Here is a 72089-nt window from a genome sequence, read left to right as displayed (position 1 = left end):
AGAAAAAAATCAGTTTCTACAATTAGATCACAATGTCAATAGCACCTATTGGAATCTATAGAACACAACGAAAGGAGTCTTATGAGGAAAAATCATAGCAGTCCATACTCATATTAGGAAAACAGAGCAAGCTCAAATAAGCAACCTGATTCTGAAAATCAATCTTCTAGGAAAAGAAGAGGACAAACCCAAAGCTCATACAAAGGAGGAAATTATAAAGAGCAGAGCAGAAATTAATGCAGTGGAGACTAAGAGAATGGTACAAAAAATAAATGAAGCAGAGTTGCTTCTTAAAATGGAGTACTACTCAGCAATAAAGAATGAAAAATTAGAGACTTTTTTTTAGCTAAATGTGTACACATTGAGGCAATACCCTTAAGTGAAGTAAATAGTCCACAAGTGTAACAATAGTTTCTCTGTCATGTGAAATGGAAAGTATAAAGAAGGACTAAGAGGTATAATAAATACTGTGAAATAGGAAGAAAATGGGCAAAGGGGAAGTGGGAGGGATATAGGAAAGGAAGGAAGGGAATGGAATTAATATAAGCAAATGAAAAAATGGAAAAAAAGTCTTTGTAAATAGGGAGGAGTGGGAGGGTTGAAGGGAGGGCAGGGGAATCGGAAAAAATTAGAATCAAGATAGACTATGTAAAGGTAGAAATTTCCAATGATGAGTGACATATTGGTTAACTAAAATGTTCCTATGAAATTAATTTTAAAATAATACATGATGAATGATTATATTTTAATGAATTACCACAGAGAAGTAAAATGTCCCTCACTTTCAACACACTTATCCCTGTTGTCCTTTGCACTTTCTAAAAACAAGGCTGGAAATCCTCTTTCATATTTTTCGTTGCATTATCATAGCTATCTCAATGTCCTGAAGAAAATCTTTATCTTTTATGATTATTTCTACTTTGAGGATGCTGCAGACATTACATAGTTCCATGCTGAAATTATAAGGTGGAGGAGGTTATGACTCTGCTTTCTCATTGGATGTTATGCAGCAGCAGCATTCACTAATTTAAAAAATCATACCTTGTAAAGATGTCCTTAATGAGGACTTCTGGAACTACTTCAGAAATTACAAGAATACTAGGATAAATCTATTCAAAGTGAGGGTAATTATTTTGAGGAAAATTAATAGCAATGACTTTTACTATAATAATTTTTAAATTGGTAAATATTCATTGTGTACTTTGGTCATACCTCATTGTGTGGTACAAGACCCCATTGCTAGAGTTAGGTCATGTTAGTAATCTTAAGACTGCACATTGGAACTTATGCTGAGCTGGTGAACATACCAGTGGATATAACCTAATGGCCCCTATCAGTTGGTTTGTCTACAATCGAGCTAGTAGAAGAGCAGTAGTTGCCCTATTCATCACACTTCCTTTCTCACCAGCAGCACCTGTGGCTGGTTGCAGCTGTCTTCAGTCACAAATCCACCTCAACAAGAAGTTTCTTATAGCATCTCACCCCATGCTGCTACCTCAGTGTTATGCTGTTCCTGGTGTTATTGGCTCAGGATGGGACAGAGTTTGGAAGTAATGGTGGCCATATGTAAGGTGCAGAAGCCTGGGGCTCATCTGTTTAAGGTATTTTTAAAAGTTGGGCAGAATCCCACAGCATCTGATCATCGGCCAGTAAATGTGCATAAGGCTTCTGAGCCTATGGAAACCCCAGGGAGATTCTTGTGGGAAAGGACTAGTCTTTCAAGTACTCTGCTAGTTCATTTTGAACAATATATCATCTGTGAATCTGGGACAGTCTTGGGCTTGGGTCTCTTGTCTAATGCTGAAACAGGAAAAAAATACCAATGTCAGACTGCCAGAAAACCCAGACTAAGATGCTACTATAGCTGAAATATGGGAAGTGACTGTGCAATCAGAAAAATAAGCAGTCATTTTTGAATTTCTGGAAAGTAGCCACAAACAAGGACAGATTACAAGGATGGAATAACCTTTCAATGTCGAGATGATATTATAGGACAAGGGACACCAAGAGCATTCAGGAAGCCATGACATCATCTAAAAGGTAAATGGACCAGATAAAATCAGTATGGGAGAATGTGCAGAGAGAGAATTTTATGTAGTTCATTCATAGAACCTCAAACTAGCTTAAAAAAAACCCAGAATGTAGAAATGACAAAGGGAAGAAAGCAATTTTTGAACAGTAATCTTTGAAATTACAATACATGTGGGAACATAAAAACGTGGTTGAAAGACTGGTGTTTGGGGCTCAGTGTTAGATCACTTACATGGAATGCAGAAGGCTCTGAGTTAATCCCCTGAGCTACATAGATAAATAAACATGATTAAAGATTATCAGAGGCAAAATCAATCAAACAGAATGAAGAATGAGTGACCTTGAAGACAAGCTACTTAATACCTAAACGACAGTAAAGTAAAAGAATGAAGAAAGCTTGTAGGAACCTTGGAAAAGGATTAAATTGCAAACATTTCTGGTTAGTCCGGTACATGAGAATCTTGAGAATGCCAAAGGGGTAGAAGGAAATAATAACAGAAAACTTCCCAGGGCTAGTGAAGTTTGAAAGTATCCAGTAAAGTCAAGTTCTGAGGTCACCAGGAAGGTTATAACTGAACAAGTCTATTTCAAACTATTTTATGCTTAAGTTTCTAAGGTGAAAATTAAAGAGATTATCAAGGTTGCAAGAGACAAATAACACATAGAGGTGTGAGGACTCATCTGACAACAGACTTTCAGTAGAAACATTACAAGCCAGGAGAGAGTGTCATGATATTCCCACTGCACTTAGTTTTCACATCACTGGGGAAAAATACCTGACACCCATAATGTAAGGGAGAAGTAATTTACTTTAGGTCATGATTTCATCCTGTGGTTGGCTGGATCCATGCAGAAACAGAACTGCAGAGGGGCATAGAGGAGGAAAAGGTTCTCAACTTATGGCAACCAGGAAGTAGAAAGACAGAAGGGGAGGCAGAGACAAAAACACATTTTTCTGGATCAAGTCCCCAGTGACCCACCTCAGTCACATCCTGAGGACATTCAGCTATGGAATTCATCAATACATTAATCCACTGATGTTCTTATCACTCCCATGATAAAATCATCTTCCAAATAGGCATATGGGGAAGCTGTTTTATATAAACCATGACAGTAGTAAAGAAAAAAGAAAAACCTTTTACATAAGAAATTGTTTCCTAGGTGAGTGGGAAGAGCCAAGTATGTTTAAATTGATTTAAATATTACACATTATGAACATATATTGAATCATTGAATGATTTCCTGGGTATATGTATAATTTGAATTAGTTATTTAAAATTAATTTAAAAATCATTGGAAATCCATAAAAATAAATCTTCATCTTTGAAATGTAAGCAAAATGAATTAATCACTTTGTAGGCTAAGAAAAAGAATATTTATATAAATACATCAAACAGGAATAATCACAATGACAACAAAGAAATACATAGGATTTTAAGAGATTGCTATAAATAATATGTGCTAAAATTGGATAGCATAGAAAATGAACAAATTCATAGGAATATGAAAGCATGATTCATGTTGTTTTGAATGATGAAGAAATGGGAAATCAAAATATTCCAAGGAGTAATAGATATAGCTCATTGGTCTAGCTGATTGGATTAAATACTTGCCTAGCATGTACAAAGTTCTAGATTTGACCACTGTCACTGCTGCCCCAAAATTCTTCATCAAAAAGAACCCAAGGAATAGTGACTTTTGACAATTCTACTATGATTTTAAAGAATAATTAAAGTGAAACTTATATGAAAATACAAAGTACTGTGAAAAGCCAAAGCAATCTTAAGCAAAAAGAAAAGTTAGAGGTGTTGTATTAGCTAACTTAAAGACAACAACGTGTTAAACTACAACATGATAGTAATCAAACCAGCATTCTCATAAGTAAACAGAAAACAGTAAAAGAGTATAGAAATAAATCTACATATTTAATTATATTTGAAGAAGTGCCAAGAAAACCCAAATTTTCTAATAAATGATGCTGGGAAGACTAATATTTACTTCAAAAAGAATAAAATTAAAACCTTATCTCACAACACCCACCAAAATCATTGAGGATTTCGAACTACAAAACTCATAAAAGAAAACAGAGGGAAATCATGACATTATGCAATGTTTTTGCATATAAACCCAAAAGCACAAGCAACAAAAGTAAAAATAGGTAAATGGAAAAACATCACATCAAAAAGTTTTGTACAATCAATGGAACAATAGAAAAAAAAGACATTCTATGACAGTATTTTCTAACTATACCTCTGATACAGAAGTAATTCCACTACGTAAGATAACCAAACAACCCAATAGTAAGAAAATAAACCACTTTTTAAAACAAGCAATATACATGACCAAGCATTTGCCAAAAATGACATATAATGACCAGCAAGTATGTAAAAAATTGCTCACGTGGTTACTTATCAAAGAAATCCTAGCTTAATTCACAACAAGAGGCCAATTCACAACAGTTGGAGTATTTAACAACAAAAAATATGAAAAATAAAAAATAATTTAAAAAGATGAAAAATAAGAAATGTCAAGATCTGAGAGAAAGATAACCTCTCATACACTATTGATGAGAATTCAAATTAGTACAGGCATTATGAAAACCAGTATGGGTATTTCTAGAAATAGAACTAAAGTGAAATATATTAATTCCACTACTGTGTATGTATCCAATGACATGGTGTCAAAGAGGTATTTATATTCCTGTTTATTTTAGCCATATTCAACCACAGCTAAGGTATAGAATTAACATAGATGTCCATAAAATGTGACTAGATAAAGAAAAATATATATATATATATACAATTGAGTAGTATTAACCCATAGAGAGAAGGAAATCCTGTGCTTGACTACAGCACTGGTAAAAAAACATTGATGAAGGTACCATTTTCAGTGAAATAAGCAGGGCTCAAAAAGATAAATGCTACTTGATCTCATTTAAATGTGGAATTTTAAAAATGTTGAGCTCAAAGAAGTAGAAGAATGCTTGTCAAAGTCACAGTCTGGGAAGTTGTGCTGACCTCAGATGTACAGGTCAATGATACAAAACTCAATTTAAAAAGTAGGAGTATGTTGAGATCTGTTTACAATGTGATGACTACAGTTAGTAATGTTCTGCGTTTTTAAATTGCTGAGTGATTATTATATGTTAAACATATGTAAGATAATCCATATATTCATGTTTGATTTAGTCATTTCACAATACATACATACTTCAAAACATCATGCTTACATGACAAATATTGAAGTATTTTATTTTTCAATTATGAAAAAATTTCAACCTGCCTTTAAAATGCATGATTGTGAAAAAGTAGCCAAGTAGAGTTTTGAGATTTTAAAATTCGGTATCTGTAAAATATTTTGATAACAGCTCAGTTATCCAAAAATAGGACTAATACACTCAGCATTTTATAATCCGGTTAAGAATTCAGAAAAAAAAATCAAACTTTTTATCTTCCAAGGAAGATGTCAAGAAAAAAAAATGGATTAAGTTTTTAATGCTTTTTAAAAGAAGGTTGATTTTTACTTTTGCAGTTAGTTTACTTTTACATTTAACACACAATTCTAACAAAGTTAGCATCTAATTTCCTAGGTAGAAAATATTAGAAGCAGCAAATAAGTAAAAACAGTAGTATAAAGGGAAGAACGGGAGCCTATTATGAGCGTGCCACAGGTGGGACGATGTGAAGAGATATTCACCTTGACCCTAACTAGTAGGAAAATAATTGGAAATTCTAAAAAGCACCTCACCTACAAAGTCAAAATGGATTTCAAACACTTGACATAGAGGAAATCTGCTAGAAAAACCTCAAAGGCCTTGAATTTACATATAAAAATGATTCAAAGAACAACAATAAATGATACATTAGGGGAAAAATAAAATTTAGTCAAACTGAGGGAAATGTTAAAGTCATCTGGGTCAGTAGGTCAAAGAACATTACATTACAGACCGATAATACTCCTCCTAGAAATTTAAATGTGCTTCAGTTTTAGGACATTATTTTTAAGACTAATTTACATTAGTTTATGACAAATATATTTAAGTCATTTCAGTAGAAACCTAAATGCATTTGATAACTTTAATACCAGCTACAAATGGTAGTGTGTGATTGTGTATTTGTGTATATGAAGAATGCACACTGTCAAACTTTAAAAATAAGGATATATCTTTAACATGATAAATAATGTGGATTTTAAAATGAAAGATATCACTCAAGTGACCATGAAATTATTAAGAAATTAATTAATAAACATGCAAAGGTTTGTTGCCAATAATATTGCAAATAAATGCATAAAATGAAAAAATAAAGGGAACATATATAATAAGGTAAAGGTAAGTGCCTCATTATTCCATTAGATTTACACATAAGCATTTGGAGCCAGAGAGACTTGTAATCTCAAGACACATTCCTGTATAGATCTCACATCATCCATTTTACAAATTCTCCAGAGAAATTGCAAGTCTTCATCATATGGAAGTAAAGACTTCTAAAACACAAAAGACTGAGGCTATTCCTTAGAGTTTCTGATGTAATAGGTCTGGGATAGAGGCCAAGATTGTACAGTTTAATAAGTTTACAGGTGGTGCTCATCAGCTAATATGGAGACAATCCCTGGAGAACCACTAGTATAGTTTCGCAGCCCTAATGCTCGTCTAATAAAATATTATCTTCATTATTAACTTCTGCTCTACCCCACACTTGTCTCAGCTCATGCAGGATATACCACACCCTCAGTGCCATGGAAATCCCTGTTTTCTGGGAGCTCTCTGTCTCTCTTGGTGACTTTTTCTGGGAAATCCTAGGGGGATGTTCCAGTCGGGGAAGTTCTAGTTTCTGTCTGTAAGGCTTTACAAGATGGCTTGCCTTGGGGATTCTGGAAGCTTAAATTTTCCAAGACAATGGGGACTGAGTTCTCAAACCTTCTCATTCAAGCAATGATTCTATCATAATGGTCTTTAAACAAATATACAATCTTAGGGCAGAGAAGCTTTCTGCCACTTCTATCTCCCAGATAACTATAACTCTACTCCCAGGTAACTATAATCAAAGACAAATTCATTTTCTCCAATTATCCCATCATTCTCCTGGAGATTAAAGTAGTTCCATTATCTTTCTTCAAAATAGACTCCCAGTGATCCTTAAGATGGTTGCCTAATTGTTGCTTTCTCACAACAGTGTTTAATTTCAAAGGTAGAAATTTCTCCCTGAACGTTATCTTAATGCTTCAAGAACTTCCAGTAGCTTTGAGTCTCTGAATTACATGGCAGGAGTAACGAAATGTATGGGAAGAGGTTCTATTTCAGGAGAGAGAATGTATTCTTTGGTGATATTGCTAGTAAATAATCAAATAGTTTGAAGAATGGAAGTGGCTTTTACAATTTGGGAGATACAAAAGTTCACTATGTGGAACAGGGATTTAGCTCAGTGGTTCCACTGCTTGGCTCTCAAGTGCAAGGTCCTGAGTTTGATCCCCAGTACCAAAAGAAAAAAAAAGTTTCCTGTGAACTTCTGGGGGAGATACTGTGGTGGGGCTAGGAACACTTCATTAGTGTGAGGTTGAGGGAAGGGTGAGTAGTGTGGAATTGCAAGCCTCAAGTTGAGACAAAACTCTAAATATTTGGAGTAACACCCAAAGCGAAGTATGAGCCTATGCATTGAGTTGCACAAAATGTGTTATGGGTGCTATACTGTACTGATTAGAGAACAGTGTAATAAATGGTGTATATGTTAAGAACAGATGTGAAATTAATATTTTCTGTTTTCATTTGACAGACTCTGGAAATGTGTAACCACAACACACCACACCCACAGTGTTTATGTGTATTTATGTTTTCATATAATATTCTGGCAAAATGTTTATCCTTCTTATGCTAGATACTACAGGGATAGTTTCTGAATCAAAAGCAATTTATCAAACATTTTAATTCATTAATTTTATTGGTATATTTTAGGCTTACATTATGACATTATCATTGGGAATTTGTACTTTTGCACAATATATCTTGTTTGTTATTTTTTCCCCATTCCCCTGTCCTCTCTTCAACCTCTCCACCCCTATTTGGAAAGACTTTGCTTCCACTTTTTCCTTTTTTCATATCTTTCCTTTCCCTTCTTTCCTTTTCCCTACCCCTCCTGACATTCCCTTCCCCTTTGAACCTTTTTTTTCCTGTTTCACATTATCTATTATACAGTTTGATCTTCATTTACTCTTTCAGTTTTTTACACCAGAAAAACTATTTGGTATTTACATGTGTGTCCTATTTATTTCACTTAAGATTATGGCATCAATGTGCATCAATTTATTTAAAACTGCCTCTAGTTCCTCTTTCTTTATGGCATAAAATTACTCCATTTTATAAAAACAAGCAAACAGCAAAAAAAAAAAATCTTTATCCAGTCACCAGTTTATGGGCAATGGGCGTTTTTCTAGGTGTGTTGCCATTGGTCTTCCAGAAACTTCAAATAAATCAAATGAAAGATAAAAAGCAAACACTACCATTGCAATAAAGAAAATACCATTACCAAAAGAACCCATTTTTTAGTTTTTTGAAATTTATTAAAATTGATGTTTAATCTTTTACCAATGGGCAGCTCCTTGCAATAAAGATACTGCTTTTAGCCCTATTTCCAGATTCCACAATTTTTAAAATGAAGTTAACAGATTTAGTACAGAGGGAATGTGACTCCATGCAAAATGCCTGCATACAAAAAAAATCAAAACTAGCAGCCATCCTCATGTACAATGGGGAGAAATTAAATATTTTTCTCCAAGATTTGGAAGATGAAAAAGATGGCTACTTGCACCATTTCTATTCAACATAATATTGGAAGTCCTGCCCATAACAATTAGGAAAAAGAATGAAATAAAAGGCACTCAAGTTCCACAGGAATGATTGTATCTGATTGCAGATGTCATCGTCATACATAGAAAATTCTACATACTACCCTAAGAATTGTCAGAACTAATAAAAAAGGGCCATAAATTTACAAAATATAAAATGAACATACAAAAATCAGTAGCAGTTCTGTACTCTAATAGCAAAGTATCTGGAAAAAGAAATGAAGAAATCAGGAGCTGGGATTTAACTCAGTGGTTCTGCCACCTGCCTCGAGAGCACACAGAACCGATTTCGATCCCTGGTACCAAAAAGAGAAAAAGAAATGAAGAAATCATTTATTTATGCTGGAACTATAACAGTAAAACACATCAACAGATGAATGGAAAAAGAAATTTTGGTATTTATACATTGTGGAGTACTACTCTTGTATAAGTAAGGATGGTAGAGGGTGTTTTAATCTCTTCAAAAATCATATTATCTGGAAATAATAATTTGACTTTATCCTTTTCTTTTTGTATCATTTTTGCTGTTTCTCTTGCCTAATTACTTTGGCTAAAATTTTAAAAAGTATTATATTGAGCAGGTGTGGGGACAATGGACAAGTTTGTGTCATTCCTAGTGTTTTAGCCATCTTCTTTTCACTGAGACACAATACCCCATGTTATAGTTTATATCTAGTTGTCTCTCCACCTATACAATCACAGGTGGGTGTTTTTGGAGGTGGCTGGATCTAAGGTGTGGGTTGCTGGGATTAACAGTGTCCCATCTTGGTTGGATGGCACCACCAAAAGAGTGGGTAGCCTGGATGCAATATAAAAGGACAGAAAGAAGCCATCTCTCACTGCTTGCTCCTCTGCTGACTTCTATCTACTCTTCCATGGACTTTTTCGTCTGTGATGCCCCTCTGCAATACCACCCTTGTTTGGAGACAGCCACCTGTGGACTGGAACCTCTACAAACTATGAGCCAAAATAATCCTTATTTTAACTATGGGTAGGGGTATTTTACTTCAGCAACAAGAAAAGTAATTAAGACACCCAACAGCCATTACTTGAATTAGGAAAGATTTATTTTTGGATCATGCTTTAGTCCATAGGAAGGTGGCTCCAAGGCAGTATAGAATAGCAGAGGCTTACAGTGGAGGAGAGCTGCTCCAACATCAAGGCTGGGAAGCAGAGAACAAAGGACCAACACAGAGAGGAAGATAAACCCTTCCAGGCCACGCAGTGACCACAGCCCACCTCCTAAGAGCAAGTCAGGTATAATAAGCCCCGTAGTCAAATCACCTTTCAAAAGCCCCACTTTTAAGCAAATAAGGCTTTGGTGAGAACATCTAAATGTAGACATAACACCAAATTTTATTTTTCTAGATGTGGTACTTCCATGCACCAATTCGCCATGAGGAATGTAATCACTATGCAATGAAAATATGTACCAATAAAATACAATTAAAATATATTTCATCTTTGGTCAATTTTCTTACAATTACACCTGATATTTCTAAGATCATGCTTAATGGACCTAACACATGAAGTACAATTATGGTGTCCTCAAAAATTATCTTCTTATTGACCTTAAATGTTCTCACTACAATGATGTACTAAATACTTGAGGTGATGTATGTGTCTATGACCCTGATTTGATAATGCTACTAAGTATATGTGTATCAAACCATTGCTTCCTACCACATAATTATATACAATATTATGTATCTATTAAAGTATCATTGAAAAAGTATTCCTTTGAATGTTAATGTTTTTCATTTTCATTTTAATTTATTCTTGTCTTCTTTTTAAAAATGAATTGAAAAAACACAATAGTCATGGCAAATTGCTTAGCATGTGGGGATTGTGCTTGGTCTGTTTAGATGTCTTCATTTAATCCTGGAAATATTTCTTTGAGAAATTTTCTTTCACCACATTTTGCAAAAGAAGAAATCCACATTAAGATAAAGCATAACTGACATAGAGTTCACCATTCAAACATGGCAACCCTACACTTTGTAAAAACAGTGACTAGACTTTCAAAGTGTAAACTACTCCTTGGGGAGAACTTGATCATTGCATGCATAGTCCTGTCATGCTTAGGGTAACTCTAACATGTTACTACATTCCCTATGATCTTCAATTTTTTCCTTACAATCCACTTTCAGTCCTTTTGCCTTCCTCCTTCCTGTCTGCCCTCCTTTTACTCCATCCTCCTTTATTTCCTCATTTCTTTCTTCCTTCTTTCCATCCTTGCATTCTTCTTTAGCTTCCTTCCTTTCCTCTCTCCTTTCTTCCAAGTTTTTGATGCCTTTATCAGTAATGGTAACCTTTTCCTTTGCTTTTATGGCTAAATAGTATTCTACTACATGTATGCACACACTGCTTTATGCATTTGTTCATTGACAGACATTTAGATAGTTACCATATTTTGACTACTGTAAATACTGTTGCCATGAATTTTCATGTACATTTGTTCTTTGAGGGATTACTCGAAAAGCAAGAAAATCTACCAAGTAGTAAAACTGCTAGATCACATGATAGCTACATATTTAACTATTTTTTTGAAACTGCCAGTGTTTTCATAATGGCTGACATTTTATATTCACTAAACTGTGTTAGCTTATGGGCCGGGATTTAGCTCAGTGGTTCAGAAGCCTGCCTTGCAAGTGCAAGGTCCCGAGTTCAATTCCCTGTTCCAAAAACAAAACAAAACAACAACTGTGTTAGCTTATAGCATTCATGCTAATACTTGTAATTTTTCCTGTTTTGAAAATTATAGCCTCTTATTTATGTAAAGTGGCATAACATTGTATTTTACTTTCATTCTCTTTACTGTTTATAAAGATTATTTTTGGCATATTTGTACACAGCATACTTTGATAATTTTCACCCCATATTACACTCCTGCTATGCTGTACCACTAGTTTCACGTATCGAGTATTTCAATACATATTTTGTTTGTATCCACTCCAATCTACATTTTGTCATCTTTTTCAGATTTTACACAGTAAGGACAACATTCAGTATTTGTCATACTGAGTATGGCTTACTCTGCTCAGGTGGACAGTCTCCAGATCCATCCATTGTCTTCCAAATTACAGAACTTCATATTTACCTGAGGTGGCATCGTCAAGTTTATCACTGTAATTTTGATTTTCATTCCCTTATGACTAATCCTGTAATGTTCGTTCTGCCAATTCTGGGGAGAAAAATCTTGCCTAGCTTTTGTGTTTTGGGATCACGTAGTGTGAACTTTTAAGGGGAACTTAGGGAGACCCTATCTCAAATTAAAGAATAAACTGTCAGGGAATATAGCTCTCTGTTGATTCCAAATGCATGAGCAATGAATGCAAAATAAATATATTGAGCTTCCTCAAAATTAAAATCTTTTGTGCATCAAAAGGCAGATCAATGTTCTGGATATTGACTATAGAACTGGTGGTGTGAGTCAGCATTGGAAGGCTGAATAAACTGGAAACAAATATTCAAAAGCAGTGACAGAGATTGATTCTTCATTCTTTCCACTTTTATTTTGTCCAGGATACAAGTCTATTGGTTGTTGCCAGTCACATTCAGTATGGGGCTTATCCCTCAGGTTCCTAGTCTGCAGAGGCCTGTAATATTGATTATGCCCAAAGCAGGCTGTAAAAAGTTATCTTCACAATTGTCTTATTTTGAGAAGTGAGTCTGGTCAAGCCTACATGCCTAGGTCAGAGTAACTCTCACCAAAATTCCATTCCCACAACTAAAACCTCCTGACTAAAATGACAATATTCTAATGACAGCCATATATTTTGTGTATTCTGCTCCTAATTTGAGAATTCTTTGTCTTGTCCTTTAAGAGCCTTGTTTACATTAATTTACCATGGGAACCATTGTAACATGTCTTTAACCCAATTCATTGCCAATCAAATTCAGTGCCTGGAACTGTCCAGTGCCCTTGTTGGTTGCACCAGCATTGGTCATCCTGGCACTTCAGTTTATCTCCAGGTTCTGTCTCCTAGTGTATTTTTTTTAATCAGGCTTGTGTTGCAGACTGAGCAAGTGGGGACTAAAACCTTAATGCAGAAGTCTCTAGCAATAGTTTACATATCAATCATCACAGAACATTCATAATCTGCTAGGAGATTCTTAGGTAAAACGGATATAATATAATTGGGAATTAAAATTTATCCCCTCTCAACTTGACAACCCCATTCACCTCATAAACCATACTTAATCTTCAAATCAAATAGCTAGTTCATAATTATACCTAACAAAATACAACTATCCTGCTTCCAAAAGAAAATGCACTAATTCCTTTCCTACAATAGAAGACAAGCATTGTCTTTCAATGATGTTTATGCTCTATTATGTTACAAAGAAAGCAAAGATATCTATTTAATGTATGTGTATATATACCTAAGCATATCAACAATATAGGACAGAAATATTCACAAAAACTACAATCCTCATGTCAGTAATTGGTGATGTTATTATCGCAGGGATTTGTAACTACCTACTTACTATTCCCAGTCTGTGTTCTCCTGGCCCTTAGGAAGCACCTCACTGGGCCTTGGTACTTTACCTTGTAGGATGACCATATTTTCATTCAGGAAATTTCTGGGCCACTTGTCAACCTGCCTGGATTAGGTTGCTGTAGTTTCCCATTGACCTTATTAATAGGGCATAGTAATGCTAGAAGATACCCAGAGGGAACATCTACATCCTAAATATAGTCGTTCTTGAATAGTAACCAACTTTCCACTTCCCGTTAGTAGTCTGAATCAATCACCCACACCAACACTATAACTCTCTTTTCAGTTGTAGACTCAGAGGCAGAAGGAGGCAAAAATGACCAGGAGAAGGCTTAGCTAGTGGTTCTACCTCCTGGTATAAGCCTTCCCTGAGAGAGAAATAAGACATCTAGGTCAGGAGAGCACAGTGTCATGGAAACAGGAATGAAAAACTTTGTTAATAGGTCACTGATGAGTGGTACCAGCCCATTCTACCCCTTCATTCTTGGTCCTATGAATCATGGATATGGAAGAAGCAAAAGCATATATCAGGGACTGATTCAGAACATATTACAGCCTTCTTGAGAACCTTAATTTAGATGTACATGACCTTGCCACTTAGCTGGCACTGTAAATGAATCTTTAAAATGTTATTTCCACTTTATATTAAGCCAGCTGAGCCTGCATGTTGGAGAATATGGTAAGATAAGTGAGCCCATTGCCATAATTATAGAGTATACTTATAAAGAAATATGGCTATACAGTTCATTCATTGATTATAAATGCTGCTCCATAGAATACCATGAGTGTAGTAAAGGCATTTTTAATCCCAAAGAGAGTAGCTTTGGCAGAAGCATTACATTCAGGGAAGACATATCCATACCCAGAATAACTATTTCTGTAAGGACAAAGTGCTGCCTTGTCTATCATGGATATGGTTCAACTTAATCAACCTGCCACCAGCTTGCAGGTTGGTCACTGTCGGAAGAAATTCATAATTTTGTGGAAAAATCATTTGATTAGACCTAGCTCTGCTGCCTGCAGGCCAGATCTCCATTGTGTCCTCTGGTCAATGCTGAAACCTCAGTGGGCTGGTCTTTGCTACCCAGAGTACCACTGTCAGGACCAAAGCTCAGCTTCTCTCAGTCTCATTTTCTCTACCTTTTAAGTTAACTAAGCTGCGCCATCATGGCTCGCAGGAGGCTAGGCCTTGCTGCAGAAGTTCTAGTGATGCCCCCTTTCCTTGTACTCTATAGATCACCCCAGGGAGTGCAGCTATACTGGGCACTCAATTTTGGTCTCTGCTGCTGTCAAAATGAACATTCAGCACTAGCTGTTGCCAGGTCAGCCTTGGTGAGTGAAAGTCCATGTTGCTGAGTCCATCTGTGATACCATGATCACTTTGTCATGAATTCATTGGGCAATGATGCTTACTGAGGAAAAATGTCAACTACTATCCACAGAATGGGTCATTCTCTCCTCTTGATTATTAAATTTTTGTCTGAGGTAATTTTTTGCTAAGCATTTACATAAGACACAAATACCTTCATCACCTTTTCCTGGTAGTGCCTGCATAATAGACAAAATCATCTGTAAATAAGTCCTAGTCTTCTCTTCCCTTGTCAATAGATCATAGGATACATGTCATAATGGAGTAGGTACATTCTACAGGACAGAGGCAGTAGAACCAGGGTCAGAATCATGGGCTTTTCTGCTACTTCTCCACATCACTTACTTTTATCTTCTGGTTCTGCCAGCAATGAGTCATGTATACACCACATCCATTTGATGACTACTGTTGTGCATGTTCAACATTAAGACTTCATGGATTAGATATCACCCAGTTCATGACCGATAGCTCAAGTCACATTGTAGCCTTGTGTCCCAAGCCTAATAGTTCAGTTTCTTAAGGCTAAATATCAGGCTAGGAGCTGTTTCTCAAAAGGAGAGTTGTTTTCTGCAGATGATAACAGAAAAGTCTTTCTCCAAAATCTTTTTTTGTACTGGGGATCAAACTCAGGACCTTGCACTTGGGAGGAAGGCACAGTGCCACTGAGATAAGTTCGCGGCCCTGCTCCAACATCTTTAGGGCCTCTGCTGCAGTTCCTCTATAAGCACCCTCCACAGGCTCCAAATAGCATCCTTATCTCCTAATGACAACACCTGAACGCTTGGATCTGTCTGGGACCTTTAGCCCCAGGAGCAACACCACCTGCATGGCAGCCTGGAGCTGTTGCAGAACTTCGTTTGTTCTGGGGCTCACAAAGAATGCTTATCAACAATTCAAAAGACAACAAATGAGGTTATGGGAAAAATGAACCTTTCTCTACTCTTGATGGAATGAATGTAAACTAGTACAAATACTGTGGAAATCAGTATGCAGATTCTTCAAAAAAGAAAAATAGATATTCCATTTGACTCAGCTCTATTCCTTCTGGGTATCTTCAAAAGGGTTAAAGAATAGCATTACAATGATACCTGCATATATTCGGGTTTATAGCAGAGCAACTCATAAGAGCTAAATCTTGGAAATAGCCTACATGCATGTCAGCAGATGAATGGATACAGAATATGTGGTATTTACACACAATGGAATACTGCTCAGGCATACAAAAGGATAAAATTGTATCATTTGTACAAATGCAGATGCACCATGAGACCATAAAGCTAAGAGAAATAAATCAGCACAGAAAGTTAAATATGGCAAGGTTTCTCCCATATAGGAAATTCAAAGTACAATAATTTAGAAAGCAAAATTAAACATAGATAAGAAACAGGGAGGTAGATCTTAGGCTGATAGGGAGGGGCTCTAGGGATGGAAGGAGAGGGAATGGAAGTGAGAGGAAATATAAAGACTTAAGATGCACTACATATATGTCCTATGTCACTATGATTGGTGTATTCATCATTTATTACAATAAGTACAAATAAAATATGTGTAAGAAGCCATTGATGGCTTGGTGTCTGTAGTATAAGGTACCAATATAAGTATGTGGGGATGGCAGTTAAGACTGAAGACTGATGTCCAAAATCAGCGGTAAAATCTTGAGCCGTTCCAAAATGGGAGCACTTCCTTTCTTTCTCTTTTTATTTTATCCAGGTTCCAAAGTGACTTGATGGTGCCACCAACATCAGGGCTAGGTCTTTCCTCTTCAGGTTTCTGACTTATAAGTCAATTAGCTAAAGTCACACCCACAACTTTACTAATGTGTGAGAAGATTCTCACTCAGGTCAAGGCCACATATTGCAATTAATGATCACAATATGGAATCAACCCAAGTTTCTGATATCAGATGACCAGATTAAAAAAAGTGATACATCTACACAATGTAATACAAATCAGCCTTTGAAAAGAAGGAAATCCTGGCATTATCTCTCATGTGGATAAACTGGGAACAGTAAGGAAATAATCAGTTACAGATAAAAAAAATACTGCATTAAATTACCTAAGTGTAGATATGTAAAAGTTCAACTCAAAACAAAATGGTGACCACCACCAGTGATGGGCTTTGAAATTAGGTGGATATTGGTGAAAATATATATATTTAGTAAGATAAGATGAACAAATAGATGATATGTTTTTATATCATAATGAGTTTTGTTAAAAATAAATTGTATACCTGAAAACAACAGAATGGCATCATAAAGTAAGGGGCACATATGTTCAAAACACATTTATAAAAGGCAAATATGTCCTACATATATACTGTTCAGAAAGAAAAAGACACACTACATAATGACAAAACATATGTCTTAAAAGATATTTTCCCCTAGGAGATATACTAATTGTCATAAAGCACAGAAGGTGTTTAATTAGTCCTAGGTGAATGTCAATAAAAAGTACAGTCATAAACATGAATATACAACCCCAAGAAAAAATAAACATATCACTTAGAAGAAAATTGACAGATCTAGAGACCGTCATGTTGAGGAATATGAGTCAGACTCAGAAAGACAAATATCACATGAGTTCCTTAATACATGGATTCTAAGTGAGGAGACTATAAGACAACAAGAAGTACATACAATGTAGGAGATTTGATATGAACAAAATATTTACATTTTAATATACATTGAACAAAATATTTAATATACATTGAAACCCCTTCCCCAAATGTGACTCTAGGGCAGAGGACAGGACACAGGGAATGATGAAGAGGGTGGAAATGGTCAAAGTGTATTTGTAGGTGTGAGTCTGCCAAAAGGAAACACTAATAAACAACAGTATATAAAGTACCATGATATAATATTCTACATGAAAGACAACACTATAATTGCTTTTTGTTTTATGGAAAAAAGTAAAAATTTCAAAACAAAATTAGAGGAGAATAACAATAGTTATTACTCTGTTTCATTATCTTGAAAGTAGTTAGTGGACAAAATATATATAGAAAAAGATTCTCTCTTATAAAGAGGAAACAAAAAATAATGTCACAAAACATTGCTTTCAATAAGCTAAGAGAAACTAGTAGCATGAAAGAACTGAATTAGCATGTATATTGAAATGTATTTGCAACAGTGGAATAGGTAATTTAGGGAATTACTTGAACTTCCCCCTAACCCTATATCCTATGTATCCTATTCTCTCTCTCTCTGTCTCTCTCTCTATATATGCATACATATATTGTGTCTCATATAAAAGAAACCATGTGGTACTTGAACTTGTGTGTCTGACTCATTTCACTTACCTTTATGTTCTTAGTTATATCGATTTACCTATGAATGTCTCAAGCTTATCTCTCTTTATGGCAGAGTACTATGTCTTATTCCATTGTGTATAAATGCCACATTTCCTTTATCAATCCCGTTGTTGTTGATGAACATATATGCTGTTTCCAAGATGTAATTATTATAAATTATGCTGCTTAAAACATGGAATGCATGTGTCCTGTACTATGAGGATTTTAACTCTTTTGGGGAGATACCTAGAGGAGGGATAGCTTTATCAAATGGAATTTCTTGTTTCAGTTTTTGAAGAATCTGTAATCGCTACTTAAAAGGGAAAAATAACATTATTACCTTGAATATTACAACCTGACATAATGTAATGAATGAAAAGAATGCCACCTCTGTGAAGAAATATGTGATTTTAGGAAACACAAGTATACAATTGCAATATGATCCAGAAGTCCCACTCCTAGGTAGATTTTAAGGATGGAAAACATATGCTCAAATAAAGAAAAGTGCATATAAATCCATAGCTGCACTATTTACAATGGATAAATTTAGGGAATTATCTGAATCCCAACCAATGCATGAAAACACGTGCAGTGTGTGTACAGGTGTAGTAGAATATTGTTCAGCCATAAAAAAATTAAAAAGTCAGAAATAAGGAAGGAGGAAATGAAAAATTCAAGAAAGGAAGGTGGGAAAGTAGAGCGGGAAAGGGAAAGAAGTAGGTAAAAAGGAAGAAAAGTGGAAGAAATAATGGAAGAGTGAAGGAATAAAAAAGGAGACAGAGGAGATGGGGTTGAATGAAGGTCAAGAAAAAGTAGCTCTTAGTATTGTTCTAGGAAGGATATCACTATACATAAAATGAGCAAAGTCCCTTCAAGGAGTAAATTTCATATTGAAAATCCAATCACTGGTTTTACAAAATGTAATACACCAATGCTCAAAAGGTGCACTCTGTGTCAGTTCAGTTAGCAGGGTAATGATCCCTTTTAATGTCACTCTCCTTTTTTAAGAAAGGGGGTGAATTACAGCAAATATTTCAAAGAGAGGCTTTCAGGATTAAATGAAGCCATATATCTGAAATCAATAAGCAGAAACCTCTTATGATAAGCAATTTGACTTGATTATTGAGTCATTTTCAATACATTTCTTCCAAGTAACATGAGAACAAAATCAAATTAAGGTGAATAACATTAACATTAAAGAGTATCATTTTTACATAATAATTCCATGTAGTAATTGAGTACAGTGTGACTTTTTGATAAACATATACATTTTGCAGAAATCAAATGAGGCTAATTAACATATAAATCAACTAAATATTTTTATCATTTCATTTAGTTAGAATATTTAAAATTATTAAGGCGGTAACATTTGACAACAATGTCAACACTGAATATTTTAGGCACTTTAAACATGAAATTAGAAATATCACAAATTCCTGTAAGGAAGCAGATCAAAGATAAAATGTTAAGAGACATGTGAAGGGAAGAAAGAATTTTTAAAATTAATGAGAGCAGAGAAGGAGAAACAAATACAAAACCAGATATACAAATGCCATTTTCAAGTATGCAAAAAATAGAAAAATGATACATAGGTTTTTGGGAAGACCAAAAGAAGACCAGGTTACTATAATTCCAAATATTTGTTTTAGAGACATATAAAATCCCCTTCAGTTTTAAACCTATTGGTCCATTAAGGGCAAGAGGCTGCTCTGCTGAGGAGTCTTCCCAGTGTCCCCTTCACTTCTTTGTTCCGCAGGCTGTAGATGAAGGGGTTCATCATAGGGGTCACCACAGTGTGCGTCACTGAGGTGATCATGCTTGCCTGAGAAGAATGGGTGAATGTAAACCAAGGTACTCTGCAAAGCTTGTACCATAGTACAAGGAGAGCATACAATATGAGACCCACAGGTGGAAAATGCCTTTGACTTGCTTGCAGAAGAGGACATCTTCATTGAAAAGGAGACAATCTGAGAATAAGAGAAAAGGATCCAGGTTAACGGAAAAATACCCAGCAGAACAGTTCTTATATACAATGCAATGTTATTGATTCAGGTATCAGAGCTGGCCACTTTGAGGAGTGGAGCCACATTGCAGAAGAAATGTGGGATTTCTGTACTTCTGGTGAAGGTCAGCTGCATAATCAGTAGAAGTTGGAGCAAGAAATCCCAGATGACTGTCATCCAAGACATCAGGACAAGGAGGCCACAGAGCCCGGGGTTCATGATGACTATGTAATTCAGATGATGGCAGATGGGTCACAAAGCGGTCATAGGCCATGATGGTCAGTAGGATATTATCCATTCCAGTGAAAATCATAAAAATATACATCTGAGGAAGACCCTCCCTGTAGGAGATGTCTTTATGCTGTGTGTGGATGTTCATCAGCATCTTTGCGACAATGGTGGAAGTGAAACTAATGTTGACAAATGACAAGTTGGAGAGGAAGAAATATATGGGAGTGTGGAGGTGGTAAATCAGAGATGATGGCCGGGATTACGAGCAGGTTCCTGGGCACCGTGACCAGGTACATGGACAGAGAGAGTGAAAAGTGGGCAGGTTGCACCTCAGGATAATCTGAAAATCCCAGGAGGAACAAGTGTGCTGTACATGAGTTGTTTTCCTTTCCATGTGGCTGGTGTAACTGGTAGAGTGCAAAACAAAAGCACTGTTCAAAGAACAGTGGACTGGTGCCCTGGGTAGTTACACTGCCCAACATCACCCTTGGTTGGATTCCCTTCATGCTGTCTTGAGTCCTGCCAGTGACTGACTCACTCTGCCCAGTGGTTCTCATTTTCCATTTTATCTTTTTATTCTTATTCATGTTTTCTCTACTTTAATTTTCTGCAGCGCCAGGTATTGAATCCAGGACGTTGATTTTGCTCACCAAATGTTCTACTACTGAACTATTTCTGGAGCCTTTATTATTTTTATTTTTTCAGTTTTGAAATAGTTTCTAATTCACTTGCCCAAGGTGGCCTTGATATTAATGCATTCCTGCAATGGCACTTCCTAATGATGTGGTAGTTTACTGTCAGAGCCTTCTAACTCTCCCTAAAAATGTGGCTACTGCTACTATCTCATTTTTGAGATTTAAAAATTCTCCTGTACACAGTAGAATATCAATGAATGTTTATTGTAATTGATAACATTATTATCAAATTTTTGAAATTCTCCTCTATTTTAATTTGTTTGAATATATAGCCCTCCATAAGTGGAGTAATGAGTTGCCTTTCAAAAACTGTACTCATTTTTAGTTTTATTTTTAATTAATACACATTTGTCATACATACTGATCACATTCATCACAGGGAATTGTACCTGTACATAATATATCTTAATCCCCCCCACCTTATGCACCTTGAAGTATACTTTTAAGTGAAATAAATCAGATTCATATGTTTAAATATGGCATTGTTTCTCTCATGTGAGAAACCAAAAGCATAAATAAGGACCAAGACGGATGTTAGATATTGGGAAGTAGGAAGAAAATTTTCAAATGGGAAGGTTAACAACGGAAGAGAGAGGAAAAGGGAAGAAAGGGAAAATTAAAACTATGTTATTATGTCAGTCTTCTGTGAATAGAATTTGGTTCATCCTTTTGTCATTTGTGTGACCTTGAGAAAGCTATTCAATTATTTTAATTGCAAATATCTCACCTCTACTTTATAAGTCGTATTTACTAAAATGTTAGATTAAAGTGTAAAATAGGACACACCTGTCAAAAACGAAGTTTCTCTAGTCTGAGAAACTGAAAGTGTAAATAAGGATTAAAATGATTAAAACAAATAATTGATAATTTGAAATAGGACAAAAGCATTCCAAAGGGGTAGAGGAAGGGGGAGGGAAACAGGAAAGGAAAGAAGGGAAAAGAAAAATTATGAGAAAAGAGAAAAATGGAAACAAAGTCTATGTAAATAGGAAGGGTGGAAGGGGTGAAGGACTCACAGGCAATGGGGAAAAATAAGAACCAACATACATCATGTACAGGTACAAGCACCCAATGATAGATGTAAACGAATTGCATACCTAAAATGTACCAATAAAAGAATTTAAGCAAAAAAATTGTAAAATTAAATAATATGACTCATGACAATTTTCTACTTTACTTCCATAACATGTAATATGCATTTCAAAATGTGAATCTCTGTTCTTCACACAAAAATAAACCTATCTTGCATGGCTATTTTTTATCAATGCCCCTTTAATCTGGGTAGATATAAAGATTCAATTCTTATTTTTAATCCAATATATTTTTATTTTTATTTTATTAGCACTTATTTGCAGTACATGATTTCATTCATCATGGGCAGTTGGTGCACAGACATAACAGATCTTAATTCATATAACTATAACAGACAGGTTACCTCATTTGACCATAATGTAGCATTTCTGATTTAGGAAGATCCTTAAGGTGCCTTTTTTCAAGGACTGCATGCCCAGTGAATTTTCCAAGAAGAATAGAACATATGTGGAGTATACAAATAGGACGGAAAAAAAATACACCAGTAAAGTCAAATATAAGACATATGTCAGAGTATGTTCTTATGTGTGCTTGCTTTTGAGTAGAGATTTGTTTTGTTAAAATTAGGAGAGTTCTTTGCTAAAATATATGTTTGAAGGATTGATTGAGAACATTCTAGGTGCATATATCAAAGAATCTAAAAATATTAAAAGACGTACTTACTTTGGCAACACATATATTAAATATTAAAAGATAAATATTATTACTACCTACAACATGAAAGTTATTAAAGTTAGAAAAAAACAAAAGATAAAAATGATAAGTACATTAAGAATAATCTAGGTTTTTACATTTTTTACTATAGTTGAATAAACAAAGTAATAAAATTAAATGAACTGGTTTCATGTGTTTCTAACAGCTGGAGCGTGGACTAATTGCAAAATACTTGACTGAAAAGTCCTTGGTTCCATTTCTAGCACCACAAACGAAAAAGAAAATACATGGAAAAATTAATGCCAATTATTGAAATGGAAGCCAGTTTAACATAAGGATGTTTTAAAACTAATTCATCATAGAAATCAGTTAATGGTGATAGATAATAATATATTATTAAGTCTGAAAAAGTTTAATAGACATGACTGTGGTTAATGGTTATAATAGAGCCTTTCTGTAAATGTAGAAAACAAAAGGCATGTTCATAATCCAATGAAGACTAGATTTGTTTAATCATTTAACAGGAGGATGTTTGTGGTCAATTCATAAACATAGGAAATAAATTCTCTCAAAACTTTATTGATATTTTCCGGACTGTTTAAAAAGTTTGGTAAAAAGAAAAAAAAGGACATTAGACAGACTATTGAACACTAAAAGTAATGACAATGTTATATATACTGTGCATGCTAACGTAAAATGGTAACAGCAACAGTATAGAATTTATAAGATCTTCCTTTAAATAAAATCTTCAAGTAAACTTCAGAGATATGTCAGGAAAATCCAAACAAATATACAAATAATTAGACAATACCTCATACATAATTGAACTTCAAGAAATTAAACGAGTAATCAAATGCAGAAGATCTAATTGCAGTAAAATTTTTGGAAAGACTAAAGGGGTAGAGATGCTTGAAAAGTTAAACATTATTGGAAATAGGATATAGATTCTGGAGAATAAATGAAACAGAAGAGTGGCGAAATAAGACATGTCTCAATGAACATGAGTTTCTTCAAAATACTGTACAGGACCCCACCTCCATAGACTAGAGTAACATGGGAATTTCCATTCTTATTCTAGAGTGAAAACTGTCGAACAATGCTCCCTCTTCTTTTGTCCACCTTCCCTCCCTGGGACGCACCAAGTCTCTCACATGGCTGCCACTGAAGCTTTCTCTTCTGACAATCTGTCTCCAGGAAGCCCACTTGTGTTCCCTTGGAGACTGAGTCACAAAATACAGGCAAGCAGCAATTGGGATGTGTTTAAATTTTCCACTGTGGCAAAAGAATTCTCAGACCTCTCATTCTCTCTAAATGATTCCATTCCCTAAAGGTAGAAATAATATAATAGGGTAGAAATTTTCAGTACACTTTGTTTCAGTCTAAATGTAGGTAAAGGGAGATTAACTCATTCCCTCCAAGAAAAAAATACCCTTTTTTCTTCCCTTTGATCTAAAAGTCACACAATACCCCCTAAGGAAAGTTTAAATTCTGCAAAAAGTATCTCAACCACCATTTCCCTATGAAGTGCCTCCCTTGAAAATCTTTATAGATTTTATTTATATTTTCATCTCTACAATGTTATGGAAGCAAAGTAAACCTTTCTTTTAAAATTTATTTTTAATTTTTCATAGATAATTTTTCAAATTACAGTTCAAATTGTGATATAGATATAGGTAGATATTTTAACCTACAGTTTTATTTAGGTGAGAAGACTTTGCAGACACCCAGAATCTTTCAAGCATACAATACATAATCATTGACTATCATCATGTTCCACATGCTATGAAACACTTCTCTTAAACTTCATCCTACCTAAATAAAAATTTATATCCTTTGGCTAGCATTTCTCCAACCAAACTCCCCCAAATCATCTACCAATCTGTTCTTTATTTCTTTGAGATCAAGTTTTTCAGATTCCATATGTGTGCAGTACTTATGTTTCTGTGTCTAGCTGATTTTATTTAATATAGTGTCCTGCAGGTTCATCCAGTTTGTAGTAAATGACAGTGTTTCTTTCTTATATATAGATACACACCTACATAACATGCTTTATCCATTCATTTTGTTTTCATTAAATTTATTGGTACATTTTAGGTGTACAATATACTGACAGTCATTATTGGGAATTTATACCTTTAGATAATATACCTTAGCTCTTATATTTTCCCCATTCTCCTGCTCTCCATTCAACCGCTCCACCCCTCCCAATTTACAAAGATTTTGTTTCCATTTTGCAACCACTGTGGAAATCAGCATCCATTCATCTCTTAAGGGACACTCAAATTGATTTCAAATTTTGGCTTTTGTCAATAGTGATAGAGCAAATATTGCAGTGCAGATTTCTTTTTAACACTGAAGCATGGGCTTGCAAGTTTAGCAATTGTATTTTAGTCTCTTTTTTTGTTTAAATTTTTTTGCTGGTACATTTTAAGTATATAATACATTTATATTTATCATTGGGTGCTTGTACCTGTACATGATGTATTTTGGTTATTTTTTCTCCATTACATGTGTGCTCTTCACCCCCTTCACCCTTCCCTATTTTCACAGACTTTGTTTCCATTTTTATTTTTCTCCTAATTTTTCCTTTTCCTTCTTTCCTTTCCCTTTCCCCGCCAACTTCCCCTACCAATTGGACATTTTCTTCCCATTTCAAATTGTCAAATATTCATTTTAATCCATATGGAGATACCTCAAAGAACTAGGACTAGTGGTTCCATTTGACCCAGCTATTCCCGTAATGGGTATCTTCCCAAAAGAATTAAAAGAATCATACCACAGCGATATATGTGCACCAATGTTTATAGCAGCACAGTTTGTAATAGCAAAAGCTTGGAAACAGCCCAAGTGCCCATCAACTGGAAACTGAATAAAGATGTGGGTTTTTTAATAAAATTGGGTACCAGTCAGCTGTAAAGAATGAGAAACTAGAGACATTTATAGCTAAATGGATGCATGTTGAGGCCATCCTCTTAAGTGAAATAAATAGAGCACACGTGTGAATACCAAACAGTTTCTCTAGTGTGAGAATCTGAATGTGTAAATATGTATTTTAATTTTTTGATGTACCTTCATACTGTCATAATGGTTGTATTTCCCTTTTTTTTTAAATTGACAGATAAAATTGGTTGTGTTTATTGTGAGGAACATATGTTTAGAACCATTATACATTGAAAAAGTTTAAATATATACTATTAATATGTACATTACCTTATATACTTATCATTTTTGTAGTTAAACGCTTTATATCCACTTAGAAGTTTTCAAGAATAAGATGAATCATAATGTGCAGCACAATAGATCTCTTGGACATATTCCTCATGCCTGACTGGAATTTTATATCCTCTGACCTACAGTTCCTCAGTATCAACCTCCCAATCACCCTTGCCATTGCTAACCTCCATCGCTCTGTGTTTCTATGGGACCAACATTTTGTTAAATTAAGCATGTGAGAGCATGTGGTATTGTAGTTCTGTTTGTGTTTCTTTGTTATATCTCTTAGTATAGTGCTCTCCATATTCATCTCCAGTGGTGGCAAATGTAAGGCATTCATGTTATTCATTTTCTTTTCAGAGAAAAGATTTTAATGTATGAGTTGTTTTCTAAATTAATATCTTTGTATTCAGGTTTAATTGCAGGGTTTGTACCTTGTAGTAAATAATTAGGGTTTTGGTTACAGTTTGGGCACTCATCTCTAAAAGTTTTGCCATCACTGAATGCTGTTGTCAAAGACAGGATTTCTAATTTACTTACTTATTGCTGAACACTTTCCATTGTGCACATACACATTGTTTTCTCTGCCTACTCATTAATCTCTAGGTGGAATCAGGTCAGTTTCCCATTTTCATTATTGTGAGATATTATGCAATAAACATGGGAATCCTGATTTTGAAAAGTTAGTGCAATGTCCATTGGACATGGCTGCAGCAGTGGAATCATTGGCTGATATGGTAGTATTAGTTTTACCTTTTGAGGACCTTCTATATTCTCATATACATTGGTTGTACTGATATATTTGTGCATGTTCTTTTTTATTTTGCAAAGATTTCCATTCTCCACATCTGCATCAACAATTTTCTTTGGCCTTTTGGTAGCAAAGGTGGCATTTTGGGTTTTATTTGCATTTTCTAAATGATTATTGATATTCATTGTTTTTCTTTTACTTTTGGAATTTTTCTTTTAAACCAGTGTCTACTGGGTCATTTTCCATTTTAAAAAATTATGTTATTTGGTTCATACCAATCAAGTTATTGTTGTTCCATATATATTTTGGACATTAACTCCTTATCCAATACATAGTTTTCCAAGACTACACATTCTTTAGGTTGTCACCTAGTCTATTGAATTATATTTTGTTGTGCTGAAACTTTACTTGGCTGAAATCACATTGATCTATTTAAAATTTTCTTGCCTTTTCTTCAGAAGTCATATCCACAATTTCGTTGTACATATTAATAACATTGAGCCTTTACTTTGTGTTTTCTTCTAGTCATTTTATGCTTTCAATTCTTACATTAAATGGTAATCTTTTTGTCATTTTATTTGAAATAATATGCAAGAATTGAACTTAGAAAATTAAGGAGCAACAACATGAAGATGTGTAATGAAATGAAATCAATTTTACAGCTGTGATTCCTAACCAGAACACCACTTGGTGAGGAACATTAAATGGATAGACCTCAAAAATATAATGTTGAGTGAAATAAATCAAGACACAGGGTTAAATACCACATGCTGTCTCTCATTTGAGTGAGGCAAAGTACAAAGAGATCAATAGAGAATGAGTAGAAGACAAGGGGATGGATCTCTTGCAAATGGAAAGGGGTCCAAGAGAACAAGGATGAGGGTTAAGGAGGAATGGAAGAAGAAATATGTAGAATAACGATGTGCCAAGTACAGGAACCTCATAACCTCAATGAATGTAAAAAACATATGCCATAAACATGAGATAAGATTAATAGTGTCAATAAGAATCAAAATGGGGAAAGGAGAAATAGAGGAAGAAAGGAGCAACATAGATGGGGAAGGGGCTTTTTAAAAAAGGAAGCAAGTTGGGCCAGGGATTTAGCTCAGTGATTCCGCCACCTGCCTTGAAAGCACAAGGTCCCAAGATTGATCCCCAGGGCCAAAAAAAAAAAAAAAGGGAAGCAAGCTCTATTATGTATATGTACATGCTCCTAGGATGATTGTAAAATGCATGTACTCAAACACGTACTAATAAGAAGAAATGATTGTAGCTCAGAGAAAAAGCAGATGTTATACCAATATATTTGCTCTAACTTTAGACAGTTGGAGGAAAAATAAAGTGCAAGTGTTGCACTGCAATAAATGAAAATATGACCCCACCATAAAGATATATTAACAAACTATATTTAAGATATGAGGCTGAGGAGATGTAGGACACAAAGTTAAAAAAACTATAATGATGTCAACTGATTTTTAATGTATAACTTTATTATCAAACAAACACATATACAAAAATTAAAATTATTCAAAGAAAAACAATGCAAGGGAAAAACTATAATAATATTCAAATGTAGTAGAACTCAGCCAAAACAAAACTGAAAAGTAAACATTTTTCCATATAATTTTTAAAATATCTCAAATATTAACAAGACTTCAGAGGATGTGATTTGTTTTAAAAAGATTTTCAAAACTAATATTGAAAAAATAGTGGTATGGAAAAAAATTCTAGTTAGCTAATAGACTCCTCATAGGCCAAATTTTTAAATTTAAATATCAATACAGTCATATGGCACATAATGGAAATATAATCAGAGAAATATGTTATTAGGCAATTTCATCCATGTGTATCACAAAATACCACACAGAGTGGCAACTTCTAAGTGCAAACTGAAGAGGTGTACATCAATCATCTGTGATGGTCCCTTGATATTATCCAAATACGCAGTGAAACACAAGATACATGAGGCTACCACTGACATAGCAGCACACTGTTTTACAGTAAACTTTTATATAAATAGGATTATGCTCTAAAAGGTAAAAAGCACATGTTCTGATAAGTACCTAAAGCTGTAACAATCATTTATCACAAAAGATAAAAAACTATAATGGTGTCAAATGCTAATGACATTACAGTGAGTACATCCACGTGTTATTAACTTTAAATTGGCCTCGGCTAATAGAGCAGTGCTGCCACCTAGTGCAAACACTCAGCATATCCATGGCAACTGCAGAGGTGGCTCTTCACTGAGAGTGACACCATCCACCTGCCACATTTATATAATCTCTTGCCACTGGCCAGACTGCAGGTCTGTGTTTGGCACAGATGCTGGGCAAGGTTGTGGTTTCTTGGGGGAAGCCCAACTCCCAGCTTCTGCTTCTTCCATCCTGTATACAGTACAGGTTAACAAGCAGTAAGGAGCCCACATATAAACAGTAGCTATGTGTTTTTTAAAATTCTCCTTCATACAGTTTAAAATAAAACATGTACACACTCTGTCTCTCATTGTATTGTATGTTATTTAGCCCTTCAAGATTTTATCAAGCCTGTATTACCATATATATATGATTTCATAAGGAAAATAATGCATATGTTTATAATGTTGATAGTTTTAATATATTTAATTCTCTAATAGAGAAAGCCAATCCTCATCCACATGTTATTTCAAGGCTTATGTGATGTTTGTCTTTCTACAAGGGACATTTTTATCCTCAGTGAAATATGATACAGTGTCATCTATGTTCAGCGAAATGACACGGCTGCTTTTTTTAAAAGCCTGAGTAGTGTTTCACTGATTACATGTCCCACATTTGTTTATCTTCTCATCTCATAATAAAGATTTCACATAATTGCATTTCTTGCCTATTGTGAATAATACTGCCATGATAATGGGATGTACACATGCTTAGACAAACATAGTTCAGACATTTGGGAGTACACATGCACAGAAATTGCTGAATCACGTGGTAGTTAAAATTTTAATCTTGAAGTACTGTAATGTTTTGCTTAATAGTTACACCAATTTACACTAATTGTGTTCAAAATCTCTTTTCTTTAAATTTCCACCAACACCCATTATCATTTACTTTTTCTTGGATAATAGCCATTCTAACAGGTATAACATGATATTTCATTCTTAGGTTTTCAATTTATTACAATAATGTATTACATTGATAATAAATTTCAATAATATTTCACATACTTTTGATCATTTGTGTACCTTCTATGAAATGTTGTTCAAGGGTTTTCTTGTTTATAATCTAGTTATGTGTATTCTGTTGTTTTCTGTTTCTGATTATTTACCCCATTTCTTGTAGATGATTTAAAAATATGTTCTACATTCTGTAGTTGTCTCCCTGCTCTGAACAATTTTTCTTTCACAGTATGAATTTCATTTCATAATTTATATAATTGCATATTAATATCACACAATGATAGGGTTTATTTGGTGATGTTCATACATATATTTACCATATGGTTTCATGCAGACTCACCTCTTTTACTTTTGTTATGTATGAGTTTATATTTATATGCAAAGAATCATTTTGCTGAGGTTTTCACCATTCTTCTTCTAGACTTTTATATTTATGATTTATGTGCAACTTTTTAACTCATTTATAGTTGATTTTTGTGTGTGGTATGAGTCTAGTTTTGTTCTACTGCATGTGGATAGCTATCATTTACTACATCAACTACAGAAGATATTGGCTATTCACTGTGTTTTCCTGATATCTTTGTAAAATAGTTCATTATGAATTTATCATAGCAGAAACCTCTGCCCAACATTAGCAGGCCATAGTGGCACAAGCTTCTTGGTCCTCCATAATTTGGCTGTGTTACGTTGGAAGTAGCAGAGCCTGGTTGAGATCAATCCCAGTCAAGGTCAACTGATTCCAGGTAAGTTCTACCCATCTGATTTAATGGTTTGTCCTCTTCAGCAAAGATATGCTAGTGCTCTCATTCTGCAGTCCTGCCTGATTGATACTTGTTATCAGCAGGTATCCCAAGGCCTGTCCAGCTTCTCTCCTTCCCACATTTATGATGGATAAACACTGGCTGTCCTGGGAGTTGTCTTTGCTGCCCAGGGCAGCTCGGATCAGCACAAGACTCAGTTTCTCTCCTCTCAATCTGTGTGTTTCTCTTAATTCCCTTTGCTTATCTTGTGGATGTCATACTGGCTAGCAGGAGACCAAGATCACCCATTCCTTATAATTTGTGAATTTATTTATTAGCTCTCTATTACTTCACTGCTCTTTCCTATGGTTTAATAACAAATATTTTACATTGTGCTCATAGTATCTTTTCATACATTAAAGTTTTAATTTTGATCATATTAAATGTCTTTTTTTTTTTGCTGTTGCTTATGTTTTTTGTGACATATCTACCACTTAGTAACATCATTCCATCCAAGGTAATGAACATATTTTTCTGTTCTTATCTAAAACTTTTGTGGTTTTAGCTATTAATCTTTAAGCTCTTCGTGTGTTTTTTAGTAGATTCTGGTTATAGTTTGAGCTAGAGGTTAAATTTCTTGCATTTATATTAAACATTTCACTGTAAAATTTCTTTTTAAAATTTATATTTAAATTTTCAATAAACATACACATTTGTACATATTGATGTGATATGATGTAATATTTAAAAATATATATAATAGGTGCTGTTCAGATCAGGGCAATTGACATAGCTATCAAGTCATGATTATCGTATTTTATTTTAAGAGCGTTCAACTTTCTCTCTGACAGCTAATTTCAAATGTACAATTATTTCAGTCCTAGTTACCATACTGTCTTATTGCTAGGACAAAGTACCCAATACCTGCAATTTAAAGAAGACATCTTTGTTTTTGTTTTGGTTCATGTTATTAGTCTATTGTAAGCTGGCTCCAAGACAGAAACCATATTAGCCATGGCAGAGGAAAATGTGCTCAACCCAAGGCAGCCAGGAAACAGAGAAAGAAAGGAAGAGCCAGTGAGGGAAATACTGCATAGGCGCCTAGGTCATATCCTCAGAGACCCATCTCTTCTGATCATGCCCCACAGCACGTTTAGCTCTGACTTCATCCACTGCTCAGAATAGGGCTTCCATCATTTAATCACATTCCAAAAGCCCCACCTTTGAATGTCAGAGCCTCTGTGTGAACACTCTATATCTAAACCATAACACTCAAACCTCAGCCCCCAAAGTACTCATGTCTAGCTCATTATGAAAAGTGAATTTACCGCATCTCCAAGAGTCAACAAGACTTGATAGTTCACATATTACTGGAAAGGCCAAGTCTGTTTTCTCTGAGATACAAGGCAAAATTTTAAATATGAGTGATTGAAAAATAATATTATATATTTTCAACATACAAAGCCATGGTTAAACATTCCCATTACAAAAGGGAATATCAGTGGGTAGAGAAGAAGGGGATGAGCGTAAGACTAAAACCTAGATGGACAAATTTTAAATATGTAGCATTATGTCCAGATGCCAGGGGAAGTTTTGGTGAGATGTGAGTTCCAAAGATCTTTTATTAAAGTAGAAAATAAAAGTGTAAGTCCTCTTCAGAGGACTTACCTGTATGCTGCATTAGCAAAATCAAGTCTCAGGGATAATAATATCCAACAGTAATTCTTTTTTAAACTGACATTTTAAAATGTAAATACTTATAGGTTAAAAATGTCAGTCGACATGAATATATGCTGTGTGGTGTTCACATCAGTGTGAGGATATCTGTGTCCACTAATATTATTAGTTTTTGTGGTAAAAACACTCAAAATTTTTTCTTTTATTTTTAAATTATTTATTCTTATTTAATATATGCCTTTTATATTTGCAAATTCATTAAATTAATCATGTAAATAAAGCTCTAGGATATATAATGTACCATGATAACACTGGAAATGGAACATGCATCAATTGCAGAATTTATCAAAGAGATGGTGAGATGAAGGAGAGATTATATGGAGACACAAAATCTGAGGAGAAAAAAGGAATGCAAGCTGGGGATTTAACTCAGTGGTTTCGTCACCTGCTGCTCAAGCGCAAGGATCCGAGTTTGATCCCTGGTACCAAAAAAAAAAAAGAAAAAAAGAAAAAAGGATTGAATATAATGAATAGAACTGATGGAAAGCTAATGAAGATTAAAGGATATTTTCAAAGACAAAATATTCAAGTTAGTAAAGTGAAAGACAGTGGATATCAACAAAGGGAATGAAAGCTTACTTCAATAAATGTTACCTGAAAATTTGCAAATGTGGACAATGTTTGAAAGGTCAAATTTGTAGTAACAAAGGCATACATCACACACTAACATAATTTTCTAAATAAGTTCCTCAAAGTTATACCTTCAGTGAGTATAAAAATAAAAGTGACCTGACCACAATATTAATAGAATGAAGAATAATAATGATGAGCAGATATAAATGCAAGAAAACGAAAGAGAAATTATGAAAAGAAAAACAAAAGACCAAATCAATGAAGCAAAGAGGTCATTTTATGAGAAGTTAAACACAATTAACAAACTGTTATCTAGAACAACAAAGGACGAAGTTAGAAGACTCAAATTAAGAAAATCAGAAATGAAAAAAATTACCACTGATACCACAGAAGTAACAAGGATTGTAAGATACTATTTCTAAATTATGTACCAATAAATTGTATAAAATTGAAGAAATGAGTGAAGTTCTGTACATATGAATTGTGAAGGAATAGAAACTTTGAGCAGAAGAGTAACAAGTAAATATAGACTTAGTTTACTATATCTTTTGCCAAAAAAGAAAAAAGTGGAACTCATGATTTCATTGTTGAATTTTGCTAAACATGTAAGAAAAACTAATGCTGTCATTACAACTATTGAAGAACATGAAATATAGGATTAATTTCAAATTGATTGTAGGAGTCCAGAATTGCCCTAACCCCAATGCAGAACAACAAAAAACAATTTATAGGTCAATATCCCTCATGTACATAGATGCAAAAATCCTCCACATGATACTAGCAAACTAATTCCTACAGTATATAAAAAGATCATTGAATATATTCTAGTCAGATCCATCCCAAGAATGCAAGGATGAGTCACAATGAAAAGCAACAAATATAATGTAAGACATAAAAAATGAAAAAAACATCTTATCATCATTGGAAGCAGAAAAATACTGGACAAGATTTAACATTTTTATGATAAAAATTTTCCAAAACTTAGAAATGAAAGAAATATTTCCCACAAGTCATAAGAGCTAAGTCTTAAAAATGGCTTTTGTGTCCATCACTAGATGACTGTGTAAAGAAAATTTATTTATATACAATGGAGTGATACTTAGCCATAAAGATAAACGTGAGTCACTTGTGGGAAAATGGATGTATCTCAGGTCATAACGTTAGGTGAAATAAATCAGACACACAAATTTAAATATCACATGGTTTCTCTTATATTAGAACCTCAAAATATAAATAAAGAGCAAAATAAAAGGAAGATAGTAAGATATATTGACATAGATCTTTTTCAAATGGGAAAAGAACCGAGAGCTGGAGAGAGGTGGCCAGGAGAGAAGGGCAAATGATGAAAAACTAACTGAGATGTGTTATATAAGTGTACCACTCTCCATGAGGAAGATAATCGGTGTGTACTGAAAATCTGAACAAAATTTTAAAATTTAAAAACTAAATAAGTTAAAAATAAAGAAATATATCCCAACATAAGATATTTAAGTATTGATCTGTGATCTACCTTATATACAACCATATAGTCTTGGTTGGAATAAATAAAAGCTTTCCACCTAATATCTGAAACAAGATATGGATGCCCACACTTACTACCACCAATCAACATCATACAAGAAGTCCTAGGTAGAAGTTTATGAATAGAAAATAATAGCGTCCATCTAAATTTGAATGACTGAATATAAATTGTCCTTCTGTATAGATGACACATTCTTTTATGCAGGAACATCCAAAGGAGTCACCCAAAACTGTTAAAAATAATGAAGTAAAGTTACTAGATACAGAAATCAAAATTTCACCATCAATATGTCTACACACCAATCATGTGCAAGAAATAAATCAAGAAAACAATTCCACTTATAATAGCTATAAAAATAAAATACTTAGAAATAATCTAAGCAAGTAGGTTAAATATCTGTACATTGAAAACTATAAAATGTTGATGAAAGCAATTGAAGTAGAATCAAAAAGTTAGAAGGATATTGTACATTTATAGAAGAATTAATATTAGTAAACTGTGAAAACTACCCGTGTTGAATGATAGATTCTATTGTCTCCATCAAAATATTAATGATAAACACAGAAAATTTTAAAAATACTATAATTTTATGAATGTACAAAAGCTTCAAAGCAGCCTTGAGAAATAAAGAAAGCAAGAAGCATCACACTGTCTGATTTAGAAATATATTACAAAAGACTGGAGCTTTAGGTCAGTAGTAGACCACTCGCCTAGACTACATAGGGCTGTAATACAAAATAATATTAAAAAGAAACTAAAAAGAAAGATACAAAATGTATGAGGACATGAAAAATGAACACTTCTACATTATTGGAAGAAATGCAGTCTTGTACGACCATTGCGAAAGTCAGTAGGTAGACTCCTTGGTACCGGGGATTGAACTCAGGTTCTTGTGCTTGCGCAACAGGTGGCGAAACCACTGAGATAAATCCCCAGCAGTAGGTAGACTCCTTAAACAGCTAAAAATGGAAAGTCCATTTGACCGAGCTATATTCCTCCTGAGTATATTCTCCAAAGAGTTACAAATGTCATAGTAATTTCATATATGCAAACTTATATGTAAAGTAGCATAATTAAAAACAGCTAAGCTCTGGAAACAGTTTAGTTGCCTATCAACAAATGGATAAAGTTATTCTGCAGTAAAAAGATTAAGTCATATATTTGATGAAAAATGCATGAGACATTTGAGACCATAATTTTAATTTAAATGAATCCTATGGAAAATCAAATATCATAGAGTTTCTCTTATATGAGAAACTTTAAATAGAGATAAAAAGACTAGAACAAAGGAGAGATGATAGGAAATCAGAATGCAGGTTTTTGGAGATGGGGAAGGGTGTCTAGAAGACACAAGAGGCAGAAGCACAGAGAGAGTTGTAAAAGAATGAAAAAAGATCAAGATACTTTATATATTTGAACCAATTCAATACATATGCGATTATGTATTATAATTACATATTTTAAAATTTAAATAAATACATAAAAGAAGAAAAACAAGACATCACCATTGGAAAAAAGTCTACCTTGCCACATAATTTTTTTACTTATGAAAATAGTTGGTTATCAATTAAATATAAAAACATAGCTCATTTTGGCTGTTTACAAAGATAATTGCAATCTTAGAGTAACTTTAAAGAAGCAAAAGTTCAGCTAATGTCCTACTGAATGTTGATAATAATCCTCAGAAAACACTAGATTCACACATTAACTGGAAATACAAGAACACCACTGAATCAGTTGGATACCTGAACACAGCTGTATATTGAAAAGAAACTTTATTTCTTAAGCATATTTTGAAATATTTCAATTGCCAACAGTTGACAATACACCTTTTTTTTTCAACATGGTAAGATTCATTGCTCAATGTGAATGCGTGCAAGTGCTTAGATGGTAACTTCAGGACAAAAGCACAGAGGGTGCAATAGTGTCAATGAGATATTAATGGAAAGGAAGCTTCTAAAATACAGAGAGTTCATGGGTATGAAATCAATCAAATATACTGAATTTTCAATGTGAGGAAATTTAGTAACCATGAGTGAAAGTGTGCATCAACAGAGCCAGGATGAACGCAGAGCAGTGATGTCCAGAGACCCCACACAGCATTAAAAAGTATCTATGGAAAGGTGATATTGAAACAGAAAAATAATAATGTAAAAACATGATATAATAATATATGGTGTTATATATAATAATATATATGGTGTTGAGGAACAATTCATTTGAATATTATATTTGAATCAAATCAACTCGTGCTATAATAAACTCATTTATGATTGGTTCCTTTAGGCAACAGAATTTTAACCCACCCTGAAGTTTTTAAATATCATAGATTCATAAGAATCAGAATCTCTGGTGATAATACTCAGGCATCAGTATTTTATTCTCCCTGGATGATTAAAATAAATGCCAAACTTATGGTTCAGGATATGGCTTATGGATGTAACCGGCCCAAATATATACTATCCATGTAATTTTTAAATAAAATATGTATGCACTTTGAAAACTGTTGTACATTTTAAATATATAGAGCTTTATATGGAGCTATATGGAGACCAAGGTCATTTTTCAGAAAGTACACAAGCTGCCTGTTTATAGTGTTTTAGTTATGATATTTGTAATTAAAAATAGATTAAAGAATATGTGTGGAATTTCATTAAAGATGGACCAAAGGAATCCATATTTAACCGTGAAGCACTGAATAAAAAGAAAGTCATAAAGCTCCAAGAGTGAGCAAAGAGGAAGAATTGGCTGTTCTACATGGCCAGATTATTTGCATGTCTACACAATTGGGTTTTACAACACAAACTACAGAATATGAGGAAGAGATTTTAGGACTGCATTGTTCTGCACTGTAGTCTCCACAGGGCGCATTTCATTTCCTGATTCCTAAGGCTGTAGATGAAGGGATTTAGCAATGGGATAAGGGTGGTGTACATCACTGAATCTACTGAAAACTTTATAGGAGATGTAAGGTAAACACCAATGGCAGTTCCATAAAATAAGCAAACAACTGAGAGGTGAGACCCACAAGTGGAGAAGGCTTTATGCTTCCCACTTGAGGATGAGATTCTTAAAATGGAGGAAACAATTTTATAGTAAGAGAAAAACATCCCTGAAAGGGGAAGAAATCCATAGATGGCACCACTTACAAAATATGTGACTATATTTTTGGTAAAGTTATCAGAACAGATGAGATGTAGAAGTTGAGAAAGTTCACAGAAAAAATTAGAAATATTCACATCCTCAAAATAGGTAAAATGTAAGGCAATCAAATTGTGCAGCTGGGATTCTAAAAGACTGAACAGAAGAGACACCATGACTAAGAAGACAGAGGTGAGGGTTCATGATGACATGGTACCTCAGGGGGTGACAGATGGCCATAAACTAGTCATAGGCCATCACAGTCAGAAGCATGTCATCCATACATCCAAAAATTTGAAGAGACATTTGTGTCAGGCAGCATTCATAAGAAATTACCTTATTATGTAATCGGATGTCCATAATCATCTTTGGGACTGTTGTGGAGATGAAACCAATGTCATTGAAGGACAGGTTGGAGAGGAAGAAGTACATGGAGGTGGGGAGGTGGGAGTCTGAGGTGGTGATCAGGATGATGAGCAGGTTCCCAAGCACACCCACCATGTATATGGACAAGAAGAGTCCAAAGAGGATGAGCTGCAGTTCTGGATCCTCTGAGATCCCCAAGAGATGAAATTCTGAGATGTATGTTAGGCTTTGTTCTAAATTTCTTGGGCACCTTTTTCAAAAGAAAGGAATATTGGAGAAAGGAATCAAACACCAGGTACTGACAGGTGTCCAAATTGCTTCGGTGTTTATACTTTATATCCTGTGCAAGGATTAGCAGAGTTAGGACTTCTTTATCTTAACACTAAAGTTGATAGCTCATATTCAGAAAACTTTTATACATGTCACCTATGTTACAGTGTTTTTTCTATTTTTGTCTGTTTTCTGATAACCTTCCTTTGTGTAGAAAGCGCTCACCCCAATGTATGGTTTGCATTTTTAAACTTGTTTAATATATAACTTGCATTCTTACGTTTGGTGGACTTCACCTTTTGATAAATATATTTAAGTTAAATGCACATAACCAATGACGTTGCTGCCCACAGATGGGGTGTTGGTGTGCATTTCAGGTTAATAATTAAATAGTAATGCAGGAAGGGAGCTCTTTGCTTTTCCCCCTCTGTATTCTGCAGTGCATGACTTCAGAATACTTTCTCTGTTTTGCTAATCTTAAAGTCTTTTTCATATGGTTAAGAACTTTAGTACCAGGGATGAACTCAAAGTTTAAGGTTGAGCCTGATGCTTCTCATGCAACTTAATAGGTATTCAGAGAAATATTTCCTGGTACCTGGGTTGCAATTGCTTGCCTCAGACACATCCTCCTCCTCATCAACTTCATCTGTTTCACAATTGCAATTACAAGTAATTTTATAGAGAGACCCGCTTTATCCTTTTGTGGGTGACATGTCTATGCAAGCATGGCAAGTGAGGTAAGGAATTAAAAATTTGAATTAGTTATCAGAGGCCCACAGTACAAGAAAAAAGTTCACAATGATTCGAATTGAAATTATGCAATATTTATTCTTCCATATGGCTGACCAAATGATTTGTTTTTCTAGATGGTTAGGAAATAAACTATCCAATAGTCCTTCACTCATCCATGCTCTCCCTCAGCACTTATGGGGTGAAGTTGCTTCTCTGCTGGATCATGACCAAACTGTGCAGACTCAAAGCAATTTCCCTGTTTTGTGAACTTTGTGAAAGTGCTGGTTACTTTCTCAGATTAACAGGAATATAGTGTCAGATATAAACTTTCTGATACAGAGACTTTTGATGAGGAAACCCTATAGAGGCTACTTAGCTGTAAAATCACACTGAAGAGCTAGAGATATATACTGATATTGACTACTAGACAGCCCTGGAGTCTCATTGTGCAGAGCTCATAATTAGCCATGTTGGCCCATGTATTGAAATCCCTTTGGACTTCCTATTACTGTAGGAAAAGAATAAGAAACTAAAATGCCCATCACACTTTTGGGACTCTTTATTCAGGTGAAAATACATGCTATTCACTGGATTTGTTTCTTCTTTTTTAAAAACATATTTCTGCATTTTACTTCCACTGTGGATTATGGTAAAATATATACAATAAAAATATCATTTTCATCAGTTCTATGTGCAGCGATTCAGTGATATCAATCATGTTCATCATATACAAATATAACCAACATCTGTTTCCAGAAATAGTTCCTCTTCCCAAATGTAAAATTTGCACCCATATTTAAATCTCCACATTGCTTCATCTCCCAACCTTGATAATGACCAATCTATCATAAAACAAGTTCACAAAATAAATCTTAACATTTACATCCATATTATGAACAAGAAGGCATGACTTGCAACTCTATATGTTTAATTTTGCTGTGAGTCCAAATGAATGCCAAGGTCCTGAGACTAGAATGTTCTCCTCTGGAGGCTCCATAAGGAGCTTTTAATGTTCCTGTTCCTCAGGGGGCAGATAAAGGAATTTTGAATAGGAATGGCCAGAGTGGAAGACACCAAAAGAGCTGAGCTTCAAGTACACTTCTAAAGGAACTATTCTATTAGAAAAAAGGAAACTAACAAGTGACATCACTAGTGGATATGACACTATGGGTGGAGAAGACATTATTTTTCCTGTAATCATGAGTTTTGAATAGTGAAGGAAAAACATTAGGAACAGGAAAATATCCCCGAGATAGGAGGAGAACTAGAGATGTCACCAACAAAATGCCTGAATATATTATTGGTGAATGTGTCAGAAAAAAGCAAGATTAAAAGGTTGATAATGAAGTTTCCATATCTGTAAAGAATGTAAATTTAATCATTCAAATTGGGCAGCAAGAAATAAAGGAAGCTACACATACACACTCACAAACACACACACACACAAATGGAAAAGCCACAATGTCAGGTTCTTAATGACTAAGTAAGCAGATGACATTCGGCATTTCCTTCCTGAGGTTAATGTAGGAGGTGACAGTCCCAGTCTCCCCTCTGACCTTCAATAATCCCAAATGAACAGGTCATTGAGAAAGGGTTTTTCTTCCTGGGGAGTCATGAAAGGGAGAGAGCTGATAAATCCCATTATCAGAACTATTTCCAGGGCACAAACTCAAGAGCTATTTATCTTTTTTTTCCTCTGAATACAAAAAACTATATATGAAAATATTTGAAACTCACCAATTGAACTTCTTATCTTGGAAGCTGATATCCTTTGTTTGGAAAATCTTTTCTTAAGTTCTACAGGACATTATTAAAAGGACTAGAAATCAGTGTTTAGATCACTCTAAAAACTAAGCGTTTTGTGATCACACTGATTTATGGCCAGGATTTGAGAACTACAGAAGGTGTGGTTAAATGTTTAACAAAATTTTCACTTTTTCTTCTCCTTTGCTGCTATACCTGGAGTCTTGAGGCTGTTAGGCAAATGCCCCACCAGTGACCCATTCCCCAGGCCTCATTTTGAAATTTTTGATATGTCCTCTGTGCCAAGCAGGGGAGAGACTCCAAGAATCAGACTAAGAGCTAGTAATTTGTCTCCATATATAAAAATATAAGTACAAGTATAAAGCAGAAAAACAGTAACTTCATGTAACTGGATATTTTGATATAATTGTATGAAAATACTTGTGGTAACTTGTAGCACTAATAATAAGATACAAATTTGATTTTGCCTTTGTGTTATGCATTTATCATATTAATAACAGAGGGAGGATCCATTCTGTCCTTTTACTTCTTCAATGCTGTTCTATCAATGAGAAATCCACTCAGATGAGCATGCTGAATCACTGAAATACTAACAACTAATCATTTTTAACAAAGGAATAAATGTGAGAGGATTCAAAATGAAATAGTTAATCTCTGGGTCTGATGAACTGATCTCATAATTTTCCAATCATCAGAAAGATTTCAGCAGATGTCTTAGGGCGTTAACTACCTATAAATTTGAGGTGTATATTTTATTATTATGTGATTTGATACATATTAATTACATTTATCTGGTTGTATCAGTACATATGCATATGGAATCTGGATCCATTTAATTGCCCCTTCCTCCACACTCTCCCTCCATACAGAATGAGTTATGATTACATGTTCGTAACATGATATACTGGTTCATAGTCATACAACATATTTTGATTACTCTATCCCCATCTTCATTTTGTTTCCTTGATCTTCTTTCCACCTCCCTGATTTCCATATTTTCTAAAATCTATGCACCAGGATCCTGTTATTACCCCTTTTGTAGCTATTTGTATAAAAGAAAAACAATGACATTTAACTTCATGAGTCTAGCTTGTTTCACTCAATGTGATTGTATTTAATTCCATCTACTTCCCTCCAAATAATATGCTTCTGTTCTATTTTATGACTAATAGTTCACTGTGTACTTATGACACTCATCTGTTGGATGCCATTTTCCTTAACCATTCATCTGTGGATGGGCTCCTAAGTGGGCTCCACAGCTTAGCTATAGTGAATTGTGCAGCACTGAACATGAGTACACATCTATCACTATAGCATGCTGACTTTAATATACCAAGGGCTCATGTAGTTGGATCAAATATAGTTTTAGTTTGAGTTTTTAAGTATTAACTCCATACTGCTTTCCATATGACTATACTACTTTACATTCTCACCAACCAGTGTGCAAGGATTCCTTTTCCCCACATCCTTAGCAGGACTCAAAGGTTTTACATTCTAACTGGGGTATGATGTAATTTCAGTATTGTTTTTATTTGCATTTCACTAATGGTTACCTATGCTGAATATTTTTTCATATAACACTGGCCCTTGGTACTTCTTTTGAAAGTGTTTCTTCATCTGCCTATTCATTGACTGGGGATGTGGGTTTTTATCTTGAAGTTAATTTTGAGTTCCTTTTATAGGCTGGCTATTAATCCTCTAGCAGAAGACTAGCCAAAGTTTTTTTTCCCACTCTTTGTATTACATCTTCACTCTGTTGTTTCTTTTGCTGTGCAGAGCTTTTAAGTTTGACATAGTCACATTTGTTGATCCTCAATGTTATTCACTGAACTACTGGAATCCTAGTCAGGAAGGTTTTGTCTTTGACTATGGATTCAAGTGTTTTCCCTGATTTCTTGAAACCAATTCAAAGTTTCTGGGCAAAAGCTAGGTCTTTGATCTTTGTGGTATATTATTAATCACTTCCATTTTTATGAGTAAGAATTTAAGAAGCCCTGAAATAACTTCTTATTTTGAGGTTGTGGGATGATACAAGAATGGGAAAATATACGGTCTGCTGTGCGAATGCATTAGAGTGGGCTGTACAAGATTACCATGTATGTACTTCTGTGGTTTTTTCCTGTGATTCACAGATACCATTCTTGTAGTAGATGAAGCGTTTGCCACCCTCTGCTACCCACTACCATATATCAAAAATCCCTAAGGCACAGTGAGCAAGGCATATTCTCCAGCAGTGACAGGGCTGGGGAGTAGCTAACTGCCTCATCAACACCACAATGTTCTATGGTTCAACAGGGTAAATGCCCCATGTCTGTAACCAGATCAATTCAAACAAGGATTCACTGTTTTCACTCTTCCAACCTGGTATATACTACATAAAAATGCTATCCTCATTTTCTGTAAGACAATAATATTGGAAGAGCATACAGCTTGGAGAATATCATGCAGAATGAATGAACAACATATAACATGGAGCTCATACTCTGGCATTTTGGAAGCCATGAGAATAGTTCATGGTTTAATTTTGGTATAATTTTGGTTGTATTTTCCTTCTCCTCTGCTGTTCTCTCTGTTCCTCTTCTACTTGCTCCATCCCCATCTCTCATCCCACAGTACTTGACATACTGCTCCTTCTCTTCCTACTAACCTTGATACACATTTAGAGCAACTAAGGAGACAAATTGAAGAGACTCTCTTGGATCATAGCTGAGATATATACGGGAAGCAGAATCAGGGTCAATGGAGAACAACAATTTGAATGAGCTTCAGGGGCCTCATACACAACCACAAACCTAAACTTCACATTCCTCTTTGATGAAATGCACATTAATGTATTTTCTGACTAGATAAAGTGCCATGTGTGCCCTCATTATGAGAAAACAATGCATCTGAAAGTTTCTCTCCATCCTTCATCTCCATCTGCACTCACTGGGCAAATTTGCATCTCTACTGGGTCATGAACAAGAAAATGAATAATGGATGTATTTCCCAACCTAAAGTTATCCAATAAAGGCTCAGACTTTGCCTATAAGATTGATAGAAATATTACTGTAAACATCTAAACTACTTAGAAAATATTATAAGGCTGTTAGGCCAGGCCAGGCCCTAAGCACAGAAGATGACTGAGTCATATTTGCTAAAGGTCAGGATTCAAAAAGGAAGAACTACTACACCCACATGCTTCCCCTAGGAATGAACAGTAGTGATTGATATTTCAAATAGACATCAATCACATTAATTGTGGACCACCTCCCAGGCCATTTCCTTTCCAGAATGTCATTATTCATTCCATGCATGCTTGCTACATGAATTGTTGTCCATTTGATCACCATTTAATCAATAAGCAACTGTACTATAATTTAATTGGTTAATCATAGTTTTTCCTCAACTCATACCCATCTTGTGATTTTTCCAATAGGATTTAACTGTTATAGTTTTGTCCCACCTTGAATAACCTCACCTCATGGGTTTGCTCAATAAAGTACATTTCAGAAACAGGGTGGGTGAAAAACCCACTTTTAGGTTCTCCTTCTGTCTTAGACAGAAGCTATATTGTTTGCAATAAATTATTCCCACTCTTAACCTCCATTGTTCCTAGGATTCATTCTTTGATTATAGAGAACACAAACTAAGCATTTTAAATGTCTAGCAGGTTGAGAGTTATAATTCCTTTATGCTCTTTGGATTATTTTGAGGTCCTATATCATCCATAGATCTTATGCTCTATGTCAATATCATGTCAGATAGATGTCTTGTTAAGTACACAACTTTAAGAGGGGGAGACACAGCTATGGATATCAGTAGTTTAGTGCTAAAAATGAAAAAGCTGTGGACATAGACTGATTATAATATTTTGAAGGATCAATCCATAGAGCTCATATTTAGCCAAAGCATTTTATGTAATCCCAGTAATTAAGAACTTCTTAATGGAGGAAGATGATGACAAAGTGGATGTCATCTCTGGTTTTCATCTCTTGCTTTATTCAGGAGGAATCTCCTGTGCAGCAATCACTTAGATTTTTGTTTCCTTCTTTAAAAATAACAGAAGACAAATCTATAATTTATCATCATTATTTATTTTGGCAAAATATAGGTAACAAAAAACATAACTATTCTCAGTGCATGATTCAGTAGTTTAATGGTAATCATATGCATATCTAAATATTTTCAAGTCCCAAATTGAAACTTAGCCCTCTTTTTATTTTGTACCATAAATTGAACTCAGGAAGGCTCAGGGCTGCTGAGCAACATTCTGGTCTCCAGTACTCATTTTAAAGAGTCTATGTTCTTCCTACTTCACACCACTGTAAAATGCCAGTTTGATATTTGGTATAATGAGAAAGTAAAATTCTCGATCTGTAAATATAAGATGACTAGGTGGCAGAACTTAAAAGACTATATACTTAAGACTGATGCTTTTTCAACCTATATTCTATGGGAGGCATCAGGTCTTCATATTAGACTTTTCTTCTATGAAGCTTCAGCAGGGCATCTTTAATGTCCCTGTTCCTCAGGCTATAGATGAAGGGATTCAGCATAGGAGTCACAATTGTGTACATCAGTGAGGAAACCAAACTCTTTCTAGGCGAATGCACTATGGCTGATCCAAGGTATATCCCAATGCTTGTGCCATAAAATAAACAAACAACTGACAGGTGAGACCCACAAGTGGAGAAGGCTTTATACTTCCCTCCTGATGATGGAACTCTCAGGATGGAGGAAATTATTTTATAATAAGAGAATAGTATTATCAAGATAGGAAAAATCCAAATATGGCACCAACAAAATATGTAATTATATTTTTGTTGAAGTTTTCACTACAGTCTAGATTAAGAATTTGAGCAGGTTCACAGCAGAAGCTGGAAACGGAAACATTCTTGAAGTAAATGAACTTTAAAACAATCAAAGTATGCAGCTGTGAGTCCAAAAGGCTTAACAAAACACATGCAAAAACAAGGAGGATGCAGTTGTGAGGGCTTATAAAGACTGGGTAATGGAAGGGGCGACAGATGGCCACAAACCTATCATAAGCCATCACAGTCAAAAGTATGTCATCCATACATCCAAAAAGAATAAGCAGAGACATCTGTGTCAGGCAGTCCACATAAGAGATGACTATTCTCTGAATTATGATATCCACAATAGTCCTTGAAAACAGATGTCTACAAAAGACAGATTGGAGAGGAAGAAGTACATGGGGGTGTGGAGGTGGGAGTCAGAGCTGACAGCCAGGATGATGAGCAGGTTCCCAAGCACTTTGACCGGGTACATGGCCAGGAACAGTCCAAAAAGGATGGGCTGCAGGTCTGGATCCTCTAAGACTTTCATGAGATGGAATTCTAACACAGCTGTTAGATTCTGTGCATCTATATTGTCTGGACACCATGTTAAAGAGAAAAAAATATAGAAAAAACCCCACAAATATTTAGCAGTCTGTATATGTTTTGTACTCACATACTCACAATTTACTCTTGCATTCCACATAATTTTATTAATGTATCTGAGTTCTACTAAATTTATTGTTTTAAATCGTCCACTATTAGTTTTTATTAGTCACCTGTTTTCTACACAGTCCAGTGAGCAATGTTAGAAGACCAAGTATATTGGAGACAAGAAGTTCATGATTATATTAAAATACTGCCTATTGTTTAATAAAAATTGAGAATAAGTAATAGCTTTCCTTCTTTAGAAATAATCATTCTGCAGGAAACTAAGAAGTATCCTCATTTACCTTATTTCTATCAAAATCAGGGCCCAATATTCTGATATTCAGAATTTTAATAAGTTCGCTAAAACAGCTAGGGATCTATTATTTGATCACTAAATGTTGATGTTTCATATTTATAAAATATTCAATATGTTTCCCAAGTTCAATCTCTGGTACCAAAAAAAAAAAATTCAATATGTGATGAAAAACAAGTGAAAGTTGTGTCTGCTATCATGATGATATAATATGGAAATGATGTAAAACAGGGAAGCTCAGAAAATAATGTAATACATCCGGTAGTTTCATCAGTTGAAATACTGTGACAATAATTACCTACTTTACACGCCTATTTTATGGAAACTTTCAAAAATCATTTAATTGCACATAGTAGAAGTTTTCTATCCAATTTATCAATATGTACCTGGCAAAATATTAAAAAGTCCAGATACCGTGGTCTAAAATCAAAACCAGATTGATTAGAATATTTGCCTGTGAAGTTTCTGTTGGTTCACTTTACAATGCAGTTGAAACAATTGCAGCCATAAATTTCCTGGCATTTAGAGCATGAATCTTTAATATGTTAATATTAACTGTTTTTAAAATATTAATGCACATGATCTGTATTACAATGTAAAATTTTATAATATTTAATACAGACAATATTTGACATTGATTTGAACTATAATCTATGAATCTTTGGTTCTTGATATGTCTGAATGATTCTATTCTTCCACACACCTTGTTTCCATGGGCAACTATTGTTAGGAACATGGAGGTAGATTTTCCTTTCATTGTTCTGAAATCTCTGTTGATTACTGTATCCATAAATGTTTTCTAAAGACTTACCTGTAAAGTACCTAAATTGCATTTAAATAGTGTATAGCACATACTGTCCCTGAAATGTTCTACTTTATAACAACATGTATATTTGTTTTTCTTTATGAAGTAAATACATCTACCATAAATGACTTTTGTGATAAATTGCATTACCTCAGAGAGAGCCATGAGTTAATCTGTAAGGTAATTATGATGACAAGCATTTCAAATATTTTCTGCTCCTCTCTATAACATATATGAGTGACTATCCCCATGAAAATCTAAGTAGAATATTGATCTTTGACTTCCTGCAATTAATATATATTTGGTTTTGCCATTAATTTATCTCATTTAAAAAGTCAGTCATTATTAACTGTATCTAATATGTATAATATATATTATATAATATATATAAATTATATACATAATCAAAAATAGCTCAGCATTTCATATGGAAATAATCTTTTCAAAATCATTCTACAAACCTTTCATTTAACATTGAGAATATTTTCATTTAACTCTGGTAGAAGAGACAGTGCCTGTGATTCAGAAAATTAATCTAGCTCTGGTGAAAAAGACAGTGCCTGCGAGTCATGAAATAATCATTTTTTTCTGAATAATTGAACTGCTACAATATGTTAGATGTCTGTGACTCTTTCCTCCTCTCTAGGTTCATATTGTTTAATGAAAATACAATAATTTCTATTGTCATAATATTCATTCTATATAAGCTAATAAAATTTGCACATTGTGGATGATTTTCCAATAGAAGGTTCCTACATTAAAAATATAATGAGTTTCGCCAGGTGTGGTGGCATACGTGTATACTCCCAGCACATTTAGGCTGAGGCAGGAGGATTTGCATGGGCCACACAGTGAGTTCAAGACTGACCTAGGAAGATCCTGTCTCAAATTATACATATAATATAATAAAATATATAATATAATAGTATGTAATATAGTATATAGTATATCTATTAAAAACACACACACACACACATATATATATATATAGAGAGAGAGAGAGAGAGAGAGACAGTGAGTTTTATATATTCTGAGCTGTATGATGAATGCCTTTGTTAAATGGAATTGGAGCTATGGAATAATATGAATGCATTAATGGGTCTTAACTCCATGAAATTTTCAGCCATTATCAACAAATAATTTTGTTTTCAGTACAATTTAATGGAATTATAGGTCTCGTGGCCATGACATAGACCCAGAGAGCTACACTTTATCTTGTTTCTAGTTTAGTAGGACATTAATGAAAAGCACAAAGCTGCAGACACGAAAGCATCAAGTATGTTGATGCCACCATGCTATGACAAAATATTGTGAACAACTGATTACTTTTCTCATTACTATGAATACCAATATCCAAATTTTGCTCTGATTTAATGCTTTTACCACATATTAACACAAAAGAGCACTCATTATATGTTTACTATTTCCTCAATATAGTCTCAGAGATACTAACAACCTGGTGTGTCTTACAGAAATGTTATCTCTATATCAGCAAACAAGATTTAAAATTACATCATCCTTCATTGGGTAGTATACATGAATTGGTTTTCATTGTTTCCCAACCATACATTAGTTTAAAAAGATGTATGGACAGATCCATTTCAGGCATACATATTTTTAATCTATATTCTGAATAGTAACAAAATCAAGACCTGATCTTAACAGTCATTTTCAGTTGAATGGACCAGTTACATGAATGGAGAAAGATGTGGGAAATTGCAGGGGTACACGAGAAAGGAAAAAAGACAGAAGGATATGCTGAATGAATGTGTGCCTTTTATTTGTGATCTTTTTGTAAGATCACAATCTTTCCTCTGTAATTTTTATAGTAGTTGTTACCAACTAGTATGCTCTGCAATCTACCAGAAATCCCCTTAGAAAAGAGCACATAGAACAGGAAATCTCATCCTAGAGCGACAGGGATGTAAAATGACTAGATGAGTTTTGAAGGTGACACCCAGATGCCCTATGTCTCTAATCAGACATTGCGCATTAAAGAAAAATTATATCCCTTTGACTTTTTTGTAAAAACCCATAATGAAGCATTTATAAACTAGAAAGAGTGTGCAGATGATTTACTCTGGTCTGAAAAGAACACAGATAAAAGCACCAGGCCTTCATGAGTCTCTAAATAATGAATTAAAAATTGTGGATAGAATCCTCATTCTAATCATTATCTGTATCATCAAATTAATGAACATTTTGAACTGTCTAGGAAATGGTTGTGTGTGACCTATTTTGGGTTATGGCTGGTGAGGTATTTCTAGAAAGTAAAATCACTCTGAGAAGAAAGAAAAAAATTTATATAAGCTTACAACAACACTCACCACATTGAAGATCATAAACTTCACAGTCCTCATGTCTTAAAGTTTCATTTTTTTGTCCTCCCATTAGCCTATCCAAACCATGTTTGTCTTCACTAGGAGTAAACAAATCAGGCAGTCCTTCCTCACTCCTCATTTCCCTCAGCACTTACTGATCTAAATGGTGGCTGGGGTGGGTTTTGATCATGGACGTAGGCTCTGTCAGGATTGTTAAGCATAAGTCTCAGATAGGAGCTTCTTGATCCCCCTCCTAAAAAAACAGAAAAGAAGACATGCCTCTGAAACCAAATTCAGCATAGGTATCAAGCTAAAGGGCTACAGGCTTAACATCGACTATTATATGACCTTGGAGGCTCAATGCACAGAGGTCATAATTAGCCAAATTCATTCACTTTGCTACAAACTCTAAGGACAATTCAATTTTAATTGGGAAAAAAGAAGAAGAGGAAGAAAAAAATGAATATCCATAAAAGTTTGGGGTCTTGTTCTCTATTCAGGAGGAAACTTGTAACTACTATATATTTCTTGCATTTCTTTTTCTCAATAATTCATTTGGATTTTATTTACATTTTTTACTATGCCATATTTAAATTGCAAAAGAGAGTTTATAGTTCAGTGCCTTTTTACATTCATATTGTAAATCACTAACATCCACATCTAGAAATTTTTCATCTTCCCAACTGAAACCACCTACACATTGTTCAAAACATTTCCATTTGTTTTCACTCTGAACACTGGCTAACACAATTCCACTATCAAATATGATGAGAAATTAAAGTCATTCTACTTCAAAATAACATGGATGCAGGATTTAGAGCTTTATATGTTTAGCTTTTGTTTTTGTATATGTTTGCAATATATAAAATTATATTCATCTTTGATAATTGGCACATGTAGACGTCACATTTTAATTGATTCCAATTCCCATCGCTTCTCGGCCTTTTGGCTAAGGTCAAGTGATTCCAATTCTCCTTTCGCTCCTGGCCATCCCCTCTCCTACTACTCCCAGGTCTCCTCTTGTCCACGAAGTCCACTTCCTTTTTGTGTCATCTTCCTTATTTTGCTCTTTGAGTCATTAATATTTTGGATTTGTCCTATGATCTTACACTTAAATTCCTTGTCACAGGCCTGAAATTAGACTGCTCTGTTGTCTGAGTCATGTTTAATGTTCTTATTTCTCGGGGTGTACATGAAGGATTCAACATAGAAGTGATCATGCTGTAATGACTGAGGCCACCAAATCCTTTCTTGGAAATTGTGACAGAACTCATTCAAGCTATGTAGCAATGCTTGTTCAATAAAATGAGCAAATTAGTGAAAGGGGAGACCTTTTGGTGGAGAAGATTTACACTTCTCAACCAAATATGGGAGTCTCAGAATGGAGGAAATAAAACTATCCCTGTGAAGGAAAAAAAAATAAACCAAATGTACATGACCAGTGAAATACATGACCATGTTATTGTGAAGTCTTCAAAACAGGAATAATTAAGAATTTGTACAGGATCACAGAAGCAATTGGATAACTCCATATCCTTGAAGGAGGTAAGTTACATGGCAAAAAATAGTGCAGCAGAGAGTCTAAATGACTAAACAAAATGGACAACAAAACAAATCCAAAGAGGTGAGGCTTCTTGATGGCTGGGTAATTTAGGGGGTGCCAGATGATCAGGAGCCTCTCATAAGGCAATGCAGTCAGAATCATGTCATCCATACTTCTGGAAAGGACATAAATAAGAATCTATATCAGGTTACTTATATAGAAAACAATCCTTCTGTTATGAGCGTGATCCACAGTCATGTTTGGGACCACGGTAGGTATGAAACAGGCATTATCACAGGATAGATTAGAGAGAAAGAAGTGCATGGGGGTGTGGAGGTGGAAGTTGGAGCTGACAACCAGGATGATGATAATGTAAAAAGAGGATAGATTGTAGGTCTGGATGCTCCAAAGTATACCTGAGTTGGAATTCTGAGACACATTTTACACTGTGTCCTTCAACATTACTTCTGCTGCTGTCTGTGAGATATCTATGAGAAGTAGAAACAAAGAGCATGAAAAGCAAATTTTAAATGTGTTTTGCAGTACATTCATCATAATAAGAGATTACACTTCAAAGCTATTGTAGTGCAACATTGAATATTACAATCTCCCCATTTGGCTATCAAAGCAGTCATGTTTGTACTTTAGATGAGTTACCTATAACTCAGAGTCTTTTGAATATCTATGGCCTCCCTCTGCCATTACTGGTTTATGCCACTTTTCTGCTGTGTCATGACCAATGAATACAGATCTCAAGACAAGCCTTACAAGCTTGGTGAGCATTGAAGTCTCAGTTACAGGTTTCAGGGTTTATATGATTGAAAAGTTAGATAAGAGCTACTTGATACAGCCATCAATGGAATAGGAAGTCTGTGCTTCCAGATATGAAGCCAAATATATTTGAATAATTAAATGAAGTGCTGGAGTGACAGGCTTATTATTATTACATGATCATGGAGCACAATGCTCTGAGCTCATAATTATTCAAATTATTACCTGTTATCCAATCTCTAGGAACTTCATAAGACTGAAGAAATGAGACAAAAGGAAAAATAATATCCACAAGTATATTTGATGTTTCACCATAGTAAGACTCTTGTGTGTTTTATTCACTTATTACATTTCTATCTTTTAAAAAAGATCCATGTACTCTTTCCATTTTTTCCATAAAAGATACACAATGTAAACTTACCTGTTAACCATATTAAGTATACACTTGAGTACCATTAATTACATGCCGTTGCTTACACGTTGTAACATCATCATGAACATCAATCTCCAGAATTTTTTATTCATTAAATTTATTGGTACATATTAGTATACAATATAATTACATTCATAATTGGGAATTCATACCAGTACATGATATATCTTTATTCTTAATTTTCTCATTCCCCTTCCCTCCCTTCATACAAAAGTGTTGTTTGCATTTTTTCTTTTCTCATTTTTCCTTTCCCTTCTTGCCTTTCCCTCCCCCATCCTCCCCAGTTCCCCTTCCCCTTTGAATATTTTTGATGTTCAGAAACTGAAAATTTGTATCCATTCTAAAAACTAAATATTCTTTACCTACACACCCCTTGAAGCTATCATTCTACAATGAACCATGATGTTGAACTCACACTATTATTCTGACAAAATAATATGATCAAGGAGGCAAAATTTGTGGGTCTTTATATTTAATTTTGCTATTTTTCCCAATCTTTAAAGTGGATGTCACATGTACTGAATTCGACTTGCATAAAAGAGCACCTGTTTAGGGCATTTAAAAAATATTGTTTCTTGATACACATTAGGTATACATTATGATGACATTCATCATTTGGTAGTTTTACCTTTACATGTTCTGTCCTGGTTCTTATTTTTTCCCCATTTCTCTGCCCTCTAGAACAGAAACAGAGTCTGTAAACAGGGCATTATGGCATCATTTTCACTCAGGTTGACGATGAAGTGACTCAGCATAGAAAAGACTACATTATAGGTCAATGAAATCAAAACCTCATTTATGGATTAATGCAATGCAGAAACTCTGTTGTTACATAAAATAAACAAAATCAGACAGGTGAACCCTTTCATCACAGTAAGGAAGGTTTAAAATTCCCGGTGATGGATCTCAGAATATTAAAAAAAATAGCTTCATAGTAAGAGTAAGAGATGGTTTAAAAGGAAAAAAAGTATGACTCCAGCAAATTCAAGTCTGTGATAATTGAAGACATCAAGCAAGTCAGGTGAATTTAAGAACTTCAGAAGAGCATAACAAAGAATGAGCAATTTACTTATCATTTAAATAGTGACACTGTAAGGAAATTAAATTGTGGAGCTTGGAATACCAAAGTTGAATAAAAAAGAACTCGACACAAAAAGCAATTCAGGTAAATGTTCACAATGAAAGGGTAATGCGAGGGGTGAGAAATGGCCATACACCTGTCAAAGGCAATCACCATCACATGCATGTCATTTCAACAATCAAAATCGATAAAATTATGCATGTGTCAAGCAACATACAGAGCAGATGACTCCAAAGTGAAGCTGGATGTCCACAATCATTTTCAGAACCATGGTAAAAATGAAACAGATGTCACCAGAGGACTGCTGGAGAGGGAAGGGAACACGTGTCACGGAGTTGGAAACCAGAGACTATGGCCAGGATGAGAAGTTTTCCCAAACATCACAACCAGAAATACAATTCAGAGACACTCATAAGAGTTTGTGTTTCTATGTTTTAAATTTTAATTTAAACATTCACCCTCATACTTGAACACATCTTAGATTAACAGTTCACAAGATAATACAGAAGAAAATATTTTAAAAAGAAAACTCTTACGTCAGATATTTTGTGGTATTTTAGGGTTTTGATGCAACAGTAGTGTATAAAATTCAACAATCAGAAGAATGTCTCAATGTTTTTTTAAAGGTTTGTTATCTATTAATTTCAGAACTATGATCACAGATATCATTGATTATGTGTACTGATCTAAACTATATTTACTAAATTTGGAATGCACTTAAGCCAGGAGAAAGAATTATATAATACATAATTTCAAATGATTAAATTTGAGTAAAACCTTAAATTTTTAAGAGAGGGAATTCAGAAAATCACATCAAGAAAAAAATGCCTAGACAAAAACTGGCACATGACATCATTTTTATCATTATGATCCATCAGCTTTGATTTCATATCAGATAATATTCTTTGTTGTTCTGTTTTTTAAATATGCTAAAAGGGATTTTAATCTTTTTCTTAGAATTAAATTAGGTATATCTCATCCTTTCTTATCCTTTTTTAGAATGATTTTCTTTCTAAAGGAAGAATGTTATTACTTCATATTTTTTTCTTAAAACATTTGGACTTTGTAATGCAAAGTGTGATTGTTATGTATAATTTTTTTCTCTAATATGATGTTTGAGTGTCCCCAATATGTTTGTACAGAATGATGCAAAAGCCACAGAATCCAGATTAAAAGGATTATAGTAAGTTTGAGTTTGAGGTTAAATGAAATTGAGTTTAATAAGATTAAGAAATATTGTTGTAAAGTATGGATATCATGGGGTAATATTTTACTTTCTGAATGCATGAACTCAAAATGTAAGAGAGTGCTAGATGTCCATATATTTGTATTCTTTCTTTCATTTTGTTTTCTTTTTCAAGAAGGATTCAAGAAGTACTGAAGTACCTATTGTCACATGTCTCATAATTCCATCTCAGGAAATTCAGAAGATTCAGAACTGGAGCCTGTCTTTTTGGATTGATCCTGTGGTCACCACCATATCTTCTTCCTCTGCCAAAACAAGGACATTGAATATTCCACAAGGAGGCTCCACAGCAGGATAATTTATTCTCAGAACCAGTGGCATTTATTTGGAAAGTAGTGTGGAAAATGCAGAAAAATTAATGTATAGAACTTTTGGTCATGGTTCCGTGTTTTATATTTTATATTTTATTTCCCCACCATGTTAATAGTGAAATGGTCATTGCCAGGGTTGAAAGAAAGAAAAGTATAGAGCTTTATAATAAGTATTAGATTTTAGATTTGGAAGATGAAGCATTTCTGGAAAGGTACCTTGGTGATATCACAAGATGAACCTAACTGATACCACTGAAGAGTGGATTCAATATGGTTAAATTTTAAAATTATGCATAGTTTGCCATAATTATCAAAGGAAGTAATTAAAATACAGATGGGTCTTAGTAAGAAGGAAAGAAGCAAAAGAAAAATAATTCAAGAAAATGTAACCAGAACTCCCTTCTGAATAGAGGAAGAACCCTAAAATGTTGAGTGGACATTCACTGGCTCTTCTTTTTCTTCACAAGTAGTAGAAAGTCCTCAGAGATTAGAATAACATGGGCTAATTTTTCAAATTATGAGTTCTGTGCATTGGACCACAAAGGTCATATAATTGTAAGTAATCAGCATGCTTCAGCAGGCCTTCAGTGTGATGGCTGTAGTCCACTGGTCTCTATAACATGATTCCTTTTATATTTGTCCACCTCAGGAAACTAATATCAGATACTGGCTTCATAGCAAGGCTTAGAAAGGACATAGATCCCCTAAGGATACAAGGCAGGAGAGTTGCTTTGGATCTGCCTCTATTGGTCATGACTAAGTATAGGAGCAGCCTTAGACAGAAAGTGATGGATGGAGATGATGGATGGAGAAAGGAGTGTCAGAGACATTTTCCCCTCATCAGGACAAACAAGCCATTGTGGATGGCCTATGCAAAGGATGCTAAGAGAAAAATTCTCAACTAGAGTGTGAAGTTTTTCTCTGTGCTGGGTTGAGGGTCTCAGATAACTCATTCACTTTTGGTTTCCTGCTGCATGTGTTGTACTTCATAGACATCTCACTCAGAAGGCATAAAATTCTCTGCACTCTCCCTACCATTCCAATTCCAAGGGAATTTGAAGGAGATAAAGGAAAAGAGGAAGAGGATGACAGTAATAATAATCTCGTGAAGAATGTCTGAGTGATTGCAGAGGTCCAGGCTCTGAATTCTGTGTTCCATAGTTTACTTCATTTTATTTCAAATGTGCGGTATTTCCCAAATCATAACTGCTCACTTCGTTTTGGAGAAAAGCAGGAAAGACTTCACGTAGTATGCAGGCAAGTTGTCCCATTAACAGCCCAACATGTGACTTCTCTGTCACTCTAAGAGGGGAACTTTTGCTCTTTATGCTCTTTTTATGGTGGTTCCTATCTGATCAGATAAGAAAGCAGTGTGTGTTGCTTGCTGTATCCAGCATAGGAAGAAGCATAGATCACAGGCAATGATCAAGGAAGGAGCAAGCACATGGTCATTCAGCACACATCTCCTTCTTCCCTTTCTTGTACACCTGTGCAGTGGTCCACATCTGCTTAATCACCCAACTCAGTGTGAAAAAGAGGTCTTGATTCCATACCTGCTCAAGTAACTTGCCAGAGTTTAAAACTATACTTTCAATGTGTCCATGGTTGAAACCACTAGATTTGGCTTAATTTTATGTGATGGTAGGGAAACCATGAAGAAGGTTAGTGCATAGGATTCAAATAAATTTGGAATCTTCCAATCCCATTTATGAATTCTGAAACATAGGGCAGGGTGTTAGCATTTATGAGACTCATAATTGTCATAACATTATTTCTAGTAGATATAATTGGATGAAACCAGAAACAGATATGGTTGCTTCCTATGTTTTCAATACACGATAAACATAAAGTATTTAAAAATATTATTGATAATCATAATGCTACTATTTATAGTGGTAAATCACAGTATCATGTATTTGAAGTAATTATTCTATTTTTGGAATGGGACATTTAATCATTTCCTTGCATTAAATATATGCTACGAAATTGTGGGGAGATGACTTTCAATTCTCATCTTCAGCATCTATACAATATGTGGCATAGAGAAGATATAAAAATAAAATTTCTACCTTGCACTGGACAGATGCTTTCTGTTTTTCTTTTTTTTCACAAAAAAATTCATTATTATCAGTGCCCTATGGACTCTTCTGATGATTTTTAGTCTGCATATTTATATTTTTCAAGAATATTCAACATGATAAGAGGTAAGAAGTAATAGTTCATCCTTATGGCTGTATTGTGGGCAAAAAAGCCCTAAGAATTCATAGTCCACACCATTCCATCATTCCAAGATTGTAGAAGAGATATTCATGGGCATAAAAAGAGTAAGATATGAGTGTAAACCTAGAAATAGACTCTGTGAGATAAGAAGATAGTTTGGGTATGAGAGTAGAGGGGAAGAGAAGGTGACTGGGAGGTGAAGGAGAAGTAATAAAAAGATGTGGTTGAATATATATATATATATATATATACTCCCAAAGATTGGTGCAATTATTTAAAACAAACATATACAAGTAAAAATCATGGCTGTATCCATAGAAAATCAAAGAGCAAGTACTCAAATAATGTGTAAAATATATATGAAATCCTTCAAATTTTAAATACTACTTTCTGGATTTTGGACTATGTACACTTTAGTTTTTAAAATTATTTAAAGTGTATAAAAAAAGAATAAGATGCAGAAATACAAGGAAACTTTATGCTTGAACTGGTCCACATCTTGGAGTCTGATCATTACAGATGTCACTGGCTTTTGACAATTGGTTCCATCAACAACTCACTATTTCTCTAATGATGGGATTGTTCATTTGAAGAAACATTCCAGTGACCAAACTTAACTTTCCTACATCCTCTAGTTGCACAAATGTTTTGGAGATGAATGTTGTTTTCTCTCTGTTAAGCAGCTTGAGCTTGGGGAAATGGAGAGATTTACTCACATCTGCCTATAGTGGCACATCAATGACAGCCACTTAAATGTTGATTTCCTGCCCTTTAACCAGGACACTCTCTCCACTACAGAGGCAAATGAAAATATTCTCTTTATACAAGATGAAATTATTTGGTCAATAATACAAAGATTATTATTTCATATAATTCAGTGAAATTTTGATAGGAAATATTAAGAGTAATAGGTTGCATTAGAATAGGATGGATCTTTTGAGACGTAACGTAGGTGATTAATAGGAAATAGGACATGCCTCAGTTGTTGTATGCTTCAGTGTAAGCATTTCAAAGTGATGTAAGTACTTCATGAGATTTCAGTGAATTATGTATATGTACCTAGATGCTTTTATATTTTAAATTATGTACGTGTGCTATAGGCACTATGTAGCAAAGAATTATATAAAAGTGCTACGTATGTACAAAACATTATGGATATGTATATATTGACATTAAAATTACTCCCAGACCTAAAGGTAGCAGTTGCTTTTGAGGAACATGTGTGCAGGTGAATAGAATCATGCAAAGATCTTATGAACTCAAATTTTATAGTCTCCTAAAGCACTCTAAAATTTGACTTCTCAACACATATGATATTAGTAAATGTTTATTTCTAAAATATGGGTAATAGTGGGTATATTTATAGGTAATGCTAATGTTTCATATTCTAAGAATGAGAGGACTGGGGATTTACCTCAATGACACAGTGCCTGCCTCGCAATCACAAGGTTTTGAGTTGGATCCTAGGTTCCAGAAAATAAAAAAATCAAAATAAAATGTAATAAAAATGAGGACACATTCAAAGACTCAGGTATCAAACCTGGTGATGAGAGAACTATTGAGAAGTTAACAAGCACATATCCTGAAAAAAAAGGTTTGTTTCCAAGCTAGAATATCTTCATATTTTAAAATGTTTACAAGTATATTCATTAATGGCACAGAACTATAGTCTGTGAAATTTAAAAATATTTTAAAACTTTTTGCAATAAGTTACATAAACATCATCTCCATTTTATAGGTGAGATATTTCCCATGTGTATTTATTTTATGTTCTGTGCTTGTTTTTAGCATATTTTTCATTTATTCATAAGACCAAACAACAAATCTAACTTACTTTCAAGTAATTTAGTTTGGAGAATTGTAATGCCTGTAGAATAAAGTGCTGATATGAAGACCTGTTAAATAGCATAAGAAAGGTGGGACTCCAACTTGGGCATTATATTCTAACCTGGTGCTAATTAACTTAGTCACACATGAATGATTTTTCCAATCAGAAAAATATAAAAAGCAGTGTTCCCAGGACACTCAGAGTAGAATACAGGGTGGGATGTAAAGTACTGTCTTCCTTCCAGGATACTTGATTGAGGTAAGATGGTGTTGACACATGTAAAACATAAAAAAAAAATCAAGTGTTTGTAACACTGTATTATATTATTTAATCATCAACAGTGAAATGTACCCAAATACCAAATTTATGGTCATGATATTATTCTTATGCATTTTACTTAAATTTACCAAGACCTGAAGTCTTTGAAAGTTAACCACACACATTATATATTAAAGACTTTCAAAATATGAAAAAATTTTGAGAACTGCATTCAAAAAGAAGGAAAATTTTTAAAAAATACGTAATGAAAACTCCTAGAAGATGACTGGCAAGGCTTTCTGATTGGGAACCATCAAATTTAATTTAATGTGGAGATAATGTAGATTTAGTTCTTGCATGCCATATTAAATGCTAAAAGTCAAGAGAAATTTTACTATCAATTAGTACAAGGTGCCTAATCTTTATTTTTTCCATTCCACTTTTCTTTCTCTAAGGTGCTCAAACAACACAGAAGCACAGAATCTAACACGTGTCTCAGAATTCCACCTCATGGCTCTTTCAGAGGATCCTGACCTGCAACACATTTTCTTTGGTCTACTCCTGTACATATAGTCACACTGCTCAGAAATCTGCTCATTATTTTGATCGTCAGCTCTGACACCCACCTCCCTAGCCCCATGTACTTCTTCCTCTCCAATCTGTCCTTCTCTGACATCTGTTTAATCTCTAGCACAGTCTCAAAATTGATTGTGGAGATCTAGTCTCAGAGCACAGTCATCTCCTATGTGGACTGCCTGATGCAAATTCTCTGTTTCTCATCTTTGTCTTTATGAATGACATGCTTCTGATACTGATGGTCTATGACAGGTTTGTAGCCATCTGTCACCCCCTGCATTACCAGACTGCATTATTAATCTCTGTGCATACTTAGTTTTTGTGTCTTCTTTATTCAGCCTTTTTATGTCCCAGATGTATAATTTGATTGCCTTATACTTTACCTAATTCTAGGACTTAGAAATTGCTAATTTCTTCTGTGATCCCTCTCAACTTCTTAATCTTGCCTGTTCTGATATTCTTACCAAAAATACAGTTATTTATTTTGTTAGCATTATCTCTGGTTTTCTTCCTCCCTCAGGTATCTTTTTCTCTTACTATAAAATTCTTTCTTCCTTCCTCAGACTCCCATCATCAGGTGGGAAGAATAAAGTCTTCTCCACCAGTGGGTCTCACCTCTCAGTTTTTGCTTAACTTATGGAACAGCAATCAGAGATTAACTCGCATCTGCTGCATCAAATTTTCCTAGAAATAGTGCAGTGGGCTCACTGGGGTACAGTTTTCACTCCTATGCTGAATCCCTTCATCTACAGCCTGAGGAACAAGGACATTAAAAGTGCCCTGTACAGGATGGGGGACAGAAGGAGGTAATCTTACTGTCACTTTCACTATTTTTCAGTTGGAGTCAGAAAACCAATAGTTTTATATTCAACTCCTGACTCTTGGAACATGTTATTCCTGCAACTTCATGGCTCTCATTCCATTGCATGAATCATAACTAAATGCTGTATCCCTTACTTTGTTGTTAACTAGCAAGTGAATGTTCTGGGGTTTTTTTCCTCATAAACTTCATGACTAAATCAATAAACTTAGGCAGTCTCAGTAATTTCTGATTAATGACCGTGGCCTCCAAGGGAAAAGCTACACCTCTTTACACATACATTTAAATTTCTGTGCATTTTCACATTTTGTGTATATTTTCTTTTAAAATTGCATCTGAGATATGTATTTAGGCATGTTATTTCCAGGGGCCATATCAGTGTTCCTCACTTTTGGCTTTGTTCATAACACCTATGGAGAATAAAAACACAGAAAAATGGGTATTCTCATTAAGGATTCAGATTTATATGGATGTCACTATGTATGAGGTGTTGAAAATGTTTCAGAGAAGCTCAAGATGCCAGTTCCTAAAGGGATCAAGGTCCAGTGTGCAAATAAGAAATGAGATTGATATTAATTATCATTTTTACCATTAAGTTTATTGTTACATTTTAGGCATACAATACAGTTACAGTCATCATTGGGATCTTGTACCTTTACATGACACATCTTGGTTCTTATTTTTCCCCATTCCCCTGCCCTCCCTTCACCTTCTCCACCCTTCCCTATTTACAAAGACTTCATTTCCATTTTTTTCCTTTTCTCATATGTTTTCTTTTCCTTTCCTTCCTTTCCCCTACCCCTCCTATTTCCCCTACTCATTTAGATATTTTCTTCCTATTGCACAGTATCAATTATACATTTTGATCCTTATTTATACTTTTGGTTTTTCACACCAGAAAAACTATTCAGTATTTACATAGGTGTGTCCTATTATTTCACTTAAGAGTATCACCTCAATGTGCATCCACTTAGCTAAAAATGTCTCTAGTTTCTCATTGTATATGGCTCAGTAGTATTCCATTTTATATAAAACCCACATGTTCTTTATCCAGTCTCAAAAAAAAAAAATGAGACTAATGTAACAGCAAGCAAGGTGGTTTTCTTCAAACGTAACCATCAAATGCATGTAGCTCATTACAATAGCTGGTTATAAATTGTTATCTTCATGCACAAGTCACCTTTTTTGCTAAAAACCTTTTGATATTAAATACAGACTCTTGAAAACATTAATCCATTTTCCATCTGTTTTTGTTTTTAAAAACTATCAGGATTGCTAAATTTTACTAACTTAAAAATTTGGACTATTTATTATTTCTATACCCCTAACCAATCTATGTTTTAGATTCTCCATTCAGTAACTATTGCTCAGAACATTGTTCTTTTTCCCTTTGTTTTATAGTAAGTATTCAACTGTCCATATGTTTTGTCCTATTTGAAAATAATTTTGTTTTTGTGTATTTTTTTTGTTACTGGGGATCAAACCTTGGGCTTGTGAGGCAGGCAGCTGAACAACTGAGCTAAATTCCTGGCTCTATTTCTTGACTAAACACTGAGTGATGAATCATAACATGAGAAAAAGTTATGTTGTCAGTTGCCGTTCATTGAAATATTTCAAAATACACTGAAGAAATAAAAGGTGTTTTAAATATATAACTGTCTTTAAGTGTCATATATTTGAGCTAGACATTTGAAGAGTCAGTAGTCTCATATTTTCAGTTATTCTATGGCATTAGTTCTGTCTGAGACTTATCAACAACAACTAGTTATAAGTAAAATTAACTTTGCTTCTTTTCATTTCTCCTAAGATTGCCAAGGTCCATGCTGCCAGACCTAGTTAGACATTTTTTTACTTAATTAATAGCTGAATATTTTTCTCCTCTATAATATGGTAGACTCTATAGGCAAAGTTTTCCTTTTTTCTCTTTTGTAAATGACTTAGAAGAATTATATGCAACATTAGCATTTTACACAGAAAAGTTGTTAAAGTTTACAGCAGCTATCTCAAAGTGTCACAATCTTGACTAAGATAAGGATTACACAGAAGGGTAAAAATTACATGATAATCTTAATAGATATAGACAAAGCCTTTAACAAAATGCAAAATCCATTCATGATGAAAACAACTACGACAAAACAGGTATAGAAGGACATTATCTCCAACTGATGAATGCATTTATAACAATGCCCTGTGAACATAATACTAAATGTACATTCTCACCACTTCTGATCAACAGGTTCCTTGATGTTGGTTTGGAATGCAAACTAGTATAATTACAGTGGAAATCAGTACAGAGAGTCATCAAAAAATGAAACTAGAAATTTCACTTGAACCAGCTATTAACCTTGTAATGTTCCTTAATGTGTTAAAATCATATTCCATGATACATACATACCCATTTTTACACCAGCACAATTTATAATTACAACTTGGAAGTAGCCTGTACATCCATCAACAGATGAGTATACAAAGAAAATGTAGTATTTATACACAGTCGAGGAGTACTACTTTGCCATAAAGAAGGATAAAAGAGTCATATGTTGGAAAAGGGATGCACCCAGAGACCGTAATGTTAAAAGAAAAATCAGACATGCAATCTTAAATATTAAATGGTTTCTCTTATAAGAAAAAACCCAAATTTTTAACAAAGAACAAAATAAAAGATAACAGGAAGGAGGAAAATAGATCTTTTTCAAAAGAGAAGTCAAGAGATGGTGGGAGGGGAGAGTGAGAAAGGAGAAAGGGAATGAAAAATGAAATTAAGACATGTTATGTACAAGTATGTACTCCACACAATTAAACCTTATATATCTCAAACATATGCCAAAGAAAACAACAAGAAGGGGTCAAGAGATACGTGGAGGAGGAGGGAGTGAAGGAAAAGGGGATGAAAAAAAGTAATGAACATATTTTATGTAGGTGTGCCAAAACTCCACAAGGAATGTAAAAATTATACACTGATAATATAGTAATAAAAATAGATATGAAAAAATCACTTTTCACAAAATGTTGAGCAGAGCAATCAGGTAAAAGGAAGAAATGAAAAAGTTAGGGGGAAGAAAGTATGATGTCAAGCTATACTTACTTGCAGATAACATAATTTTTTTATCTAGAAGACACAAAAATTCCACCAGAAGACTCTTAGACCTAATAAAAAAATTTTCAAAGTGGCGGATAGAAAATGAACACATAAAATTCAATACTATATCTGTACACGTATAATGAACCAACAGGAAACAAATCAAGAAAACAATTCCATTTACAATAACTTTGAAAAAACACCAACTAACCTAAAAAAGAAAATAAAAGATGTCTGTAATGATAATTATAGTGTTCAGCGAAAGAGACCGAAAAGAACATTGGGAAATTCACAGAGATAACCTTGACCAGAATAAGTAGAAACGATGTTGTCAAATGACCTTATTACCAAAATGACATGTACATTTGAAGCAAATTAAATCATAACAAATAATTCTTTGCAAAAGTAGAAAAATATTCCAAAAATTTTATGGCACCAGAAGAAATCCAGAATATGTGAAGACATCCTGAGAAAATAGAGCAAAGCAGGAGGTATTATGGCCCCAGACTCCAAACCTACACTAATAAGAGCAGCATGGTACTGACACAAAAAATAGACATGCATAACAAAGTAACAAAGATATAGAAATATCCCAATGCACCTTTAGCAATCTATTTTAAAAGAAGCTAACAAAAATATGCGGGGCCAAAGACAGCCTCTTTAACAAATGATGGTGGGAAAACTGGTTGTCCACATGTAGAAAAATAGAATTACAGCCATATATATCACACCATAATAAAGTCAAATCAAAATGATCAAAAACCTAGATATCAAAACAAAAGAACTAAATCTACTCCAAGTAAATTTGGTTGAAGAAATAAGTAAGGACATTCAGAACAGAACACTGATTGTGCAAGAAATAATAGCAAGAATCAACAAATAGGACTATGCTAAAGGAAAGTCTCCATAGAGCAAAGAAAACAAGCAACGGAGCCAAGAGACAACCTACAGAATGGGAATATTTTTTGCCTGCTGATCCTCAGAGAGAGGATAAATATCTAGAATATATAAAGAATTTTACAAATCAGAACCCAGTTCAAAAGATCCAATTAAAAATGGGCAACTGAAATACATAGGCACTTTTCAAAAGACAAAGTTCAAAAGGCCAATAAATACACAAAAATATTCCTCCCTACCACCAGCCAACACTGCCCCTGCTCCTGTGGTCTCCAAATCACAAGGCAGCAGAAGTGGGAACCAAGAGACCAACTGGAAGGAAGAGGAGACCAACACCCAGGAGGAGAGGTTTGCTTCAGAACTGAAGTGTTGCCCTGCCACAGAGAATGGGTGAGAGCCTTTGGGGAAAGGCTTAGAGAGGCAGAAAGGTAAAAATGGATCTCCTGGAATACTGTGAAACACCTGGAATCAGACTAAGATCACAGGACCCGTATTCTATTTTGGGAGCCCAGGTTTGTTGGGTGAAATCAGCAGAAGGGGTAGTCCTGAAGGAGAAGGCAGTTAGTCTAGTGATGTGTTTGACCTCTGGCACTGCTGCCTACATCCAGCAAAAATTAGTGGTCTAAAGTAGTACAGACTATTTTCACTAAAATCATAGTCCTATTCTGGTTAAGGGGTGAGCATAAGTGTTTCCTAGGGCTTGTCAATTTCCATTTTATATTGGATGCCATTGTTGCCACTGAATTCACTTCTATAGCAAAGGTAACATAATAGTGGCTGACAATTGGTTTTTCTCTATATGTGTACATCTAGGGTGGTCATAAACAAAACAAAATGTATACACATACACATAGGAACATGAGAAACCAAGGCAACAGAAAACCCACAGAACTCCCAACAATCCTAAGGCAGATCAAGGAGGCACAAATGGACAGAAAGGCAAATATCAGGTAGTGGAACACTACAAAAAATTAAAGAGATAAAGAAACTATATGAGTTTAAAGAGGAATTGAACAAAAAGTTTTCAGGTATCACTCAAAATGTCCAAGTAGGGGGCATCATAATCCCTGACTTGAAATTATACTATAGAGCTACTGTGATAAAAACAGCATGGTGCTCAAGGATCAATGCAACAGACTAGAAGTTGCAGGAGAAATTCCAGAAATACTCAGCCACCTTGTCTTTGACAAAGCACCCAAACACTGACTTGAATAAAGATAGCCACTTTAATTAAAGGTACTGAAAGAAATGGCTTTCCACATGTCAAAGACAATCAACCCATGCCTCTCACCACACACCAAAATAATGTCAAAATGGATCAGAGAACTAAATATTAAAACAGAAACACTAAATATACCAGAAGAAAGAATAGGTAGAACTCTTGATGGCATAGGTATAGGTAAAGAGTTTAAAGAAAAAATTGCACAAGAAATATTACAAGAAATCAACAACTGGAATCTCATTAAAAAGATTTTGCTGAACAAAAGACAACTCACATAGCGGGGAAAAATTCTGCCAGCTGTTCCTCAGATAAAGTACTACTATCTAGAATATATAAAGAGCTGAAAAAAATCAAATTTGCCTTTTAATGACCCAATCCAAAAATGGGCATCAGAGACTAATACATTCCCCTCAAATGAAGAACAAGTTGCTAATAAATATATTCAATACCACTTGTCATTTGAGAGATGCAAACTGAAACACTGCAGATTCCATCTCACTCCAGAACAAATGGCTATACTCAAGAAATGAACCAATAACAATGGTTGGGATTTTGTGGAAAAGAAATCCTCCACTGTTGGTGGAAGTGTAGAGTGGTACAACCACTGTGGAAATCAATGTGAAGACACTTAAAAAAAACTAGGACTAGAGGTTTCATTTGAGCCAGCTAGTCCACTTCTCAGTATCTTCTAAAGAATTAAAAGTGTCAGGCCATAGTGATATATGCACACTCATGTTCATAGTAGCATAGATTGCGATAACTAAATATTGGAAACATCCCAAATGACCATTAACTGATGAATGGATACAGAACATGTGGTTTTTGTACGCAATGGAGTACTACTTAGCCACAAAAAGGGTGAAATTGAGACATTTATAGCTACATGGAGGCACCTGGTAGCCACACTCTGAAGTGAAATAAATAGGAAATTTCTATGTAAATATCATATTGTTTCTCTGGTCTAATAAAATGAAAGTGATCCAGGGATTTAGCTCAGTGGTTTTGCTGCCTGCCTTGCAAGCATAATATCCTGAGTTTGATCCTCAGTACCAAAAAAAAAAAAAAAAAAAAAAAAAAAAAAAAAGAAATGCAAGGGTAAACAAGGACTAAAGTATATAATAATGTGAAATAAGAAAAAGTTCAAATTAGAAGGGGTATAAAGTGGGAGGGTACAGGAAGAGAGGGACAGAGAAAAAGTGAGAAAAGTAAGATAAAATAGAAACAAAGGATTTATAAATGAAGGTAAGAAGGATGGAAGGAAATTGAGAAAAATAGGAAAAAATAAGTATTGAAATACATCATGTATAGGTGCAAATTACATATGATGAGTGTGATCATTATGTATATCTGAATTGTACCAATAAACTTTATTGAAAAATGTAAATGCCCAAATTGGAGGTGGAGAAAATAAGAAAAAATTGGAACAGCTGACAAAATCAGTTTAAAATATTAATGATAACTTCACCAAATATACAAAATCCTTGAGACTATATCAGACAGAAATACCTGAAATGAAAAACTATAGAATTCATAAATTGTAGAAAAGGCCAATGTGAAGAGAGTGTGTCTGGAACTGAGGACAAAATGATACATTGTGAAGTACTTAGAGAAGTAACAAAAAAGAACAAAAAAAGACTATCCAATAAAATTAATAAAAAAAGAAAATACTATCCAGCAGCTACTAGAAGACACTAAAATGTTCAGCCTAATTCTTACTGGAGTTACAGAAAAGGTGGATGATAATACAGATAGATTTATTAATACGTTCACAGAAACTAGCAGAAAATTGCCCAAATATATGAAAAAAGTTCAACATACAAATAAGTGAGGATCTAGAACACCAAACACATATATTGAGAAAAGTATCTCACCAAGATGTATCCTATTGTATTGCCAGGTAGCGAACAAAACAGCAAAACCAAAATTTTAAAAATCAGAGAAAAAATTATAGATAAAGGTAAACACTTTAGTACAACAGCTGAGTTCTCAACAGAACCCTTAAAGGCTAGAATATCTTGAAGTATTTCACTCCCTAAGGGAAAACAACTTGCAATCCAGATTAACATATCCAAAAAAGATTCACTTTAACATAGAAATAAGGTCCTTTTATGTAAAAGATCAGATCAAGAGATGTATGACTATGAAACCAGAACTCCAGAAAATACTCAGGAATAGTCTAGATGAAGCTACAAAACCATTAAAGCTGAAAAGTAAGATCAAATGAAGATACAACCCAGGCCAATGGATAAACAACAGTTAGAAATAACTAACTCCACCATGGTTTCATCTCCACATTGGTTCCATAGATAATTGTTTACTTCCAACCTCAGAGCAGAGTCGTCTCCTAAGTGGTCTGCTTAATAGAAGTATCTTTTTAACAACTTTAGGTGTACAGATGTCATGCTCCTGACTGTGGTGCCCTATGATTGGTTTGTGGCCCTCTATAACCCATTGAGTTATTGAACCACCAAAAGCCATTGTCTTTGTGGAATTGTAGTCTTGTTTTTTATTTTTTTCTTATCTTTTTGGACTTCCCCATGCATAATTTTATTTTGCTAAGACTTGCTACTTCAAGGGTTGCTAATTTCTTATGTACACTGCCCTCCTCCTTTATCTTCTCTATTTGGCCAATTTCCCAAATACCATAGTGAAGTATTGATGGTGCCATATTCTTTAGTCACTCAATCTTGTGGATTATTTTCTCCTATTAAAAATTGTTTCTTCATCTGAAAATCATCTAAAAGAAAAAAATTATATCATCTCTACTTTTGAGTCCCAATGTCAGTTGCTTGCTTATTTTGTGGAACAGGTGTTAGAGTATATATTGACTCAGCTTACTTAAATTTTACCAGAAGTGTGACAACTACAAAGATGTGTACTATGGTCACCCATTTGTTGAATCCCTTCACAGCCTGAGCAACCAAGTAAATATAAATACCCTGGGGAGATTACAGTGGAATCTTAAAACATCAACCTTTTTTGGTTGTATTAGAATGTTAGTTTCATAGTTTCAGTTTTGTAATGTAATGCTGGGATGATGAAAAGTGATCTCCAATGTGGAGCATAAATTTTCAATTCAGAAAATGAAAATTTCCTGACAATATATGATGAGTGACTTACAACAATATTAAAGTCATTAAAGGGTATACCAATCAAGTGTATTGTTTTAAAGTGTAACTTTGTTACATGTATTTTACTTCAAGAATAAAATAAAGGCAAACCACAAGTTAAAAATTGTATGTGAATTGTATAGAAATGACAGAAGTGATTAGAATAAACTAACTTTATCTGGGTAGATATAAAACCCTAAACCTCGTGTGGACACTTTTATGCCTTTTGTCTCATTCTTCCATTAGTGTTTGGAAGTCCTTAGCGAATGGAATGTCATGGAACAGTTTGGCTAATTATGAGCTGTCTCTGTGCACTGAAAGCCAAGGTCACAGAGTAGTTAATAATCAGTCTTCAGTCATTTTGTGACTCCAGTACTGTGTTCAGCTTCATACCTGTGTCCTAGGCTCTATTGTTGTCTGTATTATAAAGCTCCTATGTGTCTTTGTAGTAATTTCAACCCTGAGGACTGAGACTTCACTGGGTAGAAGACATAAGAAGGTCTTTGGATCTGCTTCCCTTGACTATGACCCAGAAAAGAAATAGCATCACACAATAAGTGCAAAGGGACTTCATTTATATGAGAAAGATACTTAAAGTTATTATTTCCTTACCCTGAGGAGAAGTATGGCATTTTCAATGGTCAGACATGAGGCTACAAATATTAAAAATATCAGTTATGAGGAATAGAAATTCTATGATATTGGTTATAGTGGGGAAAGAAAAATTATCATTTCAAATTTGCTTTCTATGCACCCTGTTCCTATTTTCATTGATGTGTCACCCATAAGAGCAGAAAACGTGCCCTTCTGCAGGATCTCCTCAGTGCTCTAAAAACATTGTAAAGATAATGGTAAGGAGATAGATAAAGACAAGACATAACTATAACATCATGAACTGGATTTGACGGCTTCCTAGCTATAAGGCACTGAGCCATTTCTTCTACATGTCTTGTTTTGTTTCATGTTCTCTGTCTTCCTGGACTTATATTTGCTTACATTTCCATTGTTTGTAAAAAAAAATGGAAGAGTGTGTCATTTTAATGGAAAATGCATTAGATTGTTATGTAGAAAAAGGGCTTGGTGTAATTGAGTTGTCTGATTACAGACCTACGATAATTATGTTAGGTTGCCTCTTAGCACAAGAAGACAATTCTCTGTCACTTCAGGAGAGGCCCCTTGTTCATTGTGCCCTTACTGTTGGGGTTTTCTGAAAGCTCACAGATCCGAACAGTGAATGACCCCAGCTGTGTCCCTCATAGAGTGATGTGGAGGACAGGCAATTATCTGAGAGAGGGCTCCCTTGAGAATTCAACACGGATTTCTCTCCTAACACTGTAGGATATTTTTGAGCATCCAACATACTTCTCAATGCTTGCACTAATTTCCAAACAACTCAAATGTGGAAAAGTCATGACTTGATTTCTTTCCTCTTTAGGAAATGAGAGAGTTGCAAATGTGCCTCTAAGGCATCTACAATTATCAACTCTGAACCTCTGCAAAAGTCTTTCTGTGCATTGGACAGCACCTGTCAATATTTTTTTAAATTCTTGCATATCCAATTATTATTTCTGTGAAGCAGGGAGTGCTTTTAATATCGCAGAAAACAATGCTATTACAATTGAATTTTCCTTGAAGGAATTGCACCAAGGATAATCAGATCAGTGCTCTATTAGGGTTATTGTGTATAAAATTAGAGCAAAATAAAATTTATCAGTGATAAGAATATTCTTACCAATTATCTACTGTGTCCTATAGTTACTCTTTTTGTATTTCTGTTGTAGGACATTTTGCTTGTATTTCTGTAATTATATGCATATGTTTGGAGAGGAATGATGCACTTTACATCTGATTTTCCAGACCTATACCTTGTTTGGCACAAAAGAGACATCAAAAAATAAAAACCCGTGTTCAACCTTGGATACCCCCTTCCCTGAGTCATGACACTTGTCCTTAATGAGAAAGAAATGAAGACACCTGGTACATTACTGTCTACACATTAATCACTTTCACAAATGCTCCATAGATGTAAACACAAAAGAAAATAACATTATTTTTCTCTGTGTCATGGATGCACAGATCCCATAATTCAGTTAAATGCATCTCTAAAAGTTATTTTTTTAAAAACACAACAAATATATTCATGCGTATTTAAAAAGACACAAAGAGAAGGGAGCAGATGACTATATGAATCAAACCTAGGTACATTAAAGAGCATATTACTCCAAAATTCGATTTCAACTTGCCAAAGATTAAAACTAGACCTGTATCTCTCACCATGCACTAAACTAAAATTGAAGTGGACTAAAGACCTAAAATGTTAAACCAGAAACACTAAGCCAGCTTGAAGAGAGGTTAGTAGAACACTTGAAGCTATTGGTGTAGGAAAAGATTTTATAAACAAAAACTCAGTTGCCTGTTAAATAGCACAAATAATCAACAAGTGGGATCTCTTCTTACCACTAAGCTTCTCCACAGCAAGAGGAACCACCAACAGTGTGAAGACACAAGTAACAATGGGGAAAATTTTTCACCAGCTGTCCCTCAGACAAAGATCTACTATCTAGAATATATAAAGAACTTTAAAAAAACAAGACCTCCCAAATTTAAAGATCCAGTCCAAAAATGCATTCTGAAATGAACAGACATTTCTCAGACAAAGAAGTAGAAATAGCAAATAAACATATGAAAAAATGTGCAACATCACTGGCCATTCTAGAGATGGAAATGAAAACAACACGGGATTCCACTTCATTCCAGAAAGAATGGCTGCTATCATGAAATCAGCCAACAACAAATGATGGCAGGGCTGTTGGGAAAGAGGAACCTAGCTCCACTGCTGGTGGGAGTGTAGACTGGTGCAAGCACTGTGGAAAGCAGTATGAAAATATCTCAAAGAACTGTGATTGGAAGTCCCAATTGACGCAGCTATTCCTCTGCTGGGTATCTTTCCCAAAGAATTAAAAAATCATGCCACAGTGATATATGTGCACCCATGTTCATAGTAGCACAATTTGTGATAGATAAAAGTTGGAAAAAACCTAATTGCTCATCAACTGGAGCCTGGATAATGAAAATGTAAGGTTTTTTTTTATACAATGAAGTACTACTCAGCAATAAATAATGATATACTAGAAACATTTATAGCTAAATGAATGCA

General features: G+C 34.5%; 2 pseudogenes; both read right to left on the bottom strand.

The window, feature by feature from the left end:
• Nucleotides 1-19721: 19721 nt before the first annotated feature.
• On the bottom strand, nt 19722-44134 carry LOC101702630 (olfactory receptor 7D4-like; annotated as a pseudogene).
• A 992-nt stretch (nt 44135-45126) lies between these two features.
• LOC106008630 (olfactory receptor 7E178-like) lies at nt 45127-46153 on the bottom strand (annotated as a pseudogene).
• Nucleotides 46154-72089: the final 25936 nt, after the last annotated feature.

The sequence above is a fragment of the Heterocephalus glaber genome, unplaced genomic scaffold (assembly GCF_053883595.1).
Source record: "Heterocephalus glaber isolate CG9 unplaced genomic scaffold, H.glaber_assembly_v1.0 deba00001733, whole genome shotgun sequence".
NCBI classification, from domain to species: domain Eukaryota; kingdom Metazoa; phylum Chordata; class Mammalia; order Rodentia; family Bathyergidae; genus Heterocephalus; species Heterocephalus glaber.
Note: the sequence above shows the minus strand (reverse complement) of the source record. Positions and strands in the feature narration are given on the sequence as shown.